This window comes from Danio rerio, chromosome 5, assembly GCF_052040795.2.
Source record: "Danio rerio strain M-AB ecotype USA chromosome 5, GRCz13ab, whole genome shotgun sequence".
In the NCBI taxonomy this organism is placed as follows: domain Eukaryota; kingdom Metazoa; phylum Chordata; class Actinopteri; order Cypriniformes; family Danionidae; genus Danio; species Danio rerio.
Window position 1 is genome coordinate 72,052,222 of NC_141025.1, and position 71,823 is coordinate 72,124,044.

A 71,823-nucleotide genomic window follows, 5' to 3' on the forward strand; every position below is an offset into this window, starting at 1 on the left:
AACAGTGTGAGTAAATCTCATGCTGAGTTTCTATTTCGGAGCGTTTCTTCAGTCGGTTTGTCTGAGGATGGGACTGCGTTAGGACTCTGCTAGATGGAGTGCAGCATTTGTGCACACTGCTGCAATAAAGCAAGTGTCTGCATGAGGCTTCAGGGGCTCAACTGTGCATAGAGGACAAGCTGACAGTTCCATCTGCCTCACAATTTCTCCACAGATGTCCACACACACACACACATAAGCGCGTACGGCAGAGCTGTTTTGTTCAACCCATCACTCATTACTTTGCTGTCTTGCCTTGGCATCCGTTCCTGGCAGTGTCATACAGGGCAGCAGCGAAAAGATAGACGGGTTTGAGAGGAAACTAAAGCCGCCCACCCGGTTGTTCTTCCCATTTAGTTTAACAAACTACTGAATGTTTGAAAAGGCTTGCAGCGGATTAATACACTTCTGTCATCAGCTGCTCGCTCGCATGTTGTTCTTGTACACTGACCACTACAGTCAAGATCCAAAAATAATCAGAGTGGCATTACAAGAGGACAGTCTAACAGCACTGGGACTTATCGTTCTGTGTTTGTGGGTTTTAGGCAAACTGGGTGACTCTTTTGTTTGATTACAGAGATAGAAAGAGACTATATTTGTGCGTGAGTCATTGAATTATTCATGCAACTCATTTGTTCAAAAACTGATTGAATCGATGAAGGCTGTACGGCTTGTGTACACCTTTTCACTTTGTGCTTTTTCTCTGAACAGATAACTGTCTAATTTGTGAAAATGGCTCTATTTACATTTGGCCATATAAATGGGTCTTTGCTAAATGCATTAGCGAATTAATCTGATCTTCTATATGCAAATTTACCTGACTTATGTCAATGTCTTGAGGTATGAGGCGCCAGAGTGGACAAAACTCAAGTGAAAGCAGAGAGACTGAGCTTGCGCGAGAGAGACCGAGTGGACACGGGCACAAAAGACGAGTATTCGTGTGCAAGAGAGACCGAGTGGACGCACACACGAGAGAGAGACGAGTATTGGTGTGCAAGAGAGACCGATTGGACGCGCTAGAGTGATTGGGTGGACGCGCGAGAGACGAGTATTGGCGTGCGAGAGAGAGACGAGTATTGTCATGCGAGAGAGAGAGAGAGAGACAAGTGGATGCGCCGAGAGACTATTATGGCTCGTTTCCCTTGATTAGATTAGATTAGATTAGATTAAACTTTATTGTCATTACACATGTACAAGTACAATGCAACGAAATGCAGTTTCGGTCTAACCAGCAGTGCAATAGCAGCAAGTGCAGGATACAGGAATAAGTTATAAAGTGCAGTTATAGAAAACTATGTTGATATTTACAGATGGATGTACTATCAACATTATATACAGGTTGGATAAGCTATGAACAGATTTACAATATATGAATATATGTGCAGGTTGCTATTAATAATCAGTAGTGTGCAGATAGATAAACATGATTACAAGTGTATATGTTACAATATATGAATATATGTACAGGGATAGATAAACATGATTACAAGTGTATATGTTACAATATATATATATGTACAGGCTGCTATTAATAATCAGTAGTATGCAGATAAATAAGCATGATTACAAGTGTATATGTATAGTGGGTGTGTACATAATTACAAATGCCCATATGCAGTGGGTATGTACAGTTCAATAAGTAAACAGTTCAATTTGGTGCAGTGAATGTGCAAATTTTAAACGTGCAAATGTTAAACAGTGCAGTTATTGCGAGGAGTTTAAGTTAGAGGAGAGTGGGGGGTGTATTGGGGGGGCAAAAGAGTCAGTGTGGGGCAGTGAGTGGTACAGTACTGTATGGTACAGGTCACCTTTCTCAGGCTTGCCTTTCCACTGCTAAAAGGATAACAGTGGTAGTCTTTTGGTGGGCGTGGTGTACAACAGAAAGTTTCAGACGACGTCATTTTATCTCTAGGAAATGTCTACAGTAAAGCTGTAGGGTCACTCTAGTAAAGAGGGTGGGTCAGTCTATCGGTCAGTCAATCAGTCAGTCAGTCAACAGCTGCCTTTGGTGGATTTACGCAAGAACTGCAAGCATGAAAAATTTGAGATCTCAAAAAGTAGACACAGCGGCCTCTGGTGGATTAACGCAAGAACAGCAGGCATGAAAAATGAGAAATTGAGATCTCAAAAAGTGTACACAGCGGCCTCTGGTGGATTTGCGAGAGCAAAAACTACAAAAATAAAACGTAGCTTCTGGGATATATTTGGCGCTCACTAGAAATGTATAAGGATATGTTTTCAGAATGAGCCTGGGTTGAAGTTTTGAGTTATTTTTTCTATAAAAAAATATCTTTGTTTACTACCTGATTCGCTGACCTTGCCTTCTTCCTCCCACGAACATTGTTACACCAGTGCCGAAACCCGTGAGGAAGAAGAGACACAGCTGCCAGCATGTCAAGAACATCCTCCAGCCCATTTGTGGAAGTCATCCCGGCGCTAGTGGGCGCTAATCACCGCCCAGCAGCTACTAATCGAGAACCTCCTGGAATACAATAATTTCAAGCAAGCCATTGTCCGGCCGCAATCCGAAGGAGCATCGCCAGCGGTTCCGCTCACTGGAGCTGAGTGAGAGTGGCAGCCCAATGACTGGAAGCAAACAGGTGTTAATAATGATCTTAATTAGACCTACTTTCAGCCGCTGGTTTCCTAATGCCACGGTCACACTAGAGTTTGAGCTAGCGAAATACTGTTGTACGGCTCTGCAAAAAGAGGCGGGATTAGATGATTAGACATTTTAAAAAGCGAGTTATTTGTCCATATTTTAAATTTCTGTCCAGAGAGGTCATTTTTTAATTGGTCTCATGCAGTTACGTTATGTGATTCCACAGGTCAGAGTTCACCAAGCTTGAACTTCGCAACGCAGCGAACTGCGTGCATATGAATGGAAGCCTATTGGGAGAAAAGTCCAGTGTGACCACGGCTTTACTCGTTCTCCTTCATGAGAATCCCCACCCCCAACCCCCTTGTGACAGTCAATCATAGCGTAAAATTTAAAACAATCAGCTTTCCAGGAAAGTTTTGATCATATTACAGTTTATATTCTTTCTCTGAATGATTTAATATTTTTTAAAAAGACAAACTATTTCCATAATTACGTCATTTATTATGAATTATTATCTACAGAGATAACAATGGCCTACTATCTTTCCCTGGCTTTCTCTACTAGATGTACACACACATACAATACATTTTCATTTAATATATTAATTAATGATTCTGGCTGCACAGAGGCGGAGTGGGTAGCATGTTTGCCTCACAGCAAGAAGGTCGATGGTTCGATCCTCGGCTGGGTCAGTTGGCGTTTCTGTGTGGAGTTTGCATGTTCTCCCTGTGTTTGCATGGGTTTCCTCCGGGTGCTCCGGTTTCCACCACAGTCCAAAGACATGCGGTACGGGTGAATTGTGTAAGCTAAAATTGTATGTAGTGTATTTGTGTGAATGAGTGTGTATGCATGTTTCCCAGAGATGGGTTGCAGCTGGAAGGGTATCTGCTGCGTAAAACATATGCTGGATAGGTTATAGCAGTTCCTTGTGGCGACCCCAGATTCATAAAGGGACTGAAAAGAAAATGAATGAGTAATTAATAATTCTGTTATGATGTACTAACCATCATTTGTTCTTATGCAACAAAAGTCAAGCTAGCCTCAAAAATATTTTAGCATCTTTTTTTATGCACAGCGTTTTCCGAGTAAAAAAAATCAGGGAAAAGAACCCAGAACCCTGAGTGAAGAGCATACTCACAACCACTTGCTGTTGAGCCTGTAAATGGATGATGTAACCTTGTCTGCACTCGTTATATCCACCAAACATTCTAAGGAACATGGCAGTAATGATTAAATATTGATGACCCTTTCAGTTACATTTAGTCAGAAAAATGAAATCATGTACTATCTAATAAAAGTCTCTAAAACAGTGGTTCTCAGCAAGTTCCCTGTTTCCATGTGGCTACCGTACCATTGCTAACCTAGGCTTTCCTGAACGGATTTACCGGTAAATTTAAAAAAGCGCTATTCACACAGGCGAGGACATTACGGAATTTTTCCGGAAAAGAGCATTCACACATCAATTCCAAAATACTGGTAAATTCTGACATGACTGACCAGAAATGAGCTCTAAACGGCTGCGCTTGTATTTGTAAACATTTGACTACATTAAAAACTGTGTGGATGGATCAGTGTTGTGAACACTTTCGCATGTCGAGATAATTTGTGTGTGTGCTGGCGCTCACCGGCTACTTTACGTGCACACGCGTCAGAGCTTGAAGGTAAACAAACAATGGCTTATCATAAGCATTTTATTGATCACTTTTTTTTTACACAGTTGGCATTAAGAAGGAACATAGAAATGTTATCTGATTATCATCAAGCAGCTAAATGTGTTTGGAAAAATATTCAAAGGCTTTTATCCTCATAAACAGCACAGATGTAAATGCGTCTGAGTGTTCTGATTGGCTAAAGTAGATGTCTCACATCAGCGCGTTCTAGAAGAATCTTCCTTCTGCGTTCACACAGCGCAGCATTCTGGCAAATTATCGGTAATGTTAGAACCCCCGGAACGAATTTATCAGTATTTTCAAATAGGGCCAGTTCACACACAGACATTTCCGGAAAGGTCTGTTTGTGTGAAAGGGGCTAATGCTTATCCATCCACAGAGTATGTAATGTAGTCAAATGTTTACAAATACAAGCACAGCCATTTAAAGCTAATTTCTGGTTAATGATGTCAGAATTTACCAGTATTTTGGAATAGATGTGTGAATGCTCTTTTCCGTAAAAATTCCGTAACATCTGTGCCTATGTGAACAATGCTGTTTTGAATCCTCCGGTAAAGTCGTTCCGGAAATTTACCGGTGTCACTGTGTGAAAGGAGCTACTGAGCAATGGGTGGCACTATAATTTACCTAATTTATGTTTATATTCCCCTTTTAAGAGTTTACAAGCTTATTTGGCATGCTGTAGCGGAAGAGAGCCCTCTGCTCATAATATCCTCGAGCCCGGGGCTCCCTCCCATTTGCAAGGCAAGAGGGGAGTTTAAGCTCAGGTAGATCTCAAGAATTCCCCTGCTGTTGTAGCTAATGAACAGATAGTGATTGCTCTAAAGAGATGACTACTTAGGGGCTTGACTATGGTGCAGATTTGGATTAGTCAATTCACTTAAGCTGCATGTTTTAAACCAGGGGTCACCAAACTTGTTCCTGGAGGGCCGGTGTCCTGCACGTTTTTGCTCCAACCCTAATTAAACACACCTGAACAAGCTAATCAAGCTCTTACTAGGTATACTTGAAACATCCAGGCAGGTGTGTTGAGGCAAGTTGGAGCTAAACCCCGCAAGGACACCGGCCCTCCAGGACCGAGATTGGTGACCCCTGTTTTAAACGGTGGGAGGAAAATGGGGAACATGGGGGAAACCTACATGAGCACAGGGAGAACGTGTAAACTCCGCACAGAAATGACGGCTGGCTTTGTAAGGACTAGAACCAGTAGCGTTCTTGCTGTGAGGCAACAGTGCTAATCACTGGGCCACCGTGCCAACTATCTAGAAAAGGAGGAGGAGTGGTGGTGGTGGGGATTCTTCAAAACGAAGATGGCTGTCATATGGAACTTAGGGTTTTTATAGTGGCTTAGGAATCGTCTGATTGGTCAATCATAAATTGGATATTGTGGGGCCATCCTCTCGAATTTAGTTTATGAATGAACTTAACTTTTTCTGAAATTCTCTAGAATCACAAAATCAGGTAGATTAAATGTATTACTTTTCCCCCACACTATTTCAGTCTGTAAACAAACAAATAAAATAGTAAAGAAGTAGCATCATCATATTTATAGAACAGAAAAATAAGCCAATTTTGTCTACGTCAGTATTATGTTGAACAATGTGAATCTTTGATAGGAAAAAATTACGAGCTACTTCTCCAAAAGCAATATATTAGTGATGGGAAGTTCGGATCATTTTACTGACTTGGATCTTTGAGTCTCGTTCATCAAGATGAACGAATCTTTTTTCGAGTCATTTCGTTCATTTGGTTCAATTTGCCAAAATATTATTAAAATGTTACGAATTGCTTCCAAACACATATACAACTAGCCCAAAAGGTTGATTGCATGAAAAATAAGTCATAAATAGAATATAAGAAGGAGAAAATAATAATTCAATGTTTACCTGTTCTTTTTTCTATGAAGGTATTGTTGTCTCTTTGCTCAGCTCACCTCTTCATGTCTTTAAATGTCAGGGGTTCATTCACGTTACACTGACAGTCACATATAATCTTAATCAATGCACAGTCTAAGCTGATAGGAGCCATGACCGTTCGTTCATCACGTGACAGAATGACTCAAACCCGAGGACTTGAGAGATGAACGGTTCAATTCTTTTTCCGGCTCTAAACGCGTATGATTGGCCTGTGAGGAACGAGCGACTCAGACCTGATAGAGGACTCGAGAGATGAACGGTTCAATTCTTTTTCCGGCTCTAAACGCGTATGATTGACCCGTGAGGAACGAATGACTCAGACCCGATAGAGGACTCGAGAGATGAACGGTTCAATTCTTTTTCCGGCTCTAAACGCGTATGATTGGCCCGTGAGGAACGAGTGACTCAGACCCGATAGAGGACTCAAGAGATGAACGGATCAAAACTTTTTCCGGCTCTAAATGCGTATGATTGGCTCGTGATGAACGAAAGACTCAGACCCGATATAGGAATCAAGAGATGAACGAATCAATTCTTTTACCGGCTCTAAACGCATATGATTGGCTTCTACCAATGTGATAAAGACTTGAAATTAACGATACTACCTGCACAAATGTGCACACGCGCGGATGAACGAATCACTCCCTGAGAGGACTCGTAGTTCCCGAGTCATATTGAAGATTCGTTCAAAATGAACGAATCGTTCATGAACGACACATCACTAAAATATATCATGCTTGTTTCAACACTTCAGAGCACTCCTGAACATTATCAATGATAATTGACTTCAATGCCTATAGCCCAAAGCTGTCATGAAATACAGCAGACGTGGAGCGCCATTAGGCTGTTTCTGCACCTTTTTTTGGAACTCGAGAGCCACAATTAAATGACAATAAGGTTTAAGGTGAACAAAATAAATATAGATTTTTCAGTTTAGTGCGAGCTACATCCTAGCATCGATATAGCGCTGTCAGTTTAATGAGGACACTAGAATGAGGAAAAAGAAAGCAAGGGAAGGGTGAGATGTCCTTCGCTGGGTGAAGAGCAGGATAGTGGGTGTTTTGGGAGAGATGTCAAAGGAAACAAGGGCCACATGGCGTTCACGCTGAGCTCGGCTTCACTCAGCAGGCTGCAGCACAGACGCCTTGACAGGAACTCGCATGCAAGGTTAACAAGATGCAAAATTATCAACATACAGAACGGGTCGGGCTGTCTTTCAGCGAGGCATGGGACTGAAACAGAGCACTCCTGGGATTTGAGCACCGCGAGCATTGCAGAAACAGCATTTACACCGCCGTCGCATGCGAGTGTGTGACAGCGTCAGTTGGAGATTGCAATTGCAGTGGGATTTGTGTGAAAATGGAAAGGTTTGCTCACAGCTGAGAGGAGACAAATAGCAGAGGCTCTCTCGCTCACTTATTGTCTTTCGCTTTCAATCATCACAGAAGCTTTTTGTCGCACATGAAGGACAGAGCAAGGAGAGCTGAAGCATCTCTCGCATTTTTATTTGAAAATAAACTGATTTAATGAAGGTCAGGTTAAGATATGCATTATATATTGTATTTACCAGCATGAACTAACAATAAACAAGGCATTTACTGGTGAATTTATTCATCTTTGGTAATGTAAATACAATCACACTCATTGTTAGTTCTCGTTAACTCACATTAACTAACGTTATTACACAGGCCTCTCTGGAAAACTTGATTCTGATTGGTCAGTCAGTTGAATGTTATGAAAAGGATTAAGTTCATCCAGGGGATTGTTATTGCAGATATTTCATGGCTGTATAGAATACTTGATTCTAATTGGTCTGTCTATGCCAGTGTTTCCCAACTGGTGGGTCGCGACCCAACATTTTCAGTGGGTCGCGGAGTGTGTGTTAAAAAAAACAACAAAAGTTAAATTTTTTACTTATTTACCGTACATTTATTTTGAAATGTGTGCGCAACAACCCTAACGTTGTCATGACATGTGAAATTTCATTTAATTATTACAACAAATATGTCAATTGCAAGTACGACCCCGAATATGTAAAGTATGGATATATATATATATATATATATATATATATATATATATATATATATATATATATATATATATAGACGAAAAAAAGACTTAAAGCCCCGGTGTCATATGTAGTGAGGGGCTCTCAGCATGAAACCTTTTTAATTAGAAAAACATTTAGAAACCAGAAAACATATTTTATTAACAGTTTATTATTAACAGAATTTGTCGTTTTTACGTTGTAATATTTCTATAATTTGATCCATTTTGTTTAATGACAGCAATTAAATAGTATTTATTTGTAAGTCTTGGTGAATTTCTTATGATGTATCTGTCACTACTTGTTAACAAATAAATTGTTAACAAATAAATACAAATTAATTATAATTCCTAAAATTGTATTATAGTTCCTAAAAATTTGGGTCGAGGCTTGATGACTATGTAAAAATGTGGGTCTCATGGCCAAACCAGTTGAGACCCCCTGGTCTATGCATTTCAAGGTATTTTTTGTTAGATAAAAAGTACCAGAAGGTGGTTCTCACAGAATAAAGCCTGACAGGATTATTTGCAGTCCCACACAATTGTTTTGCAGCTTGCCACAGAACAAAATTTAGACACATAACATTGATCTGAGCCGTAGTAGCTTATTAATTCATTAATTAAACACAACACTGACAGAAACAAAAACAGCTGAATGGAGATAAAGGAAGTATTCAATAACCTGTGCTTTATTCAGTCATAAGATAGCACCAAACAGTCAAACCGGCTGAATGAAGCATATACTAACCTACGTACAGTATTATTCATTCACAAGAGGGTGTCAGACAGACAAAATCAGTCGAAAACATTGACTTGACAAACAAGCAGATACAGATGAATTTGAATGTAAAAATATGGACGTGAAAAGGTGATTCAAAGTTCCCAGATGAAACTGAGCAATGTATCAGTTGTTATCTCAAATAAAGATAATGTCAACACAGACTCATTGTGAAACGTACCCCTGTGTGCATTCTGGAGAGTGCGAATTATGTAGCCAGAGCCACAGTCCGTCGACAGCTTCTCTTTCTTATCGCGCTACCAGCTGACTGCTTACCTCCATGGGGACGGCTTTTCCACTGTTACCAGTTTGCTCAGTAGCTCACCATGTACAACGGCAAACTTGAGACGCAGAGAACAGTTGATCCCGATGACAAGGTTTGAGTCTGGTGAAGAACAGTTTAAAAAATAGAAAACAAAACAAAAACAAAAATAAAAAGCAGTAAGAAAAAAAAATAAGTAACAGGGTGAAAACAAGGTAAGATCTGTAAACGTGGTAAAAAATCAGGCTGCCGCGAGGGGGTTTTCTTTTTCTGGATTGCTTTTGAAAACACTGTCGGTTGGGTTTAGGGGAGAGGGTGGCTAGGGAGATCGGTCAGTCAATCAGTCAGTCAGACGACAGCAGCCTTTGGTGGATTTATGCGAGAACAGCAAGCGTAAATGCCACTCGTGAGAGAAATCTGAGATCTGAAAGGCGTACACAGCGGCCTCTGGTGGATTCACAAAAACAAAAACTGCAAAAAAAAAAAAAAAAACATAGCTCCTGGGATGTATTTTGTGATCTCCAGAAATGTATATAGGGGTACGTATCAATAATGAGCCTGGGTTTCATGACTTGGAATGTTGTGATTGACCAATCAGAATCAAGAATTCCAGAGAGCCACGTAATAATGCCAGAAAACAACCACTCAAACTAATAAATCCAGGTTCATCCAGCTACTTTGAATAACCTTGACAGTCAGTAAATACATTCCCATCCACATATTCTTGTCTGTCTCATCACTGTTTTTGTGCCATCTCGTGAATATACAGTATACTACACAGGTTAGTGTAGGCTTCATTCAGTCATTTTCATTTCTGTCAGCTTTAATTTTTAATTCAAGATTTCATTGCAGTTTAGAACAATGTTTTGTGTCAAGTTTTCACATTTTGTGCAAGAATCCAGGTGGTTGTTGTTGCAAAATAAAGCCTTTCAGTTTTATATAACATCTTGTGACTGAATAATAAGTAGGTTAGTGTTTGCTCCATTCAGGCCGCTTTTGTTTCTGTCATTTTGCAGAATAAAGGCTTCAGTCTTATAAAACAGCCCTACGCTTCAATACGGAGCCAATACGGCTGCATGTACTTTATCCCATTTGTTATAAGCAGAAGCAGAAGTATAATAAGTGGGATAATGCACATCTAGCCGGTTGTTTTTTTTTTTGCAGAATAAAGCCCTGCAGATAACCACCTACATTATGACTTAGTAAATGTTGATCCATGATTTATAAATTCTGTACAAGTATTGTTTAATCATAGTTCAGGTTAGTAAATGCAGACACTAAAGGAGCCCAAATTGAATGTCTTTTATTTTGTTTTTCCATAACGTTCTGATAAAGCTAATGGCCTCGAGAAACATTTAAAATCTGCACGATCACAATATGCCTTCGGATTTGATTTGTGCGTGCCCCGCTCCATCTGGGTATTAATTCAATATTGAACCAGGAAATATGATTTTCTTCCCCTTTGGTCAGCTTCAAACAGCCATTGTATGAAATAACTCTAATGCTCTCGATCTCATTGTCATTTCCTATCAGCCCGAAGAGCGGAATTGTGTAATTTACATCTCATTGTCCTGAGAAGGGAAAGCGAGGGGAAAGTCACGCTTTTCAATTTGAAAGTGAGCATTTTTTTTTCTTCGTAAATTAAAGAAAGGCGGCAATACCGATGGCTTCAGCCCTTCAGGTTCCTGACAATCACCGAATCGGGAAAATTGCTCAGCCTCCCAAGAGCACCATGTACTCTCTAAAACAGCCAGAGACGTCATTATCCCACTCCTTTTCCCATCTGTAGGTCGGCTGGATATATCATACCTCAAAGAGCGAGAAAAAGGGGAAAAAAATAACTGCAAATTGGCTTGAGTGGATGTGTGAAAGCAGTGCATTATGGAGGAGCTTTCTTGTTGTGTAATGAGCTAATTTATGCAAAATCATGCATACTGAAAATGATTCAGGGTGAATAATAATGAGGCTTTTGCAGATTATGATTGTGTGGGATCTGTGGATGATCTTAAATGGAAAATAATAATAATAACAACCCCTCTCCTTCTTTCGCTATAGTGGGATTTCAAAGCTGGCAATGGCACAAAGGGGAGAAAATAACAAACTTAAATCCCAGTTCAAGTAGGAGAAAATTGGAAAGGGGCAAATTAGCATCTTATATAACATTATCAATTCCCACTAAGAGCACTTTATGAGGACACATACCCATCATCGCTGGAGCTCAAGATTTCTTGGTTTAGGTTCAATAGTCTCCTAGCAACCGCTGTAATTATGGGGGGAAAAATAAAATAAAGTTGAGCAAAACAACATCTATGCGGCCTAGTTTGGGGCACTGTAATAAACCTTTTGTTGTTGTTGTTTTGTGTGGCCATTTCATTCAATTTCACAGACGTTTCCGTCATTTTTACTTGATTTGAACTTAATTAAACAAAATTAGACTTAAAATAGTCCAATTCAGAGCACAGTTAGCATCACTGCAACTTGCACTTCCATTTTAATAATAGATTTCTGTTCAGTTTTCTAATAATAGGAGTTTATTATGGCGATTAAACATGCAAGTGTTTTGAGACCATGATAATATATGACAAATACATAAAATTAACACGGCGGCACGGTGGCTCAGTGGTTAGCACAGCAAGAAGGTCGCTGGGAAATGCGCACAGATGGCATTTCTGTGTGGAGTTTGCATGTTCTCCCCATGTTCGTGTGGGTTTTCCTCCAGGGGTGCTCCGGTTTCCCCCACAGCCCAAAGACATGCGGTATAGGTGAGTTGGATTAATTAAATTGGCCATAGTGTATGAGTGTGTATGGGTGTTTCCTAGTATTGTGTTGCAGCTGGAGGGGTATCTGCTGTGTAAAACATATGCTGGATGAGTTGGCGGTTCATTCCGCTGTAGCGACCCCTGATGAATAAAGGGACTAAACCTATAAGAAACATGAATGATTACATAAATACATAAAATTAGCATGGTGGCTCAGTGGTTAGCACTGTTGCCTCACAGCAAGACGTTCGCTGGTTCGAGTTCCGGCTGGACCGGATGGCTATTCTGTGTGGAGTTTGGATGTTCTCCCCATGTTCACGTGGATTTTCCTTCAGGGGTTCTCCGGTTTCCCCCACAGTCCAAAGACATGAGCTATAGGTGAATTGAATTAAGTGAATTGGCCATAGTGTATGAGTGTGTATGGGTGTTTCCTAGTATTGTGTTGCAGCTGGAGGGGTATCTGCTGTGTAAAACATATGCTGGATGAGTTGGCGGTTCATTCCGCGGTAGCGACCCCTGATGAATAAAGGGACTAAACCTATAAGGAAAATGAATGATTACATAAATACATAAAATTAGCATGGTGGCTCAGTGGTTAGCACTGTTGCCTCACAGCAAGACGTTCGCTGGTTCGAGTTCCGGCTGGACCGGATGGCTATTCTGTGTGGAGTTTGGATGTTCTCCCCATATTCACGTGGATTTTCCTTTAGGGGTTCTCCGGTTTCCCCCACAGTCCAAAGACATGAGCTATAGGTGAATTGGATTAAGTGAATTGGCCATGGTGTATGAGTGTGTACCAGAGATAAGGGACTCAAGTCACACGACTTGACTCGAGTCAGACTTAAGTCACAAAATTTAGCACTTGAGACTTACTTGACAAATATCCAAAAAAGACTCGACTTGACTTGGCTGTCATGACTCGAGACTTGATTTGGACTTGAGGTAAATGACTCGAAAAAAACTTGTTTTTGTTAAATACACAGCCGTTTATTATATATTATGCGCAAGTCACGCATGCGCAGTATTAACGGGATCTGGACTGGATCATTTGGTTCAGAAGAACCGCTTTAATTGATTAATTGGAACGATTCATTTGAACGATTCATTTGCTATTCGGCCATCAGAAGCGGTGATGAGAATGGAAGGCGCTCCGCCAAAGTAGCCTAATTTATGGGTTTAAAGATTACAAACAAGACGAATAATCAAAGTTCATACTACTTAGTCTGACTTAGTGCTTGCCACACTTAAGCTTGAGTCTAAGTATATTTAGTGACACATTTGTACACAGAACCGCCGCTCCCTATACGCAGAGTACGCAGTCCGGGCCTCAACTCTGGAGGGGGGCACCATCTCGGCTGCTCAAAAAAAGTATTGATATTTATTTATTAATAACGACATAAACTGAGAGTAAATAACATATATATTGATAATAAGTTGTTAAATACATTTAAAAAATCATTTTATGACGGATGCATAAACAAACATGTGACGTAATTTTTTCGTGCACGCGGTGGCGAGGCCCGGTCCATTTATCTTTGCGGCTGCCAGCGTGTATGGGTGTTTCACAGTACTGGGTCGCAGCTGGAAGGGTATGAGGGTATTCACTCGGTAAAGCATATGCTGGAATAGTTGGCGGTTCATTTCGCTGTGGTGATCCCTGATAATTGAGGGGCTAAGCCAAAAAAAATGAATGAAAATTAACACATAAATACAAAAACTATTTATGTACAAATAGATAGATAGATAGATAGATAGATAGATAGATAGATAGATAGATAGATAGATAGATAGATAGATAGATAGATAGATAGAATATTAATTTATGTCTAATACAAACTTTGATTGGTTTTAAAGCCTTATTTTCATTACTCATTATCTAAACAAAATCGCTGGTTTCTAAGCCAAATGCAAATATTATCATCATTTCCATTTATTGATTAAGTCATACTATAATCAAAACTTCCACAATTAATAGTCGCCGATCAAAAGCTGCACCACAGAGAAATAAAAGGCAAAATACCCTCTACATTTTAGTAACCATCACCGTCTAGTTTACTCAAAACATTGCAAATTAATCAAACATGTATTCACAATTGCTTCTACAAAGGACATATTTTAATTACCACTGTTCAACAGAAGCTGATTAGGTGTGTGATTTTGTTTGAAATAAAAAATGAGCCACTCACGGTTTCAGTATAGGCTAATGAAAAACGACAGTGCTGTTAGCGCTTTGTCCTGTTCAATTAGGACCAGCGTTTCAGTACAAGAGTGTATAGACAGCGCCCTCTAACGCCACACTAATAGAATACAAAGCAAACGTCTATGACTGTTTGCAGATTTAACATTTAATCCAATATAATATCTTTTCATGCCACTGTAACTTATTTTAGGCACTAGCATAGTTTACATTAAGTAGTATAGGCTACTATTCATTACATATCAGTGCTTATTATTTAGGTTACTCATTTAGTATCCTACACGTCATTACATATTAAATAGTGGGCTACTTCTTAGTTCCTAAACTAGAAGTTAATACTTATTAGATACCTATTCATTAGAACTTGTTCATTGAAGACTGCACTGTAAAACCCAAAAAGTTAAGCTAACTCAAACCATTTGAGGAAACCGATTGTAACAAACCATTTAAGTTGAAAAACTAGTCTTAATGAGTACTGTGAACTTAATCCATTTGAATTAACGAAGCAATTTGAGCACAGTAAACCCCAATAAATGAAGAGAACTCAAACCAACTAAGTACTGTAAATCCCAATAAGTTAAGGCAACTCAAATTGCTTGAGGAAACCGATTGATACAACCCATTTGAGTAAAAAAAATAATCTATATGAGCACTGTGAACTTACTTTACTGTAAATAACTCATTACCTTCATCGCTGAGTTCAAAACTCTTTTCACGTGAGTAAATTTAACTTTCAGTATTTTGAGTTACACTCATGACTCAACAGTATGTTAGATAAGCTAGTTAATTCGAACTAGCTAATAACTTTTTCGGTTATTGCAGTAAGTAATACATTTCAAATGTTTAACATTGACTTTTAATGGTATTGTCAATAAGATATTAACTATTGCGTTTTGTCTTAACTGTAAATATTTGTTCAGTAACTAGTAGGTAACAGTTTTCATTCCTTAGATCAGAGAAGCCAAAACTAGGGGTCGCGGGCCAAAGTTTGCCCATGGTAACCTTTGATTTTGCCCGCCATGCTATCTGAGAAGAGAGGAACAATTTTGGGGAGCGCTGAGGTTAATGCCTTTAATACACATTGTCATTTCTAATTTATTTTGTTTGTTCAGGACTTCATTGTCAAACTACAAAAAACATAAAATAATGTTTGAATTATGTTGTAAATCACAGGTGTGTTAGTTCCAACCCTGCTTCAACTCACTTACCTGTAGGTTTCAAACAAGCCTGAAGGAATCCATTTTTTTTTACTAAACATACTGTTCAACAGATAAACCACTGTTCAGAAGTTCTCAGTGAGCAAATCAAGGCAAAGGCAGGTCCAGCTTGGCATTTTGTTAATAATTATTTCTTTATTATTTTTTCTTAGTTTCATTATAAAATGTAATATAACATTTTATATATCCCCATATATATATGGGATTCCAGGAGTTTACCGGGAGACAGAACGATACAGGAGATGGGCGGGAGATGGGTCTGAAATACGGGAGACTGCCGGGAAAAACTGGAGTGTGGGCAGGTATGGTTTATTAACCTTACCGTACGTTAACACCAAAAGCGGCGAGAGTGTCCAAGGTCGCTCTGGCCACCCTGGCCACAACGCTGTCTGCATTCAGCTCCGGCGGCGAGAGCGTCAAAACTTGCTACATTGATCTCGTATTTAAAGGAGCCGTTGCAGCATGTCAGTTACTTCCTGCATAAAACATGTTTCTAGCGTAAAAATGTTGCGCACATCAAATTCATTTAACAATGGAAGATCAAGTTGCGTGTGGTGTGGCTTTGCTCTGTTTATCCAATTTGTGTCCATATGTCTAAAATATCCTAAAGCAGCAGTACTGTTTTGTACTGTCACGTCGCGTGAGTTTCCCGCTTTTTTAAGATAAATTTGTATAACATCAATGAACATCAGTAACTCGCCAGTAACTTATTTAATGCATGTTCCTGTAAGAAAACATTGGACATAATTGGAAATCCGGTGACCGCAATCATCAAAACCTTGGGAACAACTGTGATCGGAACCAAAGTTCACAGGTCAGTGTTCTCTGAACTCCGACAAAGAGCTTAGAATGACTAAGAGGCGACACTCAATAGAACGTGCAAGAGCAGCACATAGCAACAGCACTGGATTCCGCCAGTTTGGAGTAAATGTGATCGGCTGTCCATTGGATCTCATTAATGTCGCGATGGCAAGCAGCTGCTTTGTTTTTTATTTATTTATTTAATTAGCGCATTAAAGCTGAGATACAACCTGGAAGATGACAATACAACACTTATTATCACAATCATCAACACTTTTAATGGTTTATTTTACAGACTTATAATATGCTGTTGTTCTATTGGAGTTTTCATTCCAAAATGGCCGCCGCGCCCTCTAGTGGCTGTTTGCCAAATTACACTAGAGGGTCGCCTCTTGGTCATTCAAAGCTCTTTGACTCCGATCAAGCGGTGGACGTCTTCATTCTGATTGCTTGCCGCCGAACCGCGTCATAGCTCATTACCATAGAGGTGACATGATTTCAACTCTCCTCGATGCCCACGCCGGACAAGACACGCCGCGCTGCTCCTCGCCGCTTATCGCAGCTGGCTCTCATTGAAAATGAATGACTTCCGGCTACTTTGACGCTCTCGCCGCTTTCGGTGTGAACGTACGGTTACTCTTCACGTGCAAGAGCGGCCGCAGCCATTGCAATCTTTTTGGCTCGGAACTTCCGGTCTCATTCACGTCTATGGATTTTTAGACATTAAAAACGTCTCGTTCTGCTGCTTCATGTTGCAATCAGTTTTCCTTAATGTGTTATTCTACTTTTTATGTACAGCCATGAACACACTTGTTTGCAGAGCAAGTAGTTTGGTAATTTTCTGCCATTTCTCCCGTAGGCAAACTGAATCGGAAGTTTTTAAAACAGTTGCAAAAACGAGCGCACTTCTGCATGGCGCACATTACAAAATAAGAGTCCTAAAAAGTTATACTCACACCATAGGAAATACTTATCAAAAGCAGGCCTATTTTGAAAAAGTGCAGCATGTACATTATATACATAATTTCTCACAAATTTCACTCCAGCGATTCTCCATCACTGCCCTGAGAGTGAAACTGACAGCTTTCATTCGTATCGGTCGTCCTTTCCTCAAAACAGTCAAACTCAGTTGCTTCTCTCCAGGACATTTCCTCCTCCAGGTCCTCGGCGTCAGCATGACTGAGAGCTAAACTGAGGATTTCTTTCTTCTCCTTGTAGAAGCGGAGCTCCCTGCCGGTTCTCCGTGCCTCCCCGAGCTCCTTCACAGCCAGCTGCAGCTCCTGGGACAGCAGGCCGGGTGACTGAAGCTCTTTCTGTAACCAGTCCAGTGCCATGTGGCTGCGCGTGCGCTCGTCCAGACGCTGCTGAGAGTAGTACTGGATCACTTCCTGGGAAACGCCGTTACAACATGTGTGAGAGTTCTTTCAATGAAGCAGGAGGCTTGATTCAACCAATAAGTTATGTTTTTTTTTTTTTTTTTTACATTTTCTAAATTAGGAAAATCAAAACAAACACTTGGCCACAGAAAAGAAGTAAACAATAGTTAACCCTTCTGTGCTGTTGGGGATGCTTTCATCCACTCTGGGGTGATTTTGAGGCTTAATTTGTCTAGAGCTTTCTAAAACAGAATGATTGTTGGTTGCAAATCTTATTTTGATACATGTTTAGATGAAAATACATGTTTTGCCCCATTGACTTCCATTATAATAACATATTTTGATTGCAAAGCCCTCCCACCATAGCTCAGCTCACACCTCAGCTCTCAAAACATAGTAAACATAGTCATTGTATTAATAAGTGTAACGCACATGTAGTGGAGGCCAGCTAGTAAGTGTTGCGCAGGTACACCTCACTCCTCTGACCTATAAAGGTGCTTTAGCAGCAGACTCTAGAGGCCTTTAGCCTCCTTGTTACGGCAACTGACCCCCATGCGGAAGGACGCCTGTTCGATCCCAGCTCAGAGCGGGTTGGGTGTTGTAGGACTGGTGGTGGCTACAGTGGTGCCGTGACCCGGATGGGAGTAAGGTTTGGGGGGCGTGAGTGTAACGGAGACCAGCTAGTAAGTGGTGTGCAGGCAAAGCCTCCTTGATAGAGCCACCGACTCCCATGCTTAAAGGGTCACGAAACACCAAAACACATTTTTTGAGCTGTTGACAGTCATATATGTGTCCCACACTGCTAAAAACACTATTAGGACACCTATATTTCACTAAAAAGTGTAAATTGGTTGTTTTTGCGTTATTTCAAGCAAATTCATACTTCCGGTTTGAAACGAATTTTTGAAGCTGCGTCACGGTCATGACATAATAGCCTGTATTCCAGCGTGCAGACTGGACGTCTGTGCCAGAGTGTGTCTCATTACGTCTTACAGTGTGATGCATTAATGCATGAGTAAGGCTTGGTTCAAACCAATCAGCGCACTCTATTGTGCAACTTCATTAATATTCATTACTGTGTTTACACGACAGAGACGCCACGTTGTGTTGGCTAAACAAGCTTGAAGTGTTGCTTTTATAGTTTGCTGCAGTTAAGTTTTGTTTTCATTTTCTCTCTGTGAGAGCTCAGACTCACATGTGGATTACAGTGTACGCGACGCTCGACAACAATAACTTGCGTGTCCAAGGAGGATTATTGTTTACCTGAGAGCTGTTCTCATCTGCAAACGCTGAGATCCGGATTCGCTTGTAGTCTTCTCTTCATAAAGACGCAGCACTAGTTGCTGGTGATTGTCCTGTCTCTACAGATTCGGTAAGTGAGCGACCAGTGCTCTTTGTTTATTCAGTTTGTTCGTATCGAACTAAATTAATCATTGCACCGAGTGTGAACATGTTAGCACCACAACCAAACTTTAACCTCGTGTAGGGTTTTCACCGCATTTTGTGACCGGAATAACACATGCGGCTTTCTGACAGTACCTCCCGTGTGCATCTAAGTTTCCGGGAAATGCAGAGGGTTTTTTTCTCTCATTCGCCGTGCGGTATCAAACATTGCATGAAAAATACACGCTTAGAGCAGTTCCTCGAATCAAATATTTAGTTTGTCGCGAGGGACATGAATGAATTCCCTGAATGAAAGAGCCAAACTGCAGTTAAAGTCCACCATTTAATAATTTTTACTCCCACTTTTCTTCCTCCGACACTCCCCCCTAAACAGAGCTGGACACGCCCACTTTTCTGACTTTTTCCAAAGTAGAGGTGTGAAAACACCCTGCTGAAACGAGGGGGTTTCATGGCCCTTTAAGGTCGTCGGTTCGATACCAGGTCGGAGCGGGTTGGGTGGCGTAGGACCAGCAGGGTTACACACACACACACACACACACTTTAATTTGCTGTTTTATTCCATAAAACTAAAAGCCAGAATTTTGCACAGGCCTATCTAAAGGCTTAATGCTGCCACCTGATGATCAACAGTAAATTGTACAATTTTTACCTCTTCCCAACAGGGAAAACCACCAACTATCAAGAATGCATGATTATATGCTGTCATGGCTTTGCAATCAAACCATTTGATTAAAATGGAAGTCAATGGGGCAAAAACAGTCATAATGCAAGGGTAGTCAATTTGAACAATACACAAGGGTTAAATGAAACAAAGTGAAGTTTATTTATAAAGTAATTTCGAGGAGCACATGATTATGATTGAACACGGCTGGCCCTGCATTAACTAACGTTTAATTCAGATCAGAATGGACAGCCTAAGTAGCAACCTGCACACTAAAAGCACTCAGAACTGCTTCTTACCTGACGACTGCATCTCATGTCCCGAAAAGGCTTCAGAGTACCGTTCCAGTGCAGCAGTTGAAACACTGTCATTATTTCCTTTAAAAATAAATCATATTATAATTAATATCGGGATTTGAAAGCCTAAAAAGTTTGTGTTGATATAAATTAACACAAACTTTAATAAAATAAATAACGTTAATAAATGCATTAATAAAATACAATTTAATGTGTAATTTAATAAATATTATAAATAATATCTGTATAATTACTCTATTTATATTACTATGATGGTTGGGGTAGGGGTAGACGTTAATAAAATACAATTTATTGGGTAATTTAATAAATAATATGAATAATATCTCTATGATTACACTTTAAAATACTGTGATGGTTGGGTTTTGGGTTAATGTAGGAATAGACGTTAATAAAATACAATTTAATGCATAATTAAATAAATATTATAAATAATATCTATATAATTACTCTTTTTACATTACAGTGATTGTTGGGTTTGGGTTTATGTAGAAGTAGATGTTAATAAAATACAATTTAATAAGTAATATAATAAATAATATCTCTATAATTACACTTTTTACATTACTGTGATGGTTGGCGTTGAAGTAGACTTTAATAAAATGCAATTTAAAGATTAATTTAATAAATAATATGAATAATATCTCTATAATTACACTTTACATTACTGTGATGGTTGGGTTTTGGGTTAATGTAGGAATAGACATTAATAAAATACAATTTAATGCGTAATTAAATAAATATTATAAATAATATCTGTATAATTACTCTTTTTAGATAACTGTGATGGTTGGGTTTTGGGTTAATGTAGGAGTAGATGTTAATAAAATACAATTTAATGGGTAATTTAATAATAATATTAATAATATCTGTATAATTACACTTTACATTACTGTGATGGTTGGGTTTTGGTTTAATGTAGGAGTAGATGTTAATAAAATACAATTTAATGACTTATTTAATATGAATAATATCTCTATAATTACACTTTACATTACTGTGATGGTTGGGTTTTGGGTTAATGTAGGAATAGACGTTAATAAAATACAATTTAATGCGTAAGTAAATAAATATTATAAATAATATCTGTATAATTACTCTTTACATTACTGAAATGGTTGGGGTAAGAGTAGACGTTAATAAAATACAATTTAATGCGTAATTAAATAAATATTATAAATAATATCTATATAATTACTCTTTTTAGATAACTGTGATGGTTGGGTTTTGGGTTAATGTAGGAGTAGACGTTAATAAAATACAATTTAATAAGTAATATAATAAATAATATCTCTATAATTACACTTTTTACATTACTGTGATGGTTGGGGTTGTAGTAGACTTTAATAAAATGCAATTTAAAGATTAATTTAATAAATAATATAAATAATATCTGTATAATTACACTTTACATCACTGTGATGGTGGGGTTTGGGTTAATGTAGGAGTAGATGTTAATAAAATACAATTTAATGACTTATCTAATAAATAATATGAATAATATCTCTATGATTACACTTTTTACATTACTGTGATGAATGAAACTTATTAAATTCATAATTTAATAAATATTATGAATAACATCTCTATAATTACTCTTTTTACCCTACTGTGATGGTTGGGGTAGGAGTAGATGTTAATAACATGCAACTTAATGGGTAATTTAATTATTAATATGAATAATATCTGTATAATTTCTCCTTTTACATTACTGAGATGGTTGGGTTTAGGGTTGGGGTTGGAGTAGTTGTTAAAAAAATTCATTTATCAGGTAATTTAATAAACTATATAAACAATTCTCATTAAATTCTGGCCACAGCTGCATCCCTTCTAGCAGCAACCATGTAAACACAGGAAAATGAGAGTCATTGAAAACAATGATGTCATGAGTATACATAGTGTGTGTTTAAGAAGGTCAAGCAGCTTCCAGTTACATCAAAACTAAACCAGTCTAAAGCAGCTGGACTGGTTCCATCAGGGTTACATTATTCTTCCCCTAACCTGAAATTCCAGCATGGTTTTCCCAGTGTTGAGCTCCAGCATGAGGCAGTACGCTCCTATGCTGGTACTGGGGTCAGACGCGTCTGCGATGTTACCCTGTGAACAGAGAGACACAATGACTTACAGACGCGTCATCACTCAACCCCGGTGGACACAAAATACAGAGGGAGGTCTGGCTTTCATTACACACCCCTTTGCTTTGTTATTCAGTCAGAGCAACTTGTCTTTATTGTTGGAGGAGAAAAGGCCAAGACTGCGGAGGATAAATGACATGAGGGTGAAGGGAGACCACACACACACACACACACACACACACAGTCCAATAGAATGTGAAAATCCTGGCAGCAACATTCAGATTTAGGGTGAGGGAGGGCGACACGACTTCTTTCTTTACAAGGTTTTTTGATTTTGGATCAAAGCCAATTTATCATTGGAATTGTTTCTTGGCTCTTCATTATATGGAAAGAGGTGGAGCATTTGGGAACCCATGCAAGGACAAGGATCTATAACTACTGTGGGTGGCCCTCTGTATTTCCAAGCTACACCCTTTCTATAGACAGAGAAGAGGTAGAGCTGTTAATACAGTACAAATGGGCCTACACTTGATATTGTTAACCCTTCAGCATTATAGACTGGTGGTAAACACACACCTGAGTTATGTTCACCTGCTATGAATTTACCCACAGTTTAAAAAAAACACAAAGGGCCCTATCATACACCTAGCGCAATAAGGCGCAAGACATGTTTGGCGCGATTTGTTGCTATTTTCAGACCAGCGCAACCCCAAATTTCCCATTTTGTGCCATGTTGTTTAAATAGCAAATCCATTTGCACCACTTTGTGGACTCATGGGTGTGCCGGTCTATAAAGGAGGTGTGTTACAGCGCATTGTTGGCGCGTTCACGGCCGGAGCAAGCTGAACTGCTGCTCTAGGCAGAGGACGATCACACTGCCCTCAACCCCAATGTGAAAATGAAAGTGACCGGTTATGAAAATGAAGTGAGGTGTTGCGGACCTCTATTCTGCCGCCCTATGCGCGGATATAACTGACAATGCGTGGTTGCTGAGGGAGGGAGGTAGGTGTCGCGGACACCGCGCTCTCTATTCTGCCGCCCTATGCGCGGATATAACTGAGGACACGCGAGTGCTGATGGAGGTGTCGCTGACGCCGCCCTCTCTATTCTTGCGTCTATGCGCGAATATATCTGAGGACGTGGGTGGTGAGGGAGGTGCCGTGGACATAACTGAGGACGCAGGTGGTAAGGGAGGTATCGCGGATGCCGCCCTCTCTATACTGCCGCCCTAGGCGGCCGCCTAGGTCGCCTCTATGGACGCGCCGGCCCTGGGCGCGTTGCTATTTTGACGAACTACGATAGACTGTGCAATAGACTAGCTGAAAGCAGGTCTAAAGTCCAGCTCAGAGTGCGCAGCTTAGTTGTGCGCATTAAACGCATACACATCTCTTAATACACACAGGATGTACAGCAATAAATATAAAAAAGAATTAAAGGATTAAAATATTACAGAAATTATTATTTTCTACATAAATATAAAAACCACTGACTTCATGCCTCATCTCGGGAGACTTTTTTCAGTTTATTCGTGACAATTTGCATGTGTATAATGTTATTATTAGTAATAGTATTATTTATTTTATGCATTTTTATATTTGTTTTATTAAAAACAAATTTATATTTGTCAACCTATCAAATTTTGGAGATGTATGCAGGCCCGGACTGGCTCTTCGGGAGGACCGAGAGAATTCCTAGTGGGCCGGTCTGTTTTTTGGCCGCAAGGGTTGGTGTCCCTAGCTGCTTGCACTCTCAGTAGTCGCACTTTTTTCATTTATTTATTTATTTGACCATAGCTTCACTCTTTTTATTCATTATTTTGCCACAGCTCCGCTCTTTTTATTTATTTTCTAGCAGCCCCATGAGCAGAGTGCAGCCTGCAGGTTAATGATGATGTAACTATCATTCGACCCCAAACAGCAACAAAAAAAAACTTTTCCTTTCATATAAGCCACTTCTGATACCAAGTGATCAACTAGAAGTCAAATTATCATGTGTTGCTCCTAAAACTTAAATAGGCGACAAGACTTTTGTCAGGTAGTGTATATCTTCCTTTGTGTTCAACAAAGGAAAGAAATTCATAAAAGTTTAGAATCTCTAGTGTGAGTAAATGTTGAGGAACTTTCATTTTTATGTGAACCACCCCTGTAGCTGACGCTGATTGGTCAGCTTGTAATTTTGTTTATTGTTTTGTATTTCATTATTTGAATGTGTATTCGTTTATGTTACTAATTTCTTTGTTTCTGGTTGGCTTGAGCGTGAAGTCACATGATTCTCATTGATTGATTTAACCTGCGAGAGTTTGTATGCCAGAGGATAGTGAGATCTCAATGCAAGCACCTGTTAAGTGCGTTTGCTTATTCTACAGCTGGTTATCAGGCCAACACGGTAAACTGAAATAGTTTTATATATTATTTGTTTATTTTGATGTCCTTTTGATTGTGTTTTGTAAAACATTTGGTTTGTTTATTTGTTTATCTTTTAGTTTTCACGGTGTTCAATAAAGAAAATCCATATGGACAGCAGTATTTGGAAGCGTGGACTGTTTTAATAACCGGCGAGTAGTTATAACCCCTTTAATAACACATTCACCAAATAAAAAGTGCTATAACATCTTGTACATCAGTTGTTAGTTAACATCTTGTAACGTCAGTTGTTAGCAATGAAACTCACGCTGGTAGTGCTGACGGCCTCTTTGACGCTGTGTGAAATGAACTCAGGAGTGATCCGGCGGCAGGGCAGCTCATTAAACGTGGAGTTCATCAGAGCGACACGAGCTGCGTCACGTCTGGCCTCGGCTTTACTGTAACAGTGCTGTCAGACACAGAGAGGCTTTCAATTCATCATCATCAAGAAATGCTGAAATATGAGCATCTCTACTGATTGAGCATTCTTCAGGGTGTTGTCTTTATTCCAGATTACACAAACACTCTGATTGTGCTTCAAAGGAAACGTTCCCTACAAAATGATGTGGTTAAAAGAAGCTTATCAGTGCACAATGACATAACTTTCAGCCTGTTTCAGACTGGATGACTTCAGAAAAAGTTCTTGATACCTTTATTGCTTTACTTTGTGTTGTTTATTTGTCAACTAATTTCGAGAGGATCACGTGTTTATGATCAACACGGCTGGCACCTCATTAGCTCTGTAATCTGCTCTATTAGATGATTACGGAAGCATTATAAATAACCAGAGTTTTTCACTCCACTTATTTTCATGTTGAACCCTAGTAGCAAAGAATTCTGGCCCAGATTTGGCAAAAAGCTGGCACAGCAGGCATTCATCCGGCACTGGCATACAGCATGTGGGCCAAACATGGCCCGGGTTTGGCAGAGGTGGCACCGTTTTTAAGGCGGCACACAAGATTTGGGCCAGATGTAAAACGTAGTGTTTGACCCAGATTTAAAAATTTGATAAGTGGGCCATGTGAGTTTGGCCAGTCTTGACCCACATTTAAAATACACTAAAATCATTTTTGAGTAAAGAAAAAAAATTCTACCAATCAGGTCACTTTGAGAAAAAGCGTGCCCATAGTGTGCCTAAAGCGCATCACTCCATGCGTTTATCAATTTCATTGCAATCGTGACACACCAACCTATCTGGCCCAGTTCAGGCCCAGTTATGAGTTATTAACTTGGCTGAGACTTGGCCCAGATATGGTCTGTGTTTGGCCCTTGTCTGGAAGCCAGATTTGGTCCAGTCATGTACCGTAATTCACTGCGGCATGTGGGCCAAGCAAAACCTGATTGTGTGGGCCAGAGCTGGGCCAGAGAAATTTTGCTATGTGGGAAGTTTCCCCCCTTCCCCCCTACTCTCCACCTTTTTCTGATAGGGTGACACGGTGGCCCAGTGGCTAGCACTGTTGCCTCACAGCAAGAACACAGCCGGTCCAACCACCTATTGGGCCGGTCAGTGTTTCTGTGCAGAGTTTCAGCTCTCACCGTGTGGTCATGGGTTTCCTCCCGCTGTCCAAAAACATACAACATAGCCAAAACCAAATTATCAACCAAGTTTACACTTTTCAAACGACAGCAGGGGAGTTCTTGAGACCTACCTGAGCTCGAACTCCCCTCTCGCCCTTCTTACTGGAGGGAGCCCCGAGATCGAGGGTATTACGATTTACAAATTTATTACAACCACTTAACTTAAAATATTTTAGTAAATTCAAGGAATCATCTTTGAATAATTTATTTCAGTGTGGTTTTAGCTAAACACCTACTTCAATGTAAGAAAAAGTCTGAAAAGCTACCTTCTGAAAAATTTAAAAGAGTGTGTAAATGTATCTCATATAATATGACAAATAAAAGTATAACGGCACTTTTAATTCAGTTCACTTACCTTGAAATTGCCGAAGCAGCTGCCACCTGGTAATGTGACGTAGCATATGAATGGAGGACTGGGTGAAGGAATGGACTCATACACTACCAGATTCTCTATCTCCATCATCACGCCTGCTGCTTGTTTCTGCTCCCAGAACTTGTGAAGCATTCCCACGACATTCACTAGAAGCAAGAAAAGATCATTTTAAAGGGCTAGTTCACTGAAAATGCTGCATCATTTACTAACCCTTGTTCCAAACCTGTTTGAATGCTGGAAACCTGTAACCACTAGTATTTATTTTCCCTACTATGGAAGCCAATGGTTACAGGTTTTTAGCTTCTTTAGTCTTCAACAGAGTAAAGAAACTCATAAAGGTTTGGAACCACTTTAGGCTGAGAAAAAAATAAGTAAATATTGTGGGTGAACTATGCTTTAAATACATACTCGTCAGCCACTTTATTTGGTCAACCTTGCTAATATCCTGTTTGCCTTTAATATAGCTTTAATTTATTGAGGAAAGGATTCAACAAGGTGCTAAAAACTATTTTCAGAGATTTTGGTTTATATTGACATCACATAGCTGCTGCTGATTTGCGCATACATGAAAAGAATCTCCTGTTTATATATATTAATTCTTTTGGATTGAGATCTGGTGACTGTGGAGGACATTTTTGGTTAGTGAAGTCTCTGACATTCAAGGCTGAATGGATCCATGCTTTCACATTTCTTACTCTTGCTTTTAAGTCATGATAAATACTTTTTTTTTTTTTTTTTTTTTTTTTGCCCGTTGCACATGCAGTAGTTAACTGTTGTTGTGTTTATGTGCACTTTAAAAGTACATAAACTAATGAAATTAAATGAAATGAATGAATATTGTTTATGACATATTCTGACCCTATTGGCCAAATGTCTCAGCAGAAATCAATACTTCATTATCATTTTAGGTCAATATTATACATGTTGTTATCTAAAGAAGACCCATTGTCTGGCAAAGTAAAATAATTTAATATACTGTATATTTAAGTAAATAGCAAACCAAAGCAATAAAACAATACAAAATTAAAACATTTCCCAAAATATGTCTAAAAATAGGATTTGACACAAAAAAAAAATAGTTCCATTGCTGAAACACAGAGAAAGTTGTGGCCAAATTAAGACTTAACAGTGCCTCCTAGTGGATGAAAAGGTCCCGAACATAACACAAGGGGTAATACTGATACGGAATTACTTCAATTCAGGCAATCTTTTTACAGTCTCCCCGTTCAAACTTTCGTCAAATATAAAAGAAAAAAATCATAAATAAAAATACAGGCCTTAAATGACAGGGTAAGAAAATTATAGGTTTTCATTTTCAAAGAAACACGCTGTAAAAATGCTGGCTTCCGTTCCATATTCAATTCCTTGTTGTTGTCTTAACACAAATCTAAACATTAAGTTGAATTAACTGTTTTTACAAAACTTATTTATTTTAAATAAGTTGTTTGAACAAGAAGCAAAATTAATTTTTGAGTGCAATTTTTAAACCTTTTTCAATGCTTTGTGATGACTTTTGTATAATGTGTATTTTAATAATATCTTTTGTGTTAATATTGAGTTTTTACCTCACAGATCGCTAATAAGCTAAGAGTTGCCTCTGTTTATAACAAGTCCGAGTAGTCACATAAGAGGTTTTTGACTGCCGTGTTTATTGAAATTGTGCTTGTTCATCAAACAAACCCAGTTCTGACCGTGTTACTGCCAAACTCTTGAAATGAAAGGTACCGTTTTACATTAATCAATGGCTCTGTTACACAGATCTAAGTCAGCTGACATGTTACTCATAATCACGCAAATTCAAGTGAATGTTATAGTGGATATGCTTCATTATTCTGCATTTTTACACTGAAATAAAATACTTCCCGGCTTCATTTATGGTCAAAAACACAATCTGGACAAAAAAATGTTCATTGGCTAGACAAAGTAAAATTCAAGCATGAAGAAAATATTAGATCTTTTAAAGAGGCTAAATATATTCAGAAATAATTTGTCATGGATTGCAAAACACTGTTTCCTAATTTCTTGTTTTTTCCCCTCTGAATATATTTTTAAAGGATTTGTAGAAAGAAGTCAAACTGTTAACCCAAAATAAACTTTAAATAGTTTTTATGTTACTAAAATTATAATTTTCCTGCACATCTCAATATACATAATCAGTATTTAGGTTTTGGGAATTGGGGTAGAGTAAAATTTTAGGCTTTGATCCAAATTGTGCCATTTTAATTCATCCTAAAACTTGGCATTATCTTATGATACATGAAAACTCTAATGGCGGACGACTGCTTCTCACTCAGGGCTGTTTATGCTAATGAGGGAAAGATGGTCACTAATGGGTGGGGTTTTCCCCCTCTGATGACATGTAAAAATGGAGAATGTCAATCAAAGTGTTTCTGCAGACAGTTTTTATCAAGTTTGGTTATAAAAAAAATAATTAATACATTTTTACCATTAGAAGCTGGTTATATTCACACACTGTTGCCACACCACTCTGTTAAAACCCCTTATAATAGTGTTTTTTTCCAAAATAGGTCCCCTTTAAAGGACATAATAGCTATCTTAAAAATGATGTAGACATTTGTTCCATTAGATAAAATGAATAAAAATTTGCAACGATAAGAGAAGCTGCGTGAATCTTTTCTTCATTTAAGAAAAGATTCAGTGAACGCGTGCTGGCGATTGAAGGCATGAGACGCGGAGCACAGACACTCTTGATTCTGGAGGTAATTAATAATATAATAACACTAATACTGAAATGGTTACGGCGTTTTAGAATGACTCACACAGCATTTTAGATTTTTTACAATGCGTTACTTAGCCTGCTGGTTTGTCTATTCACACATTTTTATCATCACAATCTCTTATAACACAATCACATAACCTCTTTTAATGCACATACTGGAATTTGTTTGGTAAAAGCGTTTCCGTCGCGGTTTATGCGCATCATAAGTGTATCAAACTCAGTTATGCGAATAAGTTTTTTATGCGCATTTCAAAATCAACCCAGGCTCATTCTGAGAACATAGTCCCGTGGGCATTTCTGGAGACCACAAAATACGTCCTGGGAGGTATGCATTTGTGCAGTTTTTGTTTTTGCGAATTCGGAAGAGGCTGCTGTGCGTGCTTTTTCGCTTCTCGAGCGTCTCTCGCCATTCTCGCATAAACCCACAGGAGGCTGCTGTCGAACGACCCTCCGTCCGACTGGCTGAATGATTGACTGGGCGACCGGCCAATCGGCCGACCCACCCTCCTCCTCCTTCTGTAAAACTTAAGCTGTTTTAACGATTGACCCGCCTGCCCGCTTACTCCAGAAAAAGAAAAGCCCTCGTCTGATTTTTCCACGTTTTCGGATTTTAACAAATTCTCTACCTGTTATGAATTTGTTCACTTTTTTTTGATTCAGTTTTTGTCTTACCTGATTTCTGAAACCGCTCTTCCCCGGACCCGAATCCGGTCGTCATCCTCGTGGTCAGCTCCTCTCTGCGTCTCAAGTCCGCCGACGTACACAACAAGCTAACCAGACAAACTGGTTGCGGCGGGTAAGCCCTCCACACGGAGGTAAGCGTTCACCCGGCAAGCGCAAAAGGGAACGCCGTCACACCGCCCCGTAGCGTCCGCTTCAAAAATGAAATGCAGCCATACGTACCTCCGGCTACGTAATTAACGGTCTCCAGAAACGTCCGCAGGACTACGTTTTTTAGAATGAGCCTGGGTTGTTCAAAATTTATGCGCACTTTGGCATTTCCATCAACCAACTTTTAGTTTTTTTTATGCACATATGCAAAATGAGCATAATAGGTGGATGGAAACGTAGCTACTGGCATATGAACATTTCCTGCTTGTTGTGAAACTATTTCGTAACTGCAACAGGAGGCAAATTAATCATATTTTAATGTTAAAACCGCTATCATATCATTATTAATTAATATATGGACCTTTTTGGATTCTAGGAAGCTAGAAAATGCAGGAAATACATTAATGTTATTGTTTCCATTCCTCAAAATGGTCTATGCACAAGTGGCTTATTAGGGTTACGATCTTTTCAGTACCCTTTTTAATCGTTGCTATCTTCACAATCATGAAGGGAAGCCAATATAAATACCATTCATAATTTCAGGCTTGCTTTTTGTAACTTATTTTCTTAGTCATTCCCTACATAATTACGCTGGCCCTTTAAACACGCTGCTGTTAAAACAGAGTTGTTTATCTCCATGTCTGTCTTTCCATTTACACTGAAGTTACATTGACCGTCCGGCAGCATCAGCACATGGAAACATTCACGTAGCAAAACAAACAGGTGCCTGTGTGAGCTCTGTGAGGTGGACAGATGTCGCACTTCAGGGAGCTGTGCTGCGATTTTCAGCATTTCACACCCTCACTATAAGTGCGATGTTTGTGCAGTCTTGCTTTAATCATCTCTGGCATGGCATACAAAACACACACACCCCTCTAAAGAGGTCAGCAATAATATTGGGAAGGGGAACCGACGGTATATTTTTGTAAAACGAGCATGTATGTGGGAGAACAGGCTTGCTTTTACAGCAACTTTTTTGTTTGTTTGAGAGAGTCAGCTGCTGCGAGATCTGCCCATGTCTGTGTTTGCACGGTTCGACACACAGTACGTGGGTGTCTCGGTCTTGTCTGCTGGTGTGTGATCAGCACCCATGATTCAGTTTAAGTGTTAAACTGTCTCTCAGACTGTTGTTTTAACGCTCTTGTCTTATAATTTTGTATACATTTGTACGTCAAAAATGACAAACCTACACTAAACCTCTAACATTAAGCAGATATATTTAGTTTCAGTCTATTTTGCATGACGAAACAACCTCAATATTCATCAGAAACCCTGTGAATGTCTAGGTTTTGCCAAGTTTCAAGATGAAAAAACATTGTTTAGGGTCATTTTTGACTGTACAGTTTAAGTCAGATTTAATAGCCCTCCTGAATTATTAGCAATTATTATATTTTTCCAGAATTTCTGTTTAACAGAAATGTTTTTTTTATAAATATATAAATTTTAAGATCTCATTTCTAATAACTGATTGTTTTATCTTTGCCAAGATGACAGTAATATTAATAAAATAATAATAAAATAATATTTTATTAAATAATTTTCAAGATGCTATATTCAGCTTAAAGTGACATTTAAAGGCATAACTAGGTTAATTAGGCAAGTTAGGATAATTAGACAAGTTATTGTATAACGATGGTTTGTCTGCTACTCATCCGTTTGCACTGGCTGCCAGTTGCTACTCGCATCAAATTCAAAGCTCTGATGTTTGCTTACAACGCAATTTCTGGCTGCGCCCCTTCTTATCTGCTCTCACTTCTACAGATTTATGTGCCCTCCAGAAACTTGCGTTCTGGGAATGAACGTCGCCTCGTGGTTCTGTCCCAAAGAGGGAAGAAATCACTGTCTCGAACTCTCGCGCTCAATCTGCCCAGTTGGTGGAATGAACTCCCTAACTGCATCAGAATGGCAGAGTCACTCACTGTCTTCAAAAACGACTTAAAACTATTTAGTCACCACTTTCCTTACTAATCTGCAATTCCCTCTCTGACCCCTCCACTAACTACATTAAAAATAAATAAATAAATAAATTACTAATGTTTTGCTTCTTACACTTTCCTTGCATACCTGAAACTTGCCTACAGCACTTATTCATTGTTGCTTTTATAGTTGTGTAAATTGCTTCCTTGTCCTCATTTGTAAGTCACTTTGGATAAAAGCGTCTACTAAATGACTAAATGTAAATGTAAATGTTCTGTTGACAATTGAAAATAATGTTGCTTAAGAGGGGCTGAAAATATTGACTTCAAAATTATTTTAGCCTAAATAAAACAAATAAGACTTTGTCCAGAAGAAAAAAATATTACTGTGAAAATGCCCTTGCTCTGTTAAACACCATTTGGAAAATATTTGAGAAAGAAAACAAATTCACAGGAGGGTTAATCATTTTGACTTCAACTGTATGTCAACAGGATGATCAATTTGAGGAAAATATGGACCATGCAGAATTTTATATAGAGTGTTTTAGGCAAGTACATTGTTATTAAATGATCTCCAAGTGAAATGTAATCCACTGCTTTACTTTTTAGTGAAGGATTACAATTACTTTGTTACTAATTAAACAAATTTTGAAAAGAAACATAAAAACTAAAATATCAAGATAAACTTTGTATAACTTAAAAAAATTTTTAAACCTGAGTAACATTAAAATAAGTAAACATTTGTTTAATTTTTTTCAGTCTATTTAGTCTTTTTTAATATTTTTATTTTGTTTACTTTCTATTTTATTTTATTGTTTTATTTTATTTTATTGTTTTTTATTTTATTGTATTATATTGTTTTATTTTATTTTATTGTTTTTTTTTAATTTTGTCATTGTTTTTTGTTTTATTTTATTTTATTGTTTTTTATTTTATTTTATTGTTTTTTATTTTATTGTTTTTTACTTTATTTGTTTTTTATTTTGTTATTGTTTTTATTTTATTGTTTTTTATTTTATGTTATTGTTTTATATTTTATTTATTTTTGTATTTTTTATTTTATTTTATTTTATTTTATTTTATTTTATTTTATTTTATTTTATTTTATTAGAGATTTTACCCCCAATGTACTTAAAAAGTGCAACATGAATACTTTTTTTATTATTATTGCTTTATTTTTTTAGGCAAGTACATTATAATTAAATTATGAATGAAATGTAATCCACTACTTTACTTTTTAGTGTATAACTACAGTTCCTTTATTACTAATTACACTGTAAACAAAACATAATGCTGCCTTCAGTTTTTTTAATGAACTTTTCAAGTCACCTCAACTCAATCCAACAGACTCAAAATATTAAGTTAAACTTTGTATAACTTTAAAAATAATGTTGAAACCAGAGTAAACATTTGTTTAAATTCTTTAGTCTACACCTTTACGAGATGCTGTTTTGCCTTTTTATGAACACGAAGCATAAGATCACAAGACCCAAAATAAGTATAAAACAAAAAATAAATCCAACTCACGGTCCTTAAAGGCTCTGTCATCATCAGAATCTGCTCCAGACATGATCTCTAACCCGCAGTCCTCCTGGTCCAGCTCTCACATGCTCTGGAGGAGCTCAAAACATCGCTTTAAGCTCCAGAAAGAGTGAACACGAGGAGGGTCTCCCTATTAGCCCTCTTCTTTTCTGTCCTCCAGTGCAGTTTGTGGAGCCACGGGGGCTTTTTTCACAGACTGGCCCACCTTTTGTCAAGGGTTGAACTAATTAGCTGTGAGGTTGGTTGTTGCGCTGCACTCCCTTATATTCGCACACACACACACACACACTCTCAGCACATACACACTCTCATTACTCAGTCGACTATAAGCCCCAGTCCAGGAATGCAGCCCCCTTTTTTCATTCATTCACTGCATGCCTGAATCTGCCTGCCCTCGCAACACGCTTTACATATGCAGCGGCAGATCACTTACTAAAGAGACGAACAAGATGGACAGTAAACCACTTCTGACTGTTTGATTGGGGACTTTAGTGCTTATTATGCTTAAGAGCATTGAGAAATTTGATAAGGGAAAATGTGGAAAATGTAATTATACCATGATGTACAATCAAAAGTTTTGGGTCAGTATGATGTTTACAAATTTAAGAGGGACCAAAAAAATTTACTGTAAACATTTCAATTTGATTAAAAAAAAATTTTTTTCATGTTTTTTTTCTTGTTTTTGTTTTCTTGTTTTTAATTTTATTTTTATTCTATTTATTTCAATTTTATTGTTTTTTTATTATTTATTTTGTTGTCTTTTATTTTATTTTATTGGTTTTGTTTTATTTTGTTGTTTTTTATTTTATTTTGTTGATTTTCATTTTATTATTTTTATTTTATTTTATTGTTTTTTATTTTTAATTGTTTTTATTGTTTTTATTCTATTTTGTTGTTTTATTTTATTTTATTCTTTTTTTATTTTGTTCTTTTTTTTGGTGGTGGTTTTTATTTTAATTGTTTTTATTTTATTTTGTTGTTTTTTATTTTATTTTAGTGTTTTTTATTTTAGTATTTTTAGTTTATTGTTTATTTTATTTTATTTTATTTTATTTCACTCTCAGGCAGCTTGGTTGTGCAGTGGGTAGCACAATCACTTCACAGCAAGAAGGTCGCAGGTTTGAGACTTGGCTAGGTCAGTTGGCATTTCTGTGTGGAGTTTGCGTGTTTCCCCGTGTTGGTGTGGGGAGATAATTTAATTTTAATTTAATTTAATTTAATTTAATTTAATTTAATTTAATTTAATTTAATTTAATTCTGTAATAAAATTACAAAAAAATATTAAAAGACCACAAAAAGTTACTAAAAATATTAATAGACCCCTAAAATATTACAAAAAATATTTTAAAATAACACTAAAATATTACTAAACATATTAAAAGACTACAAAAAATACTAATAAATATGAAAAGACCACTAAAAATATTACTAAAATGTTAAAAGACCACTAAAAATATTACTAAAAATATTAAAAGACCACAAAAATAACTTAAATAATAATAGACCACTAAAATATTACTAAAAATATAAAAAATACCACAAAAATAACTTTAAAAATGTAAAAGACCCCTAAAATATTACTAAAAATATTAAAAGACCACTAAAAATATTACTAAAATATTAAAAGACCACAAACTATTACTAAAAATATTAAAAGACCACTACAATGTTATAAAAAATTTAAAGACCCCGAAAATATTACTAAAAATATTAAAAGACCACAAAAATTACTTAAATAATAATAGACCACTAAAATATTACTAAAAATATTAAAAGACCACAAAAAATACTTAAACAATAATAGACCACTAAAATATTACCAAAAATATTAAAAGACCACAAAATTACTAAAAATATTAGAAGACCACTAAAATTACTTAAATAATAGTAGACCACTTAAAAATATTACCAAAATATTAAAAGACCACTAAAAATATTACTAAAAATATTTAAAGACCTCTAAACATATTAAAAGACCTCTAAAAATATTAAAAGACCACTAAAAATATTACAAAAAAATTTAAAGACCTCTAAACATATTAAAAGACCACTAAAACATTACTAAAAATATTAAAAGAAATTTTATACTGTATGAAATATAAAAGTGTTCAAAAGCTCAACATTTTTAGGAAAAATAATTGTAAATAATCATTTATACATGTCGCATGCAAATGACTGGTATATGGAGAGGGATGCTCCGGATTTCCAGAGAGCCTTTGTTTGGACAGAACATCTGACGAGAATCTGAAGTGCAAAGTGAAATTATCTCCTGCATCATTTATTTATCTAACCCAACGCATTCAGACAATTTTAGATGCGTCTCAAGAGTCAAAATGCTTTTTAGGCCAGCATCGTGTGATTTCAATTGCATATATTATTAATACAAATCCACGCTGCACTCAAACCCCTCCTAGATTTTGTGGACGTGCTGTGTTTTTGTTGCTGTTGATGTTTTTTGAGAGTTCAAATCATGATCCAGCTCAGACTGTGCTGTGTGTAGTCCTGCTCGATGAGAAAACATTTCAATCTAGCAGCTCTGAATGCTTGAATGGCTATTGTCCCGAGCACAAATCCAAGTGGCGGACAACATTCCTCTGAATGCCTCGCTCAGTCCGCTGAACTAAAAGCGCACTTTATTCCCTCTTCTCCACTTAGCATCCATGAGCCTACTTCCTCAATGTTTGAAGCTCAATTCACTTTACATCATTGCCTAAACCACATTTTTCACAAGTCTGATGCCCCTTATTTAACTTTCTTGTGTCTGCCGAAGAAGGGCTCCATTCAGAGTCCAGCTCCATTATGAAACTGCTTGGGAAGAGAGGGAGGTGTTTAGCATAAATGACAATCACAGAAAGGGGATTCAGCACTGAGACAAACACAGCTTGGGAGCAGAAATGGCCAAACAAAGCAAAACAAAAAGGGAGACATGAGGAGATCTGTATCGGTTTGTAAGAAAATTCGCAGAATGGTTTAATTGGCTGGATGCTGTCTGGTGAGAAACTCGCAGCTATATTAAACTGCTTTTAACCGTTCTCGTTCACCTCTGCTGATAAATAGCTGTAAGGAATTTGCGGGGATGAAAAGACCACCTGGTGTGGGCGAACACTGAGGTCAGGGAAAGCTTCAAGCCTGCAGCTGTCACATCAAAAACAGCCCACAACCTGAACGTCAATCAAAATAAAAGAAAGAAAAAAATGGGTTGTAAGGGTTGAGTGGCTCTTCAAAGCGTGTGTGTGTGTGTGTTTTCACTTTTTTTGCATATCTGATTCTGTCCTACATCTTCAAAGGACACATTTTAGCAGTTCAACTTCATTCATTCGTTCATTTTGCTTCGGCTTAGTCTCTATTTCACAATTCACCACAGCAGAATGAACCGCCAACTATTTGAGCAAACATGATGCCCAGGCATGTGCACAGATAGGGTTCAACCTGTGCAGTGCACATGTCCTTTTTTCTCTTGGATAAAAAAAGTCCCCCTGAAAAATGGACGAAAGTGCCCTGTGCGGTCATGTGATGTGTGTTTTCAGAGGTGTAGCGTAGACAGAAATCTTTTCTGAAGCGCTAGGTGAAACGCTAGTGTGGTTGTAGATCGTTTTCGATCTGAAACCTCATTTTAAAACTGAAACGGATTAGTGTAAACGAGGCCTAAATCTAGTGAGCACTTCTGCTTTGCTGACATAATCCATCCACCTCATAGGTCGCATATCAAGATGATAATAAATAATAATAATTCCTCACATTTATATAGCGCATTTCTAGACACTCAAAGCGCTTTACACAATGAGGGGGAATCTCCTCATCCACCACCAGTGTGCATCCACCTGGATGATGCGACGGCAGCCATTTTGCCACCACACCACATCACACCAGCTGATTGGTGGAGAGGAGACAGAGTGATGAAGCCAATTGTGATATGGGAAGGGTTAGAAGGTGTAAGAGGCTAAATTATCATTTGCATTTGTTTATATGACAAAACATGCTTTTTGACTCAAGAAGGTCCATACTGACTACAAAGGCAGATACTGATAAGATCAGGGCCTGTTGTGTGGACTTTGGGGGTTTTATGGTGTGGTCAGATGTTGATTGGTCAGTTTGAATGTCTTGAATGGCTTAAAGCCTGATTTATACTTCTGCGTCAGGTGACCGGCGTAACCCACGGCGCATGCAACGCGCGTGGCTGTGCATTTACCGTACGTTCACACCGAAAGCGGCGAGAGCGTCAAAGTAGCCGGAAATCATTCATTTTCAATGAGAGCCGGCGGCGATAAGCGGCGAGGAGCAGCGCAGTGCGTCTTTGCCGGCGTGAGCATCGAGGAGAGTTGAAATGAAGTCAACTTTATGGTAATGAGCTATGGCGCGTTTCGGCGGCAAGCAATCAGAATGAAGACGTCCATCGCTTGATAGCAGTTCAGAGAACACAGACCTGTGAACCTTGGTTCCGACCACAGTTTTTTCCAAGGGTTTGATTATTGCGGTCGCCAGATTTCCAATTATTTACAATTTTTTCTTACAGGAACATGCATTAAATAAGTTACTGGCGAGTTACTGATGTTCATTAATGTTATATAAATTTATCTTAAAAAAGCAGGAATCTCACGCGATGTGACAGTACAAAACAGTACTGCTGCTTCAGGATATTTCAGACATATGGACACATATTGGATAAATAGAGCAAAGCCGCACCACACGCAACTTGATCTTCCATTGTTGTATGAATTTGATAAGAAGTGCGCAACATTTTCACGCTAGAAACATGTTTTATGCAGGAATGTAACTGATATGCTGCAACGGCTCCTTTAAATACGCTCCTTTAAATACGCTCTCGCCGCAGGAGCTGAAGGCAGAGAGCGTTGTCGCCAGGGCGGCCAGAGCGACCTTGGACGCTCTCGCCGCTTTCGGTGTGAACGTACGGTTATACTTCTGTCTCTGTCGGTCTGCATTAACACTTCCGAAATGCTAGTTGGCAGTGAGGTGTAAATGTTCCTCTGTGTCGAGTTTCTTCACTACTTTTTTGCGTTTCCTGAACACTTCCGGGATGTACAAGTGGCTCAAACTCGCTCATTTTGAGGCAGGAACCGGCGAACGTGCAACAACTTTAACTATGAGGTAAACACAAAACAAAACTTTCCATCCGGAGCTCCTTCACAGGACTCTAAAAATCGCTCGCGGCGTCGCGCCATTGCGCGGCTCTCGGTCCCCGCCCGGTCCCGCCCAGACTCGTCAGCCCTACCAAGCCGACCAATCACAGAGCTTGCGCTACGCGTCGTTGCGACGTGTAGTTACATTTTTTGAGAGGTGCACGTCAGTGACGGCGATGGCCACGGCTAAGGGCTATGCGTCTGCGCCGTAGCATACGCCGGTGTTTGACGCAGAAGTATAAATCAGCCTTTAGTCACATGGTCAAGAAAGATACAAGATAGGTGGTAAACTCGAGCTCTGTCTCTTTTCCTGCCCTCTCTTTTCCTGGCCTGCTTCTCTCCTGCTCTGCTCCTCTCCTACTCTGGAGTCTATCTTCTCAGACTCTACTGCAATCGGGCTTTTGGGCCTGCTCTCTTTGTCTCTCTCTCTCCCTCCCCCTGTGTCTCTCCTTCTACCTTTGGTAGCTTTAATTTTACATTTAAGCTGGGTACAATTTATACAACATGTTTTATCATTTCATATTTGATCATTTTATACAGTATTTTGTTATTAATTCAGTTGTAACCATAGAGAATTATTGTCATTAAATCATCTCATTTTCAAGTATTTGTGAATTACTTTTGATTTAACATCAACACTTAATTGTTCCATATTGCAATTCAATACAATAACATAATATCAACGCTCTCCCACATTTATAGCTATTAATACTGCCCTTATTTCCGTTTTTGGTATGAGATTGCAGAAGAATGGTTTGACTAGAAATGTACACTTTTTTACCATCATGCTGATCACTTTTTAGTCACTCGGCAGAACTACAGTTCGAACCGCTGTGGTTTAAAGACCGTTCTTACAGAGGCCATGATGGACAGAGGCCAGTGGGCAGATTTGGCCAGGATGTCGGGGTTAAACCCTTACTCAGGACATCCTGGGATTTTTAATGACCACAGAGAGTCGGGACCTCGATTTAATGTCTCATCCGAAAGACGGCGCTCACTGAGCAGTATAGAGTCCCCGTCACTATACCGGGCATTAAGACCCACACAAACCGCAGGTTGGGCGCCCCCTGCTGGCCTCACTAACACCACTTCTGGCAGCAACCTAGCTTTCTTATGTGGTCTCCCATCCAGGTACTCACTGGGCACAGCCCTAGCTTCAGTGGGCGACCATGTGAGAGTTGCAGAGAGCTAGCTGCCGGCTTGATGATTAGACAACATGATTATAGCACAGGTGTGCCTTAGGCTGGCCACAATAAAAGGCCACTCTAATGAGGCATTCACAGCAGATGCGTGAACATTTTGAGTTTACCCATCAACTCCTCATCATCAATTCCTCCAGAAACTGTGCCTGGATGATGAAGGCTTTCAGCGGTGCTTCTGACTGACCCAGTCTGAGTTTGGTGTCCTGATTTCCCCTTGGGACACCAACGACAGGCACGCTTGACTCTTCATCCTCTTCATCCTTGACACTTCATCCGCGTGTGGTGTGAACGTACCAAATCACTTTTATTTTTTTATTGTCACAACATCAGCAGCACGTGTGCTATGATGAGTGAAAAGCTTAGAAATGTCAAATGCTTACCGTCAAATGTACAGTATCTACTTGCAGTAATTGCATTACGATAAGCACTGAATTGCGACTGCTGCACTGGAATCAAACTTTCTGCATGCATGCTCACTACAGCAGCTCATTCAGCAGATGAGTCGGGCCGACTTTGGAGCTTTGTTGACATAACCTGCAGCCTTTCTGGATGAAGCGAGCCTTGTTTAAGCCTCCTGCTGTGGGAAATGTAAACGGCGACACATGGACGACTGCCTTCGCCTGGCACTTACTTTGATTGAGGTTTTAGTGAGATGTTGTGCTTACTGCTGATCCGAGAACAGATTGCTGGGCCACATGAGTTGAGGTTTGAAAGAAAACTGCGGTTCTGGGTCAGTATAAAAGCCTCTATCCAGAGTGGAAGAGTTCATAAAAAGCTGTAGATGGCACTTCTGGTCTGTTATTGCCATAAGTAATAATGCAGAATAAACATAGCTGATGGAATATAACCATTCATCTTAAATAGATTAGTAAACGCAGCTAAGAATTGCAAATGGTTGTTTGTATAAAAGGATGAGCTGGGAGATTCAGAGCTGTCATTATTCCTTTTGGTTGATCGTTTGGGTACACATTGCTTTGTTCTGTACTCTCTGATGGTGATTTTAAAATTTTAAGATACACTCATTGGGCCACTTTATTAGGTACACATTACTAATTCCGGATAGACCTCCTTTCTGCCTTCAGAACTTCCTTAATTCTTCATGGCATTGATTCAACAAGGTACTGGTAATATTTCTCAGCGATTTAGGTCCATATTGAAATGATTGCATCATGTAGTTGCTGCAGATTTGTCAGCTGCACATCCATGATGTGAACCCCCCATTATACCACATCCCAAATGTGCTCTGTTGGATTGAGCTCTGGTGACTGTGGAGGGCATTTGAGTACATTGAACTTGTTGTCATGTTGGCTGGAGGTAGCCATCAGAAGATGGGTACACTGTGGTCATAAAGAGATGGACATGGTCAGCAACAATACTCAGGTAGGCTGTGGCATTGACACAATGCTCAATTGGTACTAATGGGCCCAAAGTGTGCCATGAAAATCTCCCCCACACCATTAGACCACCACCACCACCTGAACTGTTGATACAAGGCAGGGTGGATCCATGCAACATTTTTCCAATCTTCTATTGTCCAATTTTGGTGAGCCTGTGTGAATTGTAGCCACAGTTTCCTGTACTTAGCTGACAGGAGTGGCACCCAGTGTGGTCTTCTGCTGCTGTAGCCCATCCGCCTCAAGGTTCGATGTGTTGTACATTCAGAGATGCCCTTCTGCATACCTCAGTTGTAGCGAGTGGTTATTTGAGTTACTGTTGCCTTTCTATCAGCTGGAACCAGTCTGGCCATTTTCCTCTGACCTCTAGCATCAATAAGGCATTTGCTCCCCCAGAACTGCCGCTCACTCACTATATATGTTTGTTGATGATTATATGGGTCAAATTTCAGAAACATATTGTGAACAACTTGTGAACAAAACCAGTAATAAGCAGACATTAGTTCAACAAATACAGTATGTCTTTTTTGACACAATTCATACCAAGATTCAAAGCGTTAATCTTATAGTAGTAGGAGATGCTATGCAACTGTTGGATTAATGAAGACTGTAAAATTAGTATTTTTGTTGATATAAGAAATGTTGATTGAGCAAAAGTCTCAGATTTCCATCTTTATATCAATTCTATTATGAAAACGAACCCAAAGAATCAATATTTAGAAATGTATGTATTTCACGTGGCATATATTGCAGCATTTGCCTCTGATTTCTGTACTTTATTATGCATATTAACATGTGATAAAAAATTTTACCCACCCTTATGTGGTTCTAAACCAGAGATACTTAAAGTAGGGCCTGCGGGCCAAAGTTGGCCCATTATAATTTGTAATCTTTGATTTGGCCCACCATCCCATATGAGAGGAGAGTGAGAATGATGGAGAGGGTTGGGGCAAATCCCTTTGGCACAGAGATCATAATTTCTAGTTTGATATAACCTTTTTCAGTTTGTTTTATTGCTGGGCTACAAAAAAAAGCAAACTCAAATAAAATGTTTCAATTAAATGTTTTAAATGAATCAATTTTAATTCTGTCTCTCGATAGATTATGGAAACATCGGACTAAGCAGAAGACATCAGCGAGCAAATCAAGGCAAAAACTAGTGTAATTCTGTCATAAATTAGATTGTTTTGTTTTTAATCTTATACATTCATTATGAAAAATACTTAATTAGTTATATAATGCTTTAAATAAATTAGGAAAATAGGGTGTATGCAGAAGCATCCGGAAGGAATTCTAATTTTCAGTTACCTAGGCCAAATGCATCCGGTAAACTTTGTCGTCACAAAATCGGCGCGTTTAAGGTCTGTTTTTTTTTTTTTTTTTAAATCAGCGATCTCCATTGGCTGTGATATACAGTAGGTCTCAGAAGCACTGCATTAAATAAATTTTTTTTCTATGCCACCATGTCTATAAAATATATATATATAAAAATTACCCCAGTATTTTCAATGGAGCTTCTCTTCTACCCAGCTAATCCTGACGGGTGTGTGCATATAAATGGCTTCATCTTGTTTTACACTTGAACAACTAGATAAACACTTTCACGGATTATATTTTAATTACAACATCGATGCTGTAAGCAAAAGTTTTACAAAAGTGACATTAACAGTTTACCGTGGGTTTATCGGTATGGGAAGAAACACTAGCTCTGCATATGGGACCACTAGCCTCAATTGAGTTTGGTTTTTGGCCCTTCATAAGGAAAAGTTTGGGCACCCCTGTTCTAAATGTCTTTTTCTATTAAACACAAAAGAAGATATTTTGAAGAAAGCTGAAAACCTGTAACCATCGACTTCAATAGTAAGAAATGGGAGTCAGAGATTACAGGTTTCCAGGTTTTGTGTTCAACAAGAAAATCAGATTTGGAGCAAGTTAAGGATGAATACATGATGACAGTATACTCATTTTTTTAGCTCTAGACAAAATTTCTGCAATTACTAGACAATAGCTAACTGTTTTTTAGATGCTAGCACATTAAAACAATAATAAACTAGACAAAGCACTGTAAAAGTTGGGTTGTTGTTCCCGCTCCAGACCGATGAGTGGCGATAATGCTGTTTAAGGCGAAGATAAAGGCGAATCCAAAACTCAGTTCGCACTGCCCTCTAGTGTAATGAATTGATTATGAAAAATACATCTGATCCCTGCAGCTGAGATTGCTATTTGCGCTGTTTGTGTGTTCGGGCACTTTGCTTTTGGGCTAACCGAGCTCATCGGTCCGGCATCAGGGAGATGGAGCAGAGGAGGAAGCCTAAATCTGGGTGAGTACACGATCCTGTCAAAAATGCCGAACAATTTTCCTCGACGAGTTAAAAAACAAAACAAAGGCACTGTGCCCTTCTATACAAAGACAAGCGGCAAACTAATAATAACACATGGCTTCAGATTTAATTATAAGCTCTCAAGTCAGTTAATAGGTGGCCTGTATGTTTCTTTATTATGTTGATGTAAACAATATTTGAGAGACTCGCCATATCTAGCTGAGAGGATTCAGAAATGAACTGGTTTAATCCAGTTGTCTGTCCCTTAGTAGTCGGTCAACATCTTTATTGTCTTATTATGTTCTTGAAAAATTATTATCCATCTTAATTTTGTTTTTCAGCTCTTTGTTATTAGTTTGTCTGGACTTACCATTTCACGTCTTATATAACCACTTGTCTGCTATCATGTCCCTTAGTGGTTAGTCAACATCTGTCATGTTCTTAAAAATGTTAATTCCATCTTTATTTTAATCTTGTAATACTGGAGCTATTAAGTATTCATCATTAGTTTTGTGTCTTTTATAATCTGCTGCTTTGGAATTAATAGATTCTATCTGACATTTTTTTTGGTCAAAAATTGTATTATGTATTATTCAGTACTCAGCATATATAAGAGCATCCCTCACAAATCTATCCTTAAAATTCTTATTTTTAATAGGAAGCTATACAATATATTTGTGCATATACATTAGATTAGCTAGTACTGAAGCCAAATCTGGAGCTCATCTAACAAAATAACTTACGATAACAGTCCAAAAACTAATACAGCCAAATTTATGTTACAGAAAAGTATTAAATACAATTTCTAAAAAAAGGAAAAAGCAAGAGAAGAATTTTTTTTTAATTAGTTGAGGTTTTGTACGTTTGTAATATTTTTTGCAATATTTTGCTTGCATTTAATTGTATTCTTTCAATGTCTAAATATGTTTGGTGACTAAAATATGAATTTAATGAATATATTTGTTTAATAAATCTGTTTTGCTTAAATGCACCAAAATACATTGCCTATATTCACTGGGAAATGGATTAAAATATTCATTTTTAAAGTGAGGTGTACTCAATTTTGCTGAGTGCTACTTAATATTGAGGTAAAGTTGCTTTTATATTCGCATATTTATTCAGTGACAACTTGTGAAACTGTCCCTCCATTGTTTACCATGGTACTTTGAATATTTGGCCTAAAATCACATTCACTTGACATCAATTGTGACTTTAATTCTGAGTTCAATTTTGACTTTAATTGTGACTTCAATCGTGACTTCAATTCTGACTTTCAATAGGGAAATAGGAGGTGAAAATAAATACTAAAGGCTGGAATCGAGAAACGAGATAAAAATGACTACAGCCAATCAGAGTCAGAATATCGACTAAGGTTTTCACTCATTCACCTTGTTTTAGTGAATAAATCTTTGCATATTTTTTGTCTGAATTAGAATTAATTAGATATGAAAAATATATATTTTACCTGTTTATTTTAATATCTTAAAATAAATAAGTTACAAAAAAAATTTTACAAATAAGTCATCTCATGGATTTCTATTCATATCTCAAGATAAATAGATAGATAGATAGATAGATAGATAGATAGATAGATAGATAGATAGATAGATAGATAGATAGATAGATAGATAGATTGATTGATTGATTGATTGATTGATTGATTGATTGATTGATTTTTTTTAATGAGTTGAAACAACTCATTTAAAAGTTGTTTCAACTCATTTGGGGGGAGGACAGCTCAATTGTTTTATTTTCAATGCATTTAAATTTGTAAAGACTATTAAGCTAACTTAACAGGTTTGTGTTGGGACAACAAGAAGGAATTGTGTGAAACCCAGCATTTTTTACAGCGTAAGATTAAAACTACTTCAAAATGGCTCTTGTGTAAGAAAATGCAGAGTACGCATATTGAACATTGTATTGTATGTCATTTTATCACGACAGGATATCTGTGTCCCATCCTGACAAAAAGGACTGTGATGAGTGCCAGTTCCTGATTGGACATGTGGAGCACTAGGTAAGATCCAGTGGAGGAGACACTGCTTCAGACACTGCCCTGCCTTTAGACAAACAGGATTTGAACCCCGGGGTCACGGACTCTCCATAGCCCGAAGAGACAATTCTTCAGTGTTATTATCGGAAATGGCTAATAATAGATGACAAGAAAGCCAGAGCGCACTTTTGGCGGAGTCTTCTTGTGTAGCAGCCGTAGCCAGAGAAGACAGCCGTCCTCAACTTGGGTAAAATATGTTTTAGTCGTTTATGTTTGGAGATGATTAAGAGGTAGAGTTTGTAACAGTTGGTCCTGGGACTGTGCAATATGGCAGTATATATCGTATTGACAAAATAAAAAGTCTATTGTTTGATATTATGCCACATCGTAGAAATTAGATACTGAAAATATTGTTTTAAAATCTCTCTCAATTAATTAGCACTTGGGAAATATTTGAAAAGGGATTCAAATTTGACAGAAGGGCTAATAATTGAGCCTTTAACTGTACTTTGAAATGTCAAAAATAAATAGCCCCACCATGTGCTCAATAAGAATTAATTGACTATATTGTGATGTATTTAATTATCAGAATCATGAGATATTTGTCATATCGCCAAGCCCTAGTTGGACCGTTTTAAATCTTAGCTTGTGCCCTGACAAATTGATTGATTTATGACTAAGCAAATATTCTCATTTCAGGTAAATCATGATCCCCATAACTGAGCTACGCTACTTTGTGGACACGCAACCTACATATCGCATCCTAAAGCCATGGTGGGACGTGTTCACCGACTATTTATCCGTCATAATGCTGATGATCGCAGTGTTCGGGGGAACTCTTCAGGTCACGCAGGACAAGATGATCTGTCTGCCCTGCAAATGGGTAGTTAACAAGACCTGTAGAAAGTATTTCAACGCAACCTTTTCCGTGCCATTGGCTCTTGAGCCTCAAGGAATCCAGTACGACCTCGATCGCCACCAGTATAACTATGTCGACGCTGTGTGCTATGAAAACAGGCTTCACTGGTTCGCTAAGTATTTCCCGTATTTAGTGTTGCTGCATACACTCATCTTTCTGGCTTGCAGCAACTTCTGGTTCAAGTTCCCTTGGACGAGCTCTAAACTGGAGCATTTCGTGTCTATCCTACTCAAGTGTTTTGACTCACCGTGGACCACAAGAGCTCTCTCTGAAACCGTAGTAGAGGAAAGCGACCCCAAATGTCTGGTGAAAATGAACGGTAGCTTTGATAAGAAGGCTTCGTATGTTAGCGAGGACGTCGAGGCCAGCGTTCCCATGCTGTCCACAACAAGATCTCGTATTGAACAAGGAATCGTGGACCACTCTGAAACTGGAGTCCTAGACAAAAAGGAAGGGGAACAAGCGAAAGCGTTGTTCGAGAAGGTGAAGAAATTTCGAATTCACGTTGAGGAAGGTGATATCGTCTACCGACTCTACATCCGACAGACCATCATCAAAGTTGTCAAGTTTATCCTGATCATCTGCTATACCGGCTACTATGTCCACAATATTCAGTTCAATGTAGACTGCAATGTGGACATCGAAAGTCTCACCGGTTATCGCATGTACAACTGCGCCCATCCCTTGGCCACTCTCTTCAAGATCCTTGCCTGCTTTTACATTAGCCTAGTGATTGTGTATGGCATGATCTGCGTGTACACCCTCAGCTGGATGCTCCGGCGCTCCCTCAAGAAGTACTCGTTTGAGTCGATTCGAGAAGAAAGCAGTTATAGTGACATCCCAGATGTGAAGAACGACTTTGCTTTCATGCTGCACATGATTGACCAGTACGACCCGCTCTATTCCAAAAGGTTTGCTGTGTTCCTCTCGGAGGTTAGTGAGAACAAACTTCGCCAGTTGAATCTCAACAATGAATGGACTTTGGAAAAGCTTCGGCAGAGGATCACCAAAAACTCCCAAGAGAAGCTGGAGCTCCATTTATTCATGCTGAGCGGGATTCCAGATACGGTTTTCGATTTGGTGGAGTTGGAGGTTCTGAAACTCGAGCTTATTCCTGACGTCACCATCCCACCAATCATTGCCCAACTTACAAACCTCCGAGAGATGTGGCTGTACCACACACCAGCCAAAATAGAGGCTCCAGCTCTGGCGTTTCTCAGAGAGAACCTGAAATCTCTGCACATCAAGTTTACCGACATAAAGGAGATCCCTTTATGGATCTACAGCTTGAAGAATTTAAGTGAGTTGCATCTCACTGGGAATCTTAGTGCAGACAACAACCGCTACATCGTCATTGATGGTCTACGAGAGCTGAAGCGGCTCAAGGTTTTAAGACTCAAAAGTAACCTTACAAAGCTGCCTCAGGTGGTTACAGATGTTGGCATGCACCTTCAGAAATTGTCCATAAACAATGAAGGCACCAAACTGATGGTGCTTAACAGCTTGAAGAAGATGGTGAACCTATCAGAGCTGGAACTTGTCCGCTGCGATCTCGAGCGAATACCGCATTCAATCTTCAGCTTGCACAATTTACAAGAGATTGATCTAAAGGACAACAACCTGAAAACCATTGAGGAGATCATTAGTTTTCAGCATCTCCATCGACTTGTTTGCTTGAAGTTGTGGTATAACCAGATTGCATACATACCTATCCAAATAGGTACTTTGGTCAACTTGGAGCGCCTCTATTTGAACCGCAACAAGATCGAGAAGATGCCACATCAGCTGTTCTTCTGCCGGAAGATGAGATTTCTTGATCTGAGCCATAATAATCTGACTGACATCCCATCAGAAATAGGAACTCTACAAAACCTGCAATACCTTGCTGTAACTGCCAACAGAGTAAGTCAAGTTCATAGAGTTCAGAATTACATATTGTTTTGAGTTTTTGATTGCACTTTAAGTATACTTTCCCCCCCCACCCCCCACAGATTGAGTCTCTCCCCCCTGAGCTGTTTCAGTGTAAGAAGCTGCGCACGCTGAACCTGGGAAACAACTGTCTGCAGTCTCTGCCCTCTCGTTTCGGGGAGCTCACCAGCCTGACGCAGCTGGAGCTCAGGGGCAACCGGCTGGAGTGCCTTCCTGTGGAGCTGGGCGAGTGCCGACTGCTGAAGAGGAGCGGACTTATTGTGGAGGACAGCATCTTCAACACTTTACCTCCAGAGGTCAAGGAGCAGCTGTGGAGGACTGACAAAGAGGCGTCCTGAACCAGACCACTCAACCTGAGCACTTGCCCTCTTGAGGAATTCAATGAGCAATAGAAAGACGATACCAGTTTGTCACCTTTCATCAGATTGTTTCCTGGAGAAAAGTGAGTATTATAAAAGTCCCTTTAAGGAAAGTAATTTCACTCGGTGGCCATCTTTGAAACACAGCTCGGGCGTTCTGTTCGAATGGGGAAACATCAAATTCTCCAAAATTGCTTGATTAAATTACATATTAGGAATCACCAATGAAATTAAACAACATCTGTCTCTTTAGTTTCATTTCTAAACGTTCGAATTTGCAGAAACTCGTAAATGAATTGTCAGACTATATTGATTCATGATTGGCTCCTGTAATAGTAGGCGGGGGTTTCATTCATCATATTGACCGTTCCCCATTTCAAAACTAAACGAGTGACATGTCTTGTGTATTCTATAGTCTTTGGTAGTATTCTGTGTTTTATCTCAACACAGCGTTTCTGTTGGTGGACAGTGAGGAGTGAGCAGACCAAATATTAGATCACAATTAAGGTGCTGTTCAATTTTGCCTTAATAATACACAAACACTATTAAGTATTATATTCGAAACATTTTTACTGCATTTTATACCAGCGTTACTGTGTGTTACTTTGTTCGTGTGAAATCACTCTACTGTTACCTATTCATCAATCTATCTACCCGTGTTATTCAAGACTCTGATTTACTTTTATTTTTGCATCTCATTGATATGTGAACGAATAATTAATATATTATGAAGACACTTTTTTTGTTTTATAGATACATGCAATGTGCATTGCATGTAACACAATTTCGTGTTATAAATTGCATGATTTAAAGTTTTTCAAAGGTTTATAAACATGCATAATTCAGAAATTCATCATTTAAAAGTCACCTACAAACATTATTTTGTGTTAATAAGCATTAATAGTTGCTTAAATGATTTCTAATGTGTGCGGCTATGCAGTATTTATTAAAGGTCCTGTGAAGTGCTTTGAAATATGCATTTTTGTTCGATGTTTGACGTAATCTCAACTGAAACACAGTGTAGCTCTCGTAGTCTCGTTTTATCTCGGCTCTGCCAGTGAGAGTGGTTGAGCTCAAGCGCATCAAATGAAAAGTAAATGAGAAGCGTCTTGAAGAGGGCGGGGCATGTCAGATACTAGAGAGCATTTGATTGGTTATGATTTGGTGACAAGCTGAAGCATGAGGTAGCATGAATAGAAGCGTTGATCCATTTAAGTAGTGACCAACTACAATATTTACATGTTCATATCATTTTTATATCTACTAAACGTGAATTCTGTCACTGTTTTGGAGCGCACTAGCTTATAGATATCTTAAAAGCTAACAATACTGATACTAACATTTGGAAAACTTTATTTTAATTTCATGAGACCTTTTAAATGCTGCAAAGAAATGTTAAAGACATTTTTTTAAATGTACACCACTATCTACAGCTATGAAAATATAAAATAATTAAGAGACCACTTTGTTTTTCTGTTTGAAATTTATAGTTATGTGTTTGAGTAAAACATGATATTTGTTTTGTTCCACAGTCTATTGATGACAGTTTGTCGTAAACGTCGTCATTTTAAGAATCTTCTCAAAAAAATGAGAGTTGATCAAAATAACAAAAATTGTCATGTTTTCAGACATGTTTATATTCATTATTAGACCACACAATACTAATAAATTCAGAAAAGTAACTGTAACATCATAACTGTCTGGTTGACGTTTTGTCCACAGGTTACTAAAAAAAAACTCAAGTGGTGTCAGTAACGCAATGTAATCTAAGTAATTAGTCAAAAAGATTTCTCTGAGTGAAAATTAAAATTGCTCAATGGTTAGTACTGTCGCCTCACAGCATGAAGTTCGCTGGTTCGAGTCCTGGCTGGGCCAGTTGGCATTTCTGTGGAGAGTTTGCATGTTCCCCTCCATTTTGGTGTGGGTTTTCTTAGGATGCTCCGTTTTCCCCCACAGTCCAAAGACATGCGCTATAGGTGGGTAAACAAAATGGCTATAGTGTATGAGTGTGTGTGTGAATGTGATAGTGTATGGGTGTTTTCCAGTACTGGGTTGTGGCTGGCAGGTCATCCGCTGCATAAAACATATGCTGGAATAGTTGGCGGTTCATTCCGCTGTGGCCACCCCTGATAAATAAGAGACTAAGCTGAAGAAAAATGGATGAATGATTGAAAATTAAAGGCTAAAAACCTATTGTTTTTTGCGTAATAACCCTGATTGAAAATATTAATTTTTTCTGGATAAATGTAAATAATTATTTTCATTATTAGACGGCTCAATACTAATAAACTCAGAAAAGTTACCAGTAACTGTAACATCGTAACCGGCTGATTAACGTTTTTTTCATAGTTTATCATTAAAAAAAACACAATTTTTCCATTTTGTGGTGTCAGGAACACAATTCATCTAAGTAATTGGTCAAAAAGACTTCTCGGAGTGAAAATTAAAGGCTAAAACCAAATTTTTTGTGTAATAACCCTGGTTGAAAATATTTATTTTTCTGATCAGTGGCAAAATGCACTTAATGGAAATTTTTATATAAAAATTTGGATTAAATGTTATCAGACTGCTATTAAGGCTGGGTGATTAATCGAAAAGTAATCGAAATCGACATTCTGAACCTTTACTCACTCAAATTTTTCCAGGTCGATTATTTGGATTACTTTCCCTACCAAGTCACGAGACCTCGATGAACTGAAAAACGTTCAGCACTTTGCAACCAGATCTGATCTCTATGGCGTCATTTCAATGACAAATGTCGTGAGTGCAGTATTACAAGTTGAGAGTGCATTTATGTAATAATCTCGCGCGCAGATTTCCAAAACTTATTGCGCACTCTCAAATATACGCCGCTGATTTATTTATTTATTTTTTTAGAGGTTTTCCCTGCTGAGAAATCCAGTTTAAACCAGCTTAGGCTGGTTGGCTGGTTTTAGCTGGTTGACCAGCCTGGTTTTAGAGGGGTTTCCAGTCATTTCCAGCCTGGTCTTAGCTGGTCCAGCTAAATCCAGGTAAAACCAGCTTGACTAGCCTGGTTTAAGCTGGACATAGCTGGTTTTGACTGGACTCCCAGCCAGGCTAGGCTGGTCAAGCTGGTTTTAGCTGGTCATCTCCCAGCCTGACCAGCTAAGACCAGACTAGGAAATGGCCAAAACCCCTCTAAAACCAAGCTGGTCGACCAGCTAAAATCAGCCAACCAGCCTAGGCTGGTTTAAGCTGTTTTTTCAGTAGGGTTATGCAATGTCTGTTTTATTTTCAGTTGTTCAACGTTGATGTTCAATAAATAATCATAGATGGTAGATAATGTGTGTTTTAATTCACTTAAAATACAGTAATGCACCCTTCATTTAAAAAGCTCTCGTAATATGTGAGCATATACTAAACTTTTCAGCAAACTGAGGCCTTAAAATAAAATCTTAATAATCATTTATTTATCGTAATTAGGTTAAAATGTTTAATTAACCAAGTTTTTATTTTAGGCCAAATCGCTCAGCCCTAACTGCTGTAAAATAAAACAAACACGAATATTTTACTCAAACACATGCCTAGTAAATACATATAAACTCCTGATTGTCATGTGGTGTGTTTGCTTTGTTTTTTTTTTTTTTGTTTTGTTTTTTTGTTTTTTGCATATGCATATTGGTATTACTGTACATTTTTCTCTAAGAAGTTCAGAAAAAAAGCATTTGTTACATTATACCTTGCAAATCCAGCACCTTCTTTTCACCAGTCTGCTCTGTTTGGCATGCCTTGAGAATGAAGTGATAATCCTTTCCAGTGAACAGTTTTCCTTTTGCAATGAATTGTATTCACTTGACAGACATGTAAACATTCACAATGAACTTTGCACTACATGTTCTCTCTCTCTCTTCCATTTATACTAGTGTTATACTCATGAGAAAACGTGTGTGTGTGTTTTCTGTTAAGAAGACAATCAGAAGTATTCAGTGAAGTGTGTGTGCAATATATGCAAGACATTGGCTGAAGTTTAAGTTAGAGTGTGCGATGCAGGTTGATTTTTTACATTTTTTTTACGTCAGTTATTTGCTTGTAGTGGAATTAACATCTTATAACATGTTATATACAGTATTGATGGCCATTGATGCTAACAAACGTACGGTTGATAGGTAATTGAACATCGCTTGTTGCATGTTTACCCATATTACCTCAACGATTCAGATTTCAGAAGGAAGCATTTTGTTTTTTTTTTCCATTAATACACATTGAAAACTTAAGCTAACAGAATTTCCGAATTTGTAACTCAGGTAAGTGCCGTTCAACTTTCTACAAATGAAGCTCTTTTTTTTTTATGTCAGTGTTATTTTTTATTTAATGAAGTAACTGTTTCCAGTGTTAACATGTTTGTAACCATTTGATATATTTATGGCGGATGACTTGATCTGTATTCTGTAAACTCACTATTGATTATTTTTGTTTGATTGTTTTGTGATTTAAATGATGTAAAATAGGAGTTTGATAAATGCCACAAAATGTACCAAGCCATATACAGAGTGAATAAGCGCTCCGTTTTGTTAGTGTGTCAATAAACGTCACTGAAAGTGTTTTTGTTTGTTTGTTTTTGTGTCCATTATTACATTTGCAAATGATGTTTCATTATAAAAACGTATTTAAAAACCCATATTTGAAATACAATGTACTTTTTTTAAAAACATATGTTAAAACTACACAGTAAAACTCAAATATTTGTTCCAGTTACTTCATTCGGCTTGCATAAACTGCTGTAGTTGAGTTTCACAAACCCAAATATCGTGTACACAGATGTCTGAGAGAATGCATATTTCAAACAGCATCATAAACCATGTTCTTTTCAGATGTTAATAGAAATATGGAGTGAAGCTGGGATTAATTTGGGTCAATCTCTGACATGGTGCACGTAGTTTTGATTGAGAAAGTTTATATTCACACATTTGTTGGTTTTTAACAGTGACAACTTGTAACGCTGTGCTGAATATATGATCTGAAATCGCACGCAAGTATGACTTCAAAACAACATTAGCACTATTTCATTGACTGTAAACACTGTTGTACCTTAATAGGCATGGCTGCTAATAATGTATGATCTCCCTGTTTAGAATAAGGAAAGAATACTTTTCTGAAATTAAAATTAAGATGAAAAAGTCTGAATGTGCGATTATAAAACCAACTTTACCTTAAAGTGGTTTTGTTTATGTTTTTTATATATATGTATACAGGGTTCATACAGTCATGGAAAACCTGGAAAAGTCATGGAATTTTGACATGGCATTTTTTAGACTTGCAAATGTTTTGGAAAAACAGAAAAACCCACAAGGTTTTGGAAAAGTCATGGAAATTACATTTACATTTAGTCATTTAGCAGACTTTTGTCCAAAATGACTTAAGCTGCGGTCACACTAGAGCTTGTACTTGCGAAATTCTGTCGTATGCGAAAAGGGTTGAGGTTAAACAATATGATCAGATGTTAATAAAACTGCGCGATTGCTCCATCTTTTAATTTTTTTTATTTTAGATTATCTTCTATTGGTCTAACGCAATCACCTGCTGTGATTTCACAGGTAAGAATTCACCAAGCTTCAACTTTCGAATGTGAATGAAATGCAAAACTTGTCACGCGTGCTTGTGTTTCTGGTCTGACTCCTTCGCATGCCTATGATTGGAAGTCCATAGAGCAAAAAGTGCAGTGTGATCGCGGCTTTAAAATAGATGTAGTTTACCTACTATTACTAGTTTAACAAAATATTAACATCCTCTTAAATTAATTTGACAAATATCAATATTTGTCAAACTAATTTAAGAGGATGTTAATAGTTACAGATCTGTATGCTGAAATAGAGGTTAGATGTTTTTACTTCTTTTCTTGACCAAAAACATGGTCTCACATCATTACTGCTGTGTAAGCATCATCTATTTTATATAAAAATAAATTGAAACTAAAGAGATTGTTGCTTTATTATTTGCTGTAATAAATGTAAACGTTTATTGTTTTTCTTATGATTTATCACGTATACGTAGACATTGCATGAAATATTAGGTCATGATGAAAATTGACTTGAAAGTCCTGGAATAATCATGGAACTCTTGTAGGAAAAATGTGTATGAATCCTGTCTTTATGTAGACTGATTTTATGTTTACTTGACTGCCGAACTGCAGACACTGAGATCTATGAAGACGCGAGTGTGAAATGGGAACCATAGTTCTTAGCGTTAAGTACATTCGGATGTTTTACAGTGAAACACAAACACAGAAGGCGGTACGCTTGCTTGTAGCACCGTGCTGTTTGTATGAGCTTGCATCATTTTACTCGTCTCTTTAGAACATGGTAAGATCACTATTATACATTTATATTATTAACGTGTAAGTCAAGTGTTTTGAGTCGTTTATATTTTAGTCCACATATTAAATCTAACATTTTGCCGCTCTGAAGTTATTTGTTTAATGGACAGACTAACCTTACAGTGTGGTAACTTAAATTATTTTGTTGAGAGAATTTTATTCGGTGGATTAATTTTCGACGAACAAAAACGCCTTTTTTGCATGTACCTGTCAGTTTTTAGATTTTTGGGCTTTTATCTGTAACTTTTGTTTTTAATTAAGGTAAAGTTGGTTTTATATTCGCACATTAGTTTAGTGACAGCTCCATACATTGTGTACCATGGTACTTTGAATATTCGTACTAAAAACAGATTTAAATAGTGATTCAAATCAACATTAGCACTATTTTATTGACTATTTAATCTTTGTGAACATTGTTGTTCTTCATTAAGGCGAAGTTGGTTTTATATTCGCAGATTCCGACTTTCTGATTTATATAATCTTAGTAAAGCAGTAATGGCAAATTCTAAATAGGGAAATCATATCAACAGCCAACAACCATGGAAGTACAACACTGTTTACAGTCAATTAAATAGTGCTAATGTTGTTTTGAAGTCTTATTTATAGTCCGAATATTCAAAGTACCATGGTAAACAATGTATGGAGCTGTCACTAAGCGAATGTGCGAATATAAAACCAACCAATTTCCTCAATTGAAAACGAAAGTTGCAGAAAAAAAGTACAATTCAAAATTTATTTAGGATGTTTTCGAAAGACCAAAGCCCAAAAATCAACTTTACCTTAATTTGTACTTCGATGGTTGTTAGCTGCTGATATGATTCTCTATTTAGAATTTGCTATTAATGATTTACTGAGGTTATATAATTAATGAGAAAGTCGAAATGAGGGAATACAAAACCCACTTTACCTCAATATTCGGATTTCATCTTAATGTAATTTCAGAAGAGTATTGTTTGCAAATTCAATAGGTATTTGAATTTAAAGAGCCGACTTTTATTCATATCTATATTCTGACGTTGTTGTTGTTTTTTTTACTGAGGGGTATGTTTATACATAATGTTACCTGCTCAAATTGAACAAATGTTATTTTCTAGCTGTTTTCTGAATTGAGGAGTTCAAAAAAATGATTCCTAAAATCAGCTTTGTAAAACCAGGCTCTGATATGTTGAGGAAAATTATAATTTGAATTTATCTAATATTCTGATTTTTTTTTTTTTTGTGCTAGAAATATCTGCAGATTAGCTCATACTCAATAAAATAATGTTTGCAATACTTAATGTAGTCAGTCAGGCGGGGACCTATGATGATGATAACTATTAATTGAATAACAGCAATTTTATTGTATTAATAAGCTGATCTGATCATCTCTTAGGCTGTCACACTGCACACAGACCTCGGCGATATGAAAATAGAGCTGTTCTGTGAGAAAGCCCCGAAGAGCTGTGAAGTAACACTACTTTTTTCCTTGTTTCCACATACATAATATCGCTGTATTGCAGCCTTGTTGCTTTTGTACCATCTTTATTTTACATTAATTCCAATGACATTTCCCCCTAGAATTTCCTTGCACTGTGCGCTGGTGGGTTTTACAACGGCTGTATTTTCCATAGAAATATAAAAGGCTTTATAGTCCAGACTGGAGACCCAACAGGTAACTAATCTAAGATTTCTTTCTTTCTTTCTTACATTATGGGACATTTTTTTGTGATTTTATATAGCTTAAGGCAAATTAAATATAAGTGACTGTGTTATTGTTTAAAATAACTTTAGTGAACATATATGAAAAATAATGTTCTGTCTTCATGAACAATGTATTCATTCATTCATTTTTTTATCGGCTTAGTCCCCTTATTAATCTGGGGTCGCTGGTTCGAGTTTCGACTGGGTCAGTTGGCATTTCGGTGTGGAGTTTGCATGTTCTCCGCGTGTTGGTGTGGGTTTCCTCCGGGTGCTCCAGTTTTCCCCACAGACATGCGCTATAGGTGAATTGATTAAGCTAATTGTCTGTAGTGTATGCGTGTGAATGAGTGTGTATGAATGTTTCCCAGTACTGGGTTGCAGCTGAAAGTGCATCCGCTGCATAAAACATATGCTGGATATGTTGGCGGTTCATTCCGCTGTGGTGACCAGGGGACTAAGCCGAAGGAAAATAAATGAATGAATTGTTATGCTGAACAGGGTTGCCAGGTTTTCAAAGCAAAAGTTAGCCAATGGCCAATCAAAACTCTCCCAATCCTTAAACTCAGAATTTGCCATTCTCGTAAGTAAAAATAATAATTTAAATCACTGAATGGATTAAAAAATATATAGTTTTTCTTTTTTTATTTTTAATTACTGTATATTGGTATTGGTAAATATTCGTTTTTCATAAATAAAATAATCTTACCTTCAAATTGACAGCTGATAAAGCAAATCCTCCAGCTGGTTGTGGTTTTTCCTCTTTGAATATATTTTACATCTCTGTATGCATTACACACATTTTCTTTTAAAAACACTTTTATTAGCAATTATAAAGATTAAATGAAATATGCTGTTTTAGTCATTATTTAGCAAAAATCCAGGAGAGTCCTGCCAACTGTTACTATATAATCAAAAAAACCTGGGAAAACTGCAGACTTGGCAACACTGATGCTGAATGACACCTTATTCCGTGTCTTATAACTACTAGTATCCAAGTTTGATCTACTTTTGGGCTTCTCAATACTTTCAGTAAAACAAAACAAGTATTTAAAAAATGTGTAGAAGAATTACAAAATGAGAAGCTGAGTTACACTTTTAATTGAAATGAAATATTAACTTTTTATATTGTTGTTGCATCAGAATGGTACAAATGCTGACTGGTTTTGATGTTTGCCATGTAAACGCTAAAAATGAACACAATTCAAAAAGGTTAAATGTTCTGGAAAAAGTAGCCGCATTTGTTTGTGGTAAAATGTGAAATTAATTTCATCTAGCAGAAATGTTTAACTTGTTGTTTTGATGCTTGAAAACCTCCTGTATTTTTATTTTATTTTACAATTGTGAAATCAATGAATGCTTGGTTAACCTTTCTTTTTCTTTTTATAAACCATATTCTGTATGAATTATTTGGTTGATTTATTCACAACTATGATTTTTCTTCAGGCACAGGCAAAGGAGGAACCAGTATTTGGGGAAGAAAGTTTGAAGATGAATTCAGTGAACATTTGAAAGTATGTACTGATAATAAAGAATAATGATGTGGTACTTTACTGAGTCCTGTACCATAATCAGACACAGCTTAAACTTTAAGGCTTGATGATTCATGTCTGAGAGTCCTTGAAGAATAATATTCAATCACATATGGCTTTATTATTTCTGCAGTGTTTTGGGGTTGCATTGATTTGTGTTTGGTAGAAATATTGCGTTATGCATCTAGTCTTTGCAGAAAGTAGCATCACTTTATGTACAAATATTTACAAGCAAGTTAATCATTCCTGAGCTAGATTAAATTGCACAGTCATCTATCCATCTCTGACCTATTGTTTATCTTCTTTAGCATAATGTCCGCGGTGTAGTGGCCATGGCAAATAATGGACCAAACACAAATGCATCACAGTTCTTCTTCACATATGCAAAACAGCCTCATCTGGACATGAAGTACACCGTTTTTGGAAAGTAAGCATTTTGATAGTGTTTTATAATAGAAGATAATAGTTATTTGAGTATTAAACTGTTATAATTACACTAGTGGTAATGATTTATAACACAAACTCATCTTTCATTACAGAATTATAGATGGACTCGAAACTCTGGACGAAATAGAGAAACTCCCTGTAAATGAAAAGACTTTCCGTCCTCTTAATGATGTCCGTATTAAGGATGTTACGATCCATGCAAACCCTTTTGCCGGTTGATTGATTGATTGAAACACTCAATGCCTTGTGTTGTAAATATAAATAAATGTTTTGTACTTTTCTTGTCAGTTTCATGCTGTTACGTTAATAATGCTCTAGTCTGGTGCTCATTGAGGTAAAGTTGGTTTTATATTCTCACATTTGAACTTTCTCGCAAATTCTAAATAGTGAAATCATATTAGCAGCCAATGAATATCAAAGCACATTGTTCACGTCACTTAAATAGAGCTAATGTTGTTTTGAAGTCATACTTGCATGCAATTTCAGACCCAATATTCAAAGTAGCTTGGTAAAACAATATAAGAAAGATGTCACAGTTTAAAAATGAATGAATGTGCGAATACAAAACCAATTTTACCTCAATCTGGTGCTCTTTAGTCATTTTCTTTACTAATATCAGGATGCTGTAAAACTTAGTACAGCTTTTAGTTTAACAAAACACAGAAAAAACTCATGGATATGATTTGAAGAAGCCTGAAAAATCGACCACATTGCAATTTAATGGGAAACAATTTATGGCGTTTGTCCACAAAAAAAAAAAAAAAAAAAAAAAAAAAATAATATATATATATATATATATATATATATATATATATATATATATATATATATATATATATATATATATATATATATATATATATATATACTTAAAATACTTAAGGTGTTAGCTTTGTTTCCTAAAATCAGTGTTAATATTTAGCATTATTTTCTGATTTTTGTTTGTATGTACCACTATTTTGAAAGCCAATGAAAGGACTATTATTTTGAAGTGTTCATGACGCAAGTGACCCGGAAATATGGGTCAACACAAATACATTAATTAAAATAGCTCAATCCCGCAATGAGCCAGGCGTGTATTAAAATGGGGAGAACTATAAGATTACTATAAAATAGTTTTTTTATTACCGTATTTGTAAATAAAGTAATGATCCTTTAAGTTGTGAATGAATGACGTCATTAACTCGTTCACTAGACCCGAGCACGTGAGCTAGAAAACCTGCGAACTCAGAACTCATCATAATGGCAGCTCCTGATGCTTTTAAAGTAGGTTTGAGGCTCTTACACAAACAGCATTTCATTTATATAGATATGCTGGTGCTTCTGAGTTGTATTACTCACTTCAAGGTAAACGTGATGATTTTGTGTTTTAGGTTGGCTCTTTAAAAGACAAAGTGACGCTGATTACGGGCGCGAGCTCAGGAATAGGTGCGGGCACGGCGCTGCTCTTTGCTAAACTGGGCGCGCGCCTGGCGCTAAACGGCCGCGATGTGGAGAATCTCACCAAAGTCGCCAAAGAGTGTGAAGCTTGTGGAGCAGCGAAAGTAAACACACAGATGAACACACACTGTATGGCAAGCCGTTTGAACGTTTCATCTGTTAAAGTTCGTCAAAAAAAAGAAAAAAAAAACTAGTATGTTGGTAACCGTGTTAACAGCTGATTAGTCACGGGGGTGTAATGGACCCTTTTCACAAGACTTGTTGAACGGTCATCATATTCTTAAATCCTTGAAAGTTTTTAATATTTAGATTTTTTTAAATGTAAGGACATTTATATGTATAAACGTATGTATTATACAATTTTTGCGTCAAATTACCAAAAACTAATTACCACTCATGAAAGGTGTTTCTAATGCACGCTGCATTAGAAACACCTTTCATGAGTGGTAATTAGGGCTGAGAGGAAATTTAATATTCTCTCTTTTGGCTGCTGTCACCAACCTCACACTGTTTTCCCCTTTTTCTTAAAGTCTTGATAACACTACGAGGTGTTTTCCTTTATTATTTCTGCAAATAGGATTGTAAAAAAAAAAAAGTCATAATCTCCCATTCACTGCGCTCTAAATTTACTCAACTATGACAACTTCTGCTGCTAAGAAACCCGGAAATGTGAAAAGGCTTTGTTTGCTTACACTTTTTCGCTCGCATAATTTTGAAAATTAATTTATTATTTTTTTACAAATTAAGAAATTTTTATTCAAAAATTGGCATCTTTGTTGCTCCATATGCGACACTTCGATATGCGATTAGGGTACTCGTGCGATTTTTACATACTAGTTTCTAGTATTCCTGAGCTACAGAGTACCATTATCAAGGACTCATCATGCACAGATATCTTTTATATCCTCTGGTGTATATCTATTTTAAATAGATTTTAATTAAATAACAGTTGTCATTCTACATCTCATTTCCGCCACTAAATTCAAAATAAAAAAAAGTCATTGCTACTTTTTACCTCAGACTTTTGTCTGTTTAATGGCTTATTCGTCCGATTCATACGGCTAATAATTCAAGTTTAGGGATGAGCAAATCATATTAAATTGTACAAATTTAAAAAAATCAAATAGTTACAAATTGGCGTGAGATAGCATTGGTAATGCATTTGAGCTATTTTTCTTACAATTGTGAGGCTAAACTTACAAAGTCAGAATTTCCAGATATAAACTCTAAATTCTGATTTAATAAAACTACGAATTCGCAATTTAAAAAGTTGCAATAATAACCTAACTAATTACTCAGTGGTGAAAACAGGCTTCCATACTCTTCACTGGACGAGATCCTGGAGATCGTTTTATCTGTAATGTACTGCCACAGACAAAAAAAAAAAGAGAATTTCTGTGAGGACAAATTAAAGTTTACAGAAATAATACAATAGATACTAGTACAGTTGATAGATTAAACGTTAAAATGGCTTGCCACAAAATCCCAGTTTTGAGAGATAAATCCTGATATGTTGTCTGTTGTTGAATGATGTGTTTAGCCGTTATTGGTGGCAGGAGATTTAACAGATGAGGAGACTGTGAGGAGGACCGTTGAGGAGGTCATTGCTCACTTTGGGAGGCTGGACGTCCTGGTCAACAGTGCAGGAATCCTCGCCATGGGCAGCATAGAGACCACTGATATGGCCCAGTATGACAAAGTCATGTCTGTTAATGTCAGGTAAAGATGGTGTTATGCACATACACTGGATTAAGTAGATCAGGGGTGTTTGAGTGTTCAGATATGATGATGATCATGTGAAGCAGTGTCTAAAGAGTAATTACCGGCAGCTAGCTCTCTGCAACTCTCACATGGTCGTCCACTGAACCTAGGCAGGGCTGTGCCCGCTTAGTACCTGGATGGGAGACCACATGGGAAAGCTAGGTTGCTTTCGGGAGTGGTGTTAGTGAGACCAGCAGGGGTGCTCAACCTGTGGTCTGTGTGGGTCCTAAGGCCCCAGGATAGAGAAGGGGACACTATGTTGTCCCCTATGAGTGCTGTCTTTTGGATGAGCCGTAAAACTGAGGTCCTGTCTCTCTGTGGTCGGAAAATATCCAAGTATGTCCTTCCAAAAAAAAAAAAGATTAGGAAATAAAAATTTGTAAAGCACTTATTATTATTAATAGTTAAAGTTTTACCAAATTTGGTTTTGTGCTTTTGATATTATTAGTAGTATTTTTTATTGAATTAATTTGAAAGGTCTATTTTTTACGCTATATTTTATTAATAATTCTCCTTTTGTATGTCTTCGTACTTTTTAGGTGCATTTGTATTAGTTGATTTTCATTCATTATTGTTTACCTATTATTTAAGTTTAAATGAACACGAGGTGAAAGTGGTACGAATTAAAAAACATCTTTACAGTTAATGCTTTATTTAATCAACTAAATAATTGTAAATATTTTAATGTTTTTAAATATTATCATAATAATAAATAAACAATAATGAAACAGACGGCAAAATGGGAAAGTGTAACTCCTGGTTGGAGAAAGACGAGTTTAAACAGTGGCTGAAACCTGTCGCTGAAACCACCACGTTATTTATTCTTTCAAGCTTTGTTTCCTCCGAGCTTATCTGAGTTCTGTTGCATGGTTGTGCTTTATTGATTTATCTGACTACAGCTGTTTATTAACAACTGGTTATTAAGTTAAAGGTTTGATATTGATTAGAACTTGAAGTGGCGATGAGGACTTAAAGTATTCTGAGAAGGTCTTTAAAAAATCTTAATAATGTATTGAAAGCACATTTCAGATTCCTGCATATACCCTGAATAAATGACCTTACTGTGTGTGAATGTCTTATCGTATCAAATACACCAATTCAAAAAAGCCATATTCTTCTGCTGTGTTAATGTAGCCTTTATGACCTTTGACACAAAATCAAGCCTTTTCTTTTCTTCCAGATCAATATATCATCTCACTCACCTCTGCGTGCCCCATCTGATCAAAACTAAAGGCTCGATTGTGAATGTATCCAGTGTGAACGGGCAGCGATCAGTGAGTCTGATTTTTCATATATATATATATATATATATATATATATATATATATATATATATATATATATATATATATATATATATATATATATATACATATATATATATATATATATATATACACAACAGTTCTGTCGGGTTTTCAAATCTGATTGGCTGATAGCCGTGCAATATTCTGCAATATCAGAACTCCTACACCCTCTTTACCCTTTGTGTATTACTCCACCCACATACAGCAAGCAAAAAGCAGACACTACAGATCTGAAGTTTAAAAGATGCTTGCTCAACTGTTTTAACTGTCAGCTTATGATTTGAATGTGGAATGTGGAAGAAAAGTAGTTCCACATACAAAAGGGTTTTTGAGACTTTGAGACTCTCCGTGTTTGATTTTGTTTTTATATACACAATTATGTCGTCAAACTGTTGTATAAACGCAATATCACACTAGTAGCAGTGCGATATGGCTGTATATCGGCACTGGTGGGGGCACTAAGGCACTCGCACGCCTCCCACCAGTGCCGATATACAGCCATATCGCACTGCTACTCGTGTGATATTGCTCATATATATATATATATATATACACACACACACACACACACACATAAGCACCAAATGAGCCATTAAAGGGACGGTACACCCAAAAATGAAAAATCCATCATTATTTACTTGCCTTCCACTAGTTCAAAACATGACTGAGTTTCTTTCTCCTGTTGAACAGAAAGGATGATATACTGAAGAATGCTGGAAATTAAACAGCCATTGATTTCAATAGTATTTTTTGTTTTTATATGGATGTCAGTGGCTGCTTTTTTCCCAGTATTCCTCAGGATATCATGTTTTGTGTACATCAGAATTAAACAAATTCAGTAAATAAATGAGTACGTTTTCATTTTGGCGTAAACTATCTCTTTAATCATATAAATATACATGAACTGTTCATTAGTTTACTCATGTGTGCTTTGGTTGATCTTCATTGTTCTGTCTGTTATAGTTTCCTGGTGTACTGGCCTACTGTATGTCCAAATCTGCCATCGATCAGTTCACTCGCTGCGTTGCACTTGGTGAGGAATCTCAGGAATCAGGAGTGTTGTTCACAAGACAAGCTAGCAATAAAAGTAGATTGTCAGATGTATTGTATATATTAATGCATACAGCGGGAAAGTATTGAACTTCACCATTTTTCTCTGAAAACATATTTCTAAAGGTGCTGTTGACTTAAAATTTTCCACGGATGTTGATAGCAACCAAAGAAATCCATATATTATGCAGTCTAATTAGTTTACAAATGAAGTTATGTGTGATAAAACGAAACGACACAGGGGAAAAAGTATTAAACACATGAAGAAAGGGAGGTGTAGAAAGGCATGGAAAGCCCAGACAGCAACTGAAATCTCTCAGTAGTTCTTCAGCAATCCTCTGCCCTTCGTCAGAGTAAATGAATATTCTCTGCTTTAGTCTAACATCTACATTATCAGGATGAAGATGATACCAGGGTGGACATTTCAGCAAGAGAGTGATCCAAAACACAGCCAAAGAAACTGTCAAATGCTTTCAGAGAAAGAAAATCAAGCTGTAGAATGGCCTAGTCAATCACCTGACTCGAATCTAATAGTGCTGTGAGCTAGCTCTCTATTACTTACAAATAGTACAGTAATTAAAGAAAAGCTGTACTGTTTAACTGAATGTTTTCTTGTCTTTGTTTTGTCGTAGAGCTGGCATCAAAGCAAGTACGTGTCAACTCAGTATGGTATGTTTAATCGTTGCCATACTTTACATGCATGTACAATTATTACTTGGATGTACAGTACTAGCAAATGACTTTGTTAAACTGTGTCTGGACAGCCCGGGAGTGATTATAACAGAAGTTCACAAGCGTGCAGGATTGGACGAGGAACAATATGCTCAGGTTTGAATAAATAAGTATTTTGTTGTCCCAGAAACTATTGTAAGTGATAATATTGTCCTTTTACTGCAAATGTCACATCCATAACGCTGGAATTGCTCTATTGTATATTGCATCCATAAATGACTGTGATCATGTCTATGTACTGTGACAAGTCAATATATTAATTGTTGCTACAGGCCTAAATCTTACTGCAATGCATGTTTTAAACGATAACACTTGTTTTTTTTTTTGTACTTTGCTTTAGTTCATTGAGAAGTGCAAAGTGACCCATGCTCTGGGCAGACCGGGTGAGGTAGACGAAGTAGCTCATGCTATCGCCTTCCTGGCATCTGATGCGGCGACATTTATAACTGGTGTCAATCTGCCGGTGGATGGAGGTCGACATGCCATGTGTCCACGGTAATGCTCTGCCACGAATCAAATAAAGATATTAAATAAATAATACTTGAAGGCTGTAATCAATAGCGTACACATAAGTCATTTCACATATATAAACACTAAGAGGGGAAAAAGTGCACGTTTCATGCAGTATCTGACTGCAGTCGTTTAATGAATCACTGTCGATTTTCTGAAAAATAACACACTGATGGAAATATGAAAACATTCTTTACAGACCAAGAGTTGCACGTAGTGTTCGTAAAACGGCTGTATGCAAATGAGGAAGAACTACATTAGCATTCAAAACTGAAATACGATCTCATCGGGTACACTGTAATAATATAGTGCAGAGGTGGCCAACCCTGTTCCTGGAGAGCCACCTTCCTGCAGGTTTCAGTTGCAACCCATATCAAACACACCTGCCTGTAATTATCACGTGTTGTTCAGGTCCTAATTAATTGGTTCAGGTGTGTTTGATATGGGTAGCAACTGAAATCTGCAGGAAGGTGGCTCTTCATGAACAGGGTTGGCCACCCCTGATATAGTGGAATCTTTACAAAAGATAAAATAACGTCAAATGATGCAACAGCAGCATTCAAAAGATAAAGAGGATTCATTGTGAACGCTCCTGTCAATCACCTGTACAGCTTTCTTCTTTGAACAAGAATCAACTTGATCGTTTACTATAAAGGTACCGTTAGCAGTGAAAACGCAGGTCTGATTAGGGTGACCTGTACCGCTCAGGAAATGAGGCATTTGACTGGACGTGCATCTCAATCAATTGTTACTAAAGGTGTGTTCATACTGGACAGGTGTGTTCAAACTTAAGGTGCTTTCACACTAGCACTTTTGGTCCGCACGCGGGTTTGTTTGATGTCAGAGTACGGTACGTTTAGCTAGTGTGAACGTGTATTTCTTCATAAGTTCTGAGCTGAAATACGATCACATGTACACACATACAAGCGCATTTTAAGCACAAGAACCAAACTACAAGTATGAACACACCTTCAGTGTACACTTATGAATTAAAGGGATAGTTCACCCAAATATGAGATTTACACATCCTGCACCGGTTTAATTTTATTCTGGTGAATAAAAAAGAAAGATATTCTGAAGAATGTTGGAAAGCAGCATACATTGTCTTCTAATGTTGGAACTAAAAACAGTAGGGTTGCACAATATATTGTTCCAGCATCATAATTGCAATGTGATCATTCGCAATAGGATTTTCAATGTTGAGTCTGTTATAATGTGTCATTTGATTGTGTTTTTGCGGTCTGTGACTGTTTGAAGACTTTTGGAAGCATTCAGGCAGTAACTTTAATAATGATTATTTTTTTATTACTGTACCAAAGTATACTGTATGGCAAAACAGCAGTTCAATGGTTAGCACTGTTGCTTCACAGCAAGAAAGTCGCAGGTTCGAGCCCCGGCTAAGCCAGTGGGCATTTCTGTGTTTCCCCCCACAGTCCAAAGACATGCACTATAGGTGAATTGGATGAACTGAGTTGGCCGTATTGTAAGAGTGTGTGTGAATGTCAGAGTGTATGGTTGTTTTCCAGTACTAGGTTGTGGCTGGAAGGGCATCTGCTGCGTAAAACATATGCTAGAATAGCTGGTGGTTCATTCAACGGTGGCAACGTCTGATAAATTAGAGACTAAAGGCTGATTTATACTTCTGCGTCAAACGCCGGCGTATGCTCCGGCGCTGACGCATAGCCCTTCGCCGTGGCCGTCGGCGTCGCTGACGTGCACCTCTCAAAATTGTAACTACACGGCGCGTAGCGCAAGCTCTGTGATTGGTCGGTTTGGTAGCGCTGACGAGTCTGGGCAAGACCGAGAGCTGCGCGAGCTGGACGCGAGCACAATGTTCACGATTGTTTACAAGTGTGGAGTCCCGTGAAGGAGCTCCTGATGGAAAGTTTTGTTTTGTGTTTATCTCATAGTTAAAGTTGTTGCACGTCTGCCAGTTCCTGCCTCAAAATGAGCGAGTTTGAGCCACTTGTACATCCAAGAAGTGTTCCGGAAAAGCAAAACAGCAGAGAAGAAACTCAACACAGAGGAACATTTACACCTCACTTCCCACTAGCGTTTCGGAAGTGTTAATGCAGACCGACAGAGACAGCGCGCAGAAGTATAAATGCACAGCAACGCGCGTTGCATGCGCCGTGGGTCACGCCGGTCACTTGACGCAGAAGTATAAACCAGGCTTCAGCCGAAGGAAAATTAATAAAACCCAGAAAACTCAATATTAAATCAGCGGTGTTTAAGAATGCACTCAACAGTGCTCAAATGCAAAATGGACATTGACCTTTTAAAATTGGTGTTGAATCCAGTATCTACCCTGCTGGTTTCCAACAGTCTTCAGCAGAAACTCAAACAAGTTTAGAACCACTTGAGTGCAAGTAAATGGTGATAATTTGGATGAACTATCCTTCTAACACCAGTGGATTGCAGGCTAATTGACTTCAAGGCCCCTGTTTGTCAAAGAAGATATTACCGAAATGTCCTCTTTTTCCTTCTGGTTATAATAAAAATAAATAAAAAGGGATTTTCATGAAGATTATGGTTTCATAACGACATTTTAAATCCGTTTACAGCTCTGCTCCTTGAAGTTTACTGAGGCACTCCTTTTTGAGAACCACTTGTTGAGACAAAGTCCATGTCGCATATATATTAAAAAATACACATACACAATATTCCTACAAACTTATAATCCTTCCAGCAAACTGCCTTCGTTGGCATTATCAAAGCTGTTTTTCCCATGGATCTGCTTCAGGTGTTTACGGAGAACTGGTTTGTGCGCAAACACCATGTCGCAGTAGTTACAGCGGTGTGGTTTGTCCCCGCTGTGAAGGTTCAGGTGGTCCAGCAGCGAGCACTTCTGAGTAAACGTCTTCCCGCAGATCTTACACTGGAAGGGTTTGATGCCGGCGTGGACCCGCATGTGCCGGTGCAGGTTTCCTTTCTGGGTAAACGTCTTTCCACACAGGAGGCACATAAACAGCTTGTGCATCTTCAGATGGTTGGCGTAGTTCTCCAGCTGACGAAATACACGTGCGCATTTTGGGCACTGGTGGTACCACTGCATGCTCTTCTCCCCGTTCCTGGAGCATCCCCCCCATAGATTCCCCTTCCCAGATCCGCTAGGTCCGGGTGTAGACATGGAATATTCAGCTGTGGGATTAACGGTGATTTCAGCAGGCCGGGTTTCCACGGTGGAGTTTATCAGGGAGTGTTGTGGCTCAGGTGAGCGTAGTGTTGGGGAGCGACTGCGACTGGAGCGACTCTGGAAGTTGTCAGGCACGCGCTCATCTAATGACTCCACTTTAACGATGCTAATCGGACTGTCTTCTCTACTGTTGTTGTTTCTAAACACCGCTGGTGGAGATTTGGGCTGTATGATCACATCATCATCGTCATCATCATCATCATCAAACTCATCTTCTTCATTGTCCACCTCATCCTCTTCATCACACACTTTCTTCACAGCTGCTTGATTACGCTGAGGGGTGAAGTCTGAAGGCTGTCGCGATGATGCACGCTCATCTTTGACCTCATGTGGTTTTATGAATTTATTTAGCGCTTCGGTGCACTGCTCCACAATATGACCCATCTGCAGGAAGCTGGCTACGGTTAAATAGTGTACTAATTCAAGTTCTGGGAACTGAAGCGTCCCGGTGTAGCAGGACAGAAGAAGCTTCTGACCTACCTCAGCATCCTGCTGTGTAGCTATTTGGACTTCATTCGAGTCCTGAAGGACAAACTGGTCTCTGAGGAAAGGGGAGCCGGCAGCGAACACCACTTTGTGTCCAGGCACCTCCAAGTCATTGATGCGGACCACCACATCACAAAAACGCCTGTCTCGACGAAGAGCATCCATCTTTTGGAGCATGGAGTCCCCGAATGTGGCAAAGTTGAACTGCAGTATCACCCCGTCCTGAGCCATGGTGTGGGCTACTATTTAAAAATGTACAGGTTAGTAGAGATATGACAGATTTAAATCGTTAAATCTTGAGTATACTTCTTTTAAAGCACACATTTATATCCAAACATTGATGGCGTTTGTTAATAGTATGAACATTTCTTGTTGACACGATGATCTTAATAACGTTAACGTTAGTACAGGCCTGGAAACTGCACTGTGCTAAAGCAGAAACAGTGGATGAAAGAAAACTGACGGTAAAGATACATCGTCAAAAGAATAAAGTAAACGTGTTTTCATTTAAAATATAAATACCTGCGACAGTTTTGTCTCTATCTGGGTGTTTTCTTGTCCTGCAGCTCCTGTATGTGTGTGTGTGTGTGTGTATGGATTCAGACGGAAAAGGATGTGCTGTGAGACGGAGTCGAGCTTCCGATTGGTTGGGAAATTTAAAGGGGCAGGACACCGATACAGGTGGCTCATTGTGAAAACAGCTTTTCCGTAAACATCGGCTTTTTATTATAGTTAAGTTCAATTTAACACTACTTAAGGGAACATAAATGTTTATCTGGAGTTAGAGCTTAAAAAACTGTAATCCAACATTATCTGGATCATTTTATATGGTGACCCGTGGTAACTTGCCTTGACATCTAACGTTAGCATCTTCAGGATTTAAAGACTTTTATTTTATATTTTACAATAGTATAATAATAATAAAAATAATATTAATGAAGACTACTGTTTTGTTTATGAAAGAGATAATTTTACAATAGTAGCCTGTTACTATTAATTTTATTGTTACATAGCCAAGCCAACATAATAATAATAAAATTATATATATATATACGTTTTAATGGTTTTACATTATTTATGTAATCCATTCATCTTTAAATATGACAAAATAACTTTTTTCTTTTTTAAATGATTGTTCCAGTTTTATTTCCCAGTACTGGGTTGTGGCTGGAAGCCCTGTGTAAAACATATGCTGGAATATGCTGGAATCATTCCACTGTAGTGACCCTTGATAAATAAGGGAGTAGGCTGAAGGATGAATGAATGTTCCAGTTTTAAGTTCGTGCTGTTTTTCTTTGTTTCAGTGAAACTCATGAGTATTACAGTATTATAAATAGATAATTATCAGTTCATATTAATTATTAGAACAATTAATGCTTTTGTATTAACATTAAACATTTCCCAGGGCTTTTTTTGTGGAGAAAATCTAATTTTATTAGTTGATAAACTAAATTTGCCACAAGGAGGCAGTGCGTTCACTCGATGGAGTTTTAGTGGCTTGAGGACGTACTCACCGGCCACTTTATTAGGTACACCTTATTAGTACCAGGTTGGACCCCCTTTTGCCTTCAGAACTGCCTTAATCCTTCGTGGCATAGATTCAACAAGGTACTGGACATTTTCCCCTGAGATTTTAGTCTATATTGACATGATAGCATTTAGCAGTTGCGGCAGATTTGTCGGCTGCATAACCGTGATGCGAATCTCCCGTTCCACCACATCCCAAAGGTGCTCTATTGCAGTGGTTCTCAAAGTTTGGTACGTGTACCACTAGTGGTACGCGGGCTTCCTTCTAGTGGTACACGGAGGAATGACAAATATCATGTACATGCTACATATATTTAAAAATTTATTAAAAATTATGTGTATAATATGCCATATATGACATATAGCCTATATTTCTGAGGTAATATGCCATGTTTTTTTAAACTGTGCAGAGTTGTAGCTGCTTTACTGGGCATACTACGCTACTGTATTTCAATATTGCTCATTTTGGTGGTACTTGGAGAAAGAATTTTTTTCTGAGGTGGTACTTGATGAAAAAAGTTTGAGAACCACTGCTCTATTGGATTGAGCTCATCTCACTGTAGAGGCCATTTAAGTACAGTGAACTCATTGTCGTGTTCAAGAAACCAGTCTGAGGTGATTTCGCGCTTTATGACGGTGCGTTATCCTGTTGGAAGTAGCACCTTTCTTCCCCGTTGTGATGCTCGATTTGAACTGCAGCAGATCGTCTTGACCATGGCTACATGCTTAAATGCATCGAGTTGCTGCCATGTGTTTGGCAGTTGGACAGGTGTACCTAATAAAGTGGCCGGTTGGTGTATATGAATAACCTTTCATATAAATGTGGTAACTTGTAATGCGTTTGTTACAACAATGCCTGTAGTTCAGCAACAATAGCAAAGCAGACATACAAAATCATCTGAAGTTTCATGAGTCTCTCAAACACCAAAGACCAAACAAGAGTCAGAATGCACAGTTTATTGCAAATGCTTAACCATACAGTACATTTACTCATCGGCACAGTGGTTTATATGGGATAATACACAGGCTGTAAAAAAAGACAAGCTTTTTGTTTGTTCATAAGTAAC

The 71,823-nt window shown here is 37.8% G+C and overlaps 5 protein-coding genes and 1 long non-coding RNA gene across 33 annotated transcripts in view; 4 read left to right on the top strand and 2 right to left on the bottom strand.

Annotated features, from left to right (window-relative positions):
* Positions 1-15,604: 15,604 nt before the first annotated feature.
* On the bottom strand, positions 15,605-33,740 carry lix1 (limb and CNS expressed 1). 2 transcript variants are annotated; one of them, XM_087252085.1, is made up of 7 exons: positions 33,488-33,740; positions 26,456-26,619; positions 24,791-24,931; positions 22,237-22,299; positions 22,047-22,142; positions 20,031-20,108; positions 15,605-17,678 (listed from the first exon to the last, which is right to left on the bottom strand). In XM_087252085.1, exons 5-7 carry the CDS (start codon positions 22,086-22,088, stop codon positions 17,328-17,330), a joined length of 471 nt encoding a protein of 156 aa, XP_087108211.1. In that variant the 5' UTR covers positions 22,089-22,142; positions 22,237-22,299; positions 24,791-24,931; positions 26,456-26,619; positions 33,488-33,740; the 3' UTR covers positions 15,605-17,327.
* A 9,663-nt stretch (positions 33,741-43,403) lies between these two features.
* Positions 43,404-53,319, top strand: lrrc8ab (leucine rich repeat containing 8 VRAC subunit Ab). 10 transcript variants are annotated; one of them, XR_015491996.1, is made up of 6 exons: positions 43,404-43,557; positions 45,502-45,797; positions 46,250-48,371; positions 48,461-50,518; positions 50,757-51,674; positions 51,963-53,319. XR_015491996.1 is itself a non-coding variant. In XM_087254516.1 (4 exons), exons 3-4 carry the CDS (start codon positions 46,257-46,259, stop codon positions 48,734-48,736), a joined length of 2,391 nt encoding a protein of 796 aa, XP_087110642.1. In that variant the 5' UTR covers positions 43,404-43,557; positions 45,502-45,797; positions 46,250-46,256; the 3' UTR covers positions 48,737-53,319. The 10 variants fall into 10 exon arrangements, 2 of the variants coding, with proteins under 2 accessions (XP_087110642.1, XP_087110643.1); XR_015491999.1 differs by having other exon boundaries at positions 45,502-45,574; XR_015491993.1 differs by having other exon boundaries at positions 48,461-51,686; positions 51,940-53,319.
* Positions 53,320-54,998: 1,679 nt separating this feature from the next.
* On the top strand, positions 54,999-59,027 carry ppil3 (peptidylprolyl isomerase (cyclophilin)-like 3). Its single transcript, NM_001002146.1, is given in 6 exon segments — positions 54,999-55,077; positions 56,464-56,538; positions 56,649-56,742; positions 58,215-58,282; positions 58,609-58,727; positions 58,840-59,027. Coding segments are annotated over 6 exon segments (486 nt in total). The 5' UTR covers positions 54,999-55,074; the 3' UTR covers positions 58,967-59,027.
* Positions 59,028-59,952: 925 nt separating this feature from the next.
* Positions 59,953-65,577, top strand: zgc:101858. Of its 3 annotated transcripts, none has more exons than XM_087251767.1 (8): positions 59,953-60,013; positions 60,121-60,291; positions 61,728-62,265; positions 62,310-63,222; positions 64,219-64,288; positions 64,938-64,974; positions 65,070-65,133; positions 65,378-65,577. In XM_087251767.1, exons 4-8 carry the CDS (start codon positions 63,001-63,003, stop codon positions 65,534-65,536), a joined length of 552 nt encoding a protein of 183 aa, XP_087107893.1. In that variant the 5' UTR covers positions 59,953-60,013; positions 60,121-60,291; positions 61,728-62,265; positions 62,310-63,000; the 3' UTR covers positions 65,537-65,577.
* On the bottom strand, positions 64,962-69,859 carry zbtb26 (zinc finger and BTB domain containing 26). 15 transcript variants are annotated; one of them, XR_015489851.1, is made up of 4 exons: positions 69,752-69,859; positions 69,224-69,471; positions 67,722-69,127; positions 64,962-67,189 (listed from the first exon to the last, which is right to left on the bottom strand). XR_015489851.1 is itself a non-coding variant. In XM_087250961.1 (3 exons), the coding sequence occupies exons 2-3, from the start codon at positions 69,458-69,460 to the stop codon at positions 68,222-68,224; spliced, it is 1,143 nt and encodes a 380-aa protein (XP_087107087.1). In that variant the 5' UTR covers positions 69,461-69,471; positions 69,752-69,859; the 3' UTR covers positions 64,962-68,221.
* Positions 69,860-71,434: 1,575 nt separating this feature from the next.
* The window catches only part of LOC141385666 (uncharacterized), a 4,822-nt gene continuing 4,433 nt past the window's right edge, over positions 71,435-71,823 (top strand). The window contains exon 1 of one of the 2 annotated variants that reach the window (XR_015492113.1): positions 71,435-71,823. This exon is cut by the window's right edge and continues 1,360 nt beyond it. This is a non-coding gene — a long non-coding RNA (uncharacterized LOC141385666). The other variant, XR_015492112.1, reaches the window with a different exon arrangement.

Bases quoted from the DNA above. Each gene is read 5' to 3' on its own strand.
- lix1 (XM_087252085.1), bottom strand. From the start codon at position 22,088: ATGCTGGAGCTCAACACTGGGAAAACCATGCTGGAATTTCAG. The intron at 20,109-22,046 runs GTTAGGGGAAGA...TTATTTTTAAAG, and splicing joins AAACCATGCTGGAATTTCAG to GAAATAATGACAGTGTTTCA. The intron at 17,679-20,030 runs GTAAGAAGCAGT...GGCGTTTCCCAG, and splicing joins ACATGAGATGCAGTCGTCAG to GAAGTGATCCAGTACTACTC.
- lrrc8ab (XM_087254516.1), top strand. From the start codon at position 46,257: ATGATCCCCATAACTGAGCTACGCTACTTTGTGGACACGCAACCTACA. The intron at 48,372-48,460 runs GTAAGTCAAGTT...CACCCCCCACAG, and splicing joins TTGCTGTAACTGCCAACAGA to ATTGAGTCTCTCCCCCCTGA.
- zgc:101858 (XM_087251766.1), top strand. From the start codon at position 59,990: ATGGCAGCTCCTGATGCTTTTAAA. The intron at 60,014-60,120 runs GTAGGTTTGAGG...TTTGTGTTTTAG, and splicing joins CAGCTCCTGATGCTTTTAAA to GTTGGCTCTTTAAAAGACAA. The intron at 61,907-63,128 runs GTAAAGATGGTG...CTTTTCTTCCAG, and splicing joins GTCATGTCTGTTAATGTCAG to ATCAATATATCATCTCACTC.
- zbtb26 (XM_087250960.1), bottom strand. From the start codon at position 69,460: ATGGCTCAGGACGGGGTGATACTGCAGTTCAACTTTGCCACATTCGGG.